The sequence below is a fragment of the Silurus aristotelis genome, assembly GCF_946808225.1.
Source record: "Silurus aristotelis genome assembly, chromosome: 1".
Lineage (NCBI taxonomy): Eukaryota > Metazoa > Chordata > Actinopteri > Siluriformes > Siluridae > Silurus > Silurus aristotelis.
The window spans coordinates 11,383,253-11,455,341 of record NC_139574.1 but is presented as its reverse complement, the minus strand read 5'-3'; the positions used below and the strand labels follow the sequence as shown (position 1 = coordinate 11,455,341).

The window sequence follows — 72,089 nt, the reverse complement described above, 5'->3', positions numbered from 1 at the left end:
TTAACTTTTAACTGTTTCTTGGTTTTATATTTAAGTTTATCCAGACAACTAGCAAAAAAAAAAACAAATGAGAAGTTCATCCATAGAGCCATTTTTACACTTGGCCTGAATACTTGAGTTTGCATCCAGGAATTATTCTAGGCTAGTTTGAGGGAAAGTATATTAATTGCAGGTTTGCTTTTACATACAATAATTCCTTCCAAGCCATGCATGTATTGCGAAATTCCATATGTCTTTTTTTTGCCGATGGGTTTCCAAAATTCTAGCTTCTAAATTCGATCTATTTTAAAATGTTTTCCATTGTTTTAACACTGAGGTAAAGAACAGCACTTTTTATAAGCATGGTTTGCCATTGTGCAGAAATACCTGCAATACCTGCTAATCTCATACAACAATTCCTTTAGCGTGGTCTGGTTTTATATATCACTAAGGTGTCCCCTATCTTCTGTTGACCATAACATTCCTTTCTTTACCATCATAGAACTTTAAAAAGGAAGCAAGTTGAAAATTTTAACCAATCATGTTACTCAGCCTGCAGCACAGAGAGCAGATAGTTTCCACACCTTATGCAGCCCACATCAGGGTTCAGTGGACGCAAACCCCAGACCACTGTTTTTAAAGGAACCATGGATCAGTTCTCGGGATTGCTCCTAGGTGTAAAAACTGCTTTATAATTTCACAAAACAGAAAATGGCCTGGAGTCCAGAAAAAAAAGGTGTATAAAATGACTTTAATCACATTATGCATCACATATTCGCCCAATACCCTACAGTCACACTGACATGCCCTCCCTTCCTTTTGTAAATTTTTCCTGTTTCAGGAATCCTACTCTAGGGACCCAATCCACTATGTGTCCCAGTTCCGTCTGTTCTTTTCTGTTGTGTGTGCTAGAATATGTATCAGGGGGCAGATGTACACACAGTAAGAAAAAAATAACACCTGCCGGCTTTCAATGTATTCAACTGTACAAGCGGATACTTGAGACTGCTCACAGTGGGTGTGTGGTACAGGAAGTAATAGTACCATATAATTATTGCAGAGTCATCAATAAAATAAATTCCAGGACACAGCTCATAAGTAACCGGATGTTCGTAATACAAGCTTCACCCAGACAGGCTGCTTTTATTTGGGTCTAGTTATTTTTGTAATGTAACCTAGATGCCTTGTGTTTGTGCTCTTATGTTTGGGTTTTTATTGATTGATTTATTTATGTTTTTATTTATTTATAAAAAAAAATCTATTGATCTATTTATTTATTTGTGTGTATTTGTTTTTTTCAGTTTGCTTGCTTGCTTGCTCATGTTTATTACATCACACAGGGACAGTATATAAAAAGTATTAATAACTGCAGTTGTGACTATTTTATAAAAACAAATCCTAATTGTTCTGTATATGGAACTAAACATAAATGGTTTGGCATCAAAACCTATATGTAGCATCTGATTCTAACTCTGATTCTAACTCTGATCTGTTCGAACTTTTGTTGTTGTTCTTTTTCTTCTTATAACCCCTTTATCCCAGCTTTTCCAGATTTACACTTGACCCTCTTTGCCTCTTTTGTTAGAACAAATTTTCTGAAAGTTTCTCTCAAAATATGTAATATATATACTTTAAGAGGAATAAAAGTATAATACATCATGACCTTCCAAGGACCTTCCACTCATGAAGATCCTGATGACATTTAGAGTAAGGTTAAGTGCATGTACTTCATTGTGTAGTGCGGAGTACTTAATGACAAGTTCAGGTTAATAATAATCCATGATGTTCATAGTTGAAATGCATTGCAAATAGTTTTTATATTATTATTATTATTATTAGTATGCTAAACAATAAAAGTAACTCCTGTGGTGCATTTTTGCGATAACATAAATATTAGACTTAAAATCCATCCTTTGCAAAATCTTCTGTTCTGGCAATTGCATCCTCAAATATTTTCAAGAATTATAAGGGACAAAGATTTTGTCCTTTTGGCACACACATTTTGAAAATTGTCATTTTTACCCCTCTTTGCTATAAAAATAGACTTTTTTGGATAAAATGTGGTAAAAAAAAAAATCTTGAATGATAGTGATCGTTGTTAGTTAAACTCACGGCTATGTTGAATGGTAAAATTAAGGGCATTTCCACATGCACAGGGAACTCAAGGGATTAAGACTAAACAGCTGTGTAGCCTTAAGTAAACCACTTATCAGTGAGGCTAATTGGGAAAAAAGGCTTCGATTTGGTAGGGAGCATAAAGATTGGACTCTGGTGCAATAGAAGAAGATCATGTGGTCTGATGAGTCCAGATTTACCGTGTTCCAGAGTGATAGGCACATCATGGTAAGCAGAGAGGCAGATGAACTGATGCACACATCATGGCTTAGTACTTAGAGCCTATCTTGAGAACTCCAAGGCAGGAAAACACTGTATACTCTAATTCATTGGAGTGACTGTTATTATATCATCGATAATTACATACTAATTTCCTATTTCTGCCCTGTAATCTGTAATACCACCAGGCACTAAAGTCCCCCAGAAGGTCTTCATGCTAGGTAACATTTCTTGTGGGAAAAAACGGTATTTTCACATGTATAATTACTCTGTGTGTCAAGTTAGTTTATTTATTTATTTATTTTATAGCATTAAAATAAAAAATCTACTTAATAGCTATAATAATGTGACATTCTTTGAAAATAGAGGTATGCTGTAGGTGGCATATTACAAATTGTTATCATGGTTTTGAAAACAACAAGGTTTACAAAGCCATCCCACAGAACGCCATCCGAAGCTGTCTAGCTACACTGTCCCTTGCCAACACCTTACAGTCTCTTTGCAGATTGCATCTCCTGCATAGGAGTGATCTCCTACACAGTCCACCTGTGTGCACCTTCCTCCACTTTTATACGTCACCCTATGATCCTCCTTCTTCTTCAAATACGTATACCTACCCATCACCTCCTCATCACCTCTGTTCCCTTTTGACCATTGAAGTCTGCTTCAATCACTAATCTTTCCTCCCTAGGTACACCTTCTACCACTTCATCTAATTCACTCCAGAATTTGTCCTTCTCCTCCATCTCACAACCCACTTGTGGAGCATAGGCACTGATGACATTTATCATCATCCCTTCAACTTCCAGCTTTACGTTCATCACCCTATCAGAAACTCTCTTCACCTTTACTACACTCTTACTGTACTCTTCCTTCAGGATCACCCCTACACCATTTCTCTTTCCATCCACACCATGATAGAACAGTTTAAACCCACCTCCAATGTTCCTGGCCTTACTCCCTATCTACTTAGTCTCCTAAATACAGAACAGTTCTACCTTTCTCTTCTCCATCGTACCAGCTATCTCTCTCCCTTTACCAGTCATTGTACCAACATTTAAAATACTAACCAGACCCTCCACTTCTCCTTTCCCTGCTGTTTCTTTAGACGTCTTCCTTCTCTCCCTCAATTGGAAATTTTTGCCAAATTTCCACCGGTTCCCTGTTGGCTAACAATACCTGTGGTGGTCGTTGGTAACCCAGGCCTCGACTGAAATTCTGGTTTGTGATCTGCATGTTTGATTTGGCACGTTTTAAGATGGATGCCCTTCCTTACCCAACCCTTCCTATTTATCCGGGCTTGGGACCAGCACTAAGAGTGCACTGGCTTGCGCAACCCTAATGGCTGCGTTAAATAATAATAATAAAACAGAACTGCTAAATGTATAATTGTTGTATACTTCAAAGAGTGTATAATAAATTAATCTGGATTACTCTAATAGCCAGTACTCAGTCCTTCCGAATCTGACTGGTTCCAGACACAAGGAGGAATCTATTCCTCTCACTTAACACAATAAAATATGTTGGTGGAACGAAAGCATTCCCACATGAGACAGGTATCTAATAAAAGAAAGGTCAAAATCAGCAGCTCCAGCAAACAGAGGTGAATGCTGACAGGTCTGGTATTTACTCTGCAGGAGTTCCCATTGAGCGGGTGAACAAACTGAGGAGGAGAAACACGTGCTTTAGTAAGGGACAGCTCACTGTATTTGCATTCTGCTCTTCACTGACAGCAGTAGAAGGCAGGAGGTAAGCGGGAACTCAAACTTGGTATTAACTCTATGCTACAAATGTTCCACAAAATCAGTGTGGTATTAGAATAAAAGGCTAAAACAGTAGGAAGACTTTGTCTAAAATTTAACTAAACACCTGAGGTGAAATCCAAATAAATTTTTGAGATTGTAAGTTATATAAGCAGTGTTTATAATTTTATCAATAGCATCAGCAAAGATATGACTCCATGTTTAATTCATTAACAAATTAATTGATATGTGACTTGATTGATGGATCAAATTTAATGTTTTTGTGAAGTGGAAAAAAAAAAGTAGGTGACTTGGCTATGCTAAAATTGCCCCTAGGGTGTGAATGTCTCCATAAATATTAAATAATATTATTTAAAAGAATGTAAATGAATAATTCACTGAATTCAGTAATATTGATTATCTCTTTACAATAGCCAAACCAGAAGTGTGTGTGGGCATTTCAAAAGCAACTGAATAATGTTTTTTATAGTTATATTATATATATTTATCAAATAACGCAGGAAAATAAATACCTATAAGCAAGCACAATCCGTTTACATCTACAAATACAGATATGAAAAGATAATTACAATGGAAACTGAATGTAAGTGCATTTACTATGCTTTAAAAACCCTTTTGCATATTGGACATCTGCCCTGGGTGGTTGATTATAATCAAATTGTCCACAGACAAGCTGAAATTAGTGTACTCAATAGTCATGGCTAGAAAGTAGAAGTAATTCTTCTGTAAATGGTACCTCCCTGAGCTAAATCCAATACAAAACAAGCATCCTGATTTTATTGTATTCATGGAGGTTTTCTTTCTTCCTGCATTTATAAGTTAATGCTGACAATTATTCATCAAAAATCGTAGAGAAACTAGAATAAATTCAAGTGACGGAATGTGTCTGGTTCTGAATTATGATTCACACAATATTTAAATAAATGGGAATCTGAGACCAAAAGAAGGTTTAAAACTTTAGAAACATTAGCCAACTGTGTTGCTGAACATAATACTGACACACACACACACACACACACACACACACACACACACACACACTCACAGACACACACAGAGCGAGAGAGAAAGAGAGAGAGAGAGAGAGAGAGAGAGAGAGAGAGAGACCCTGCTCCCACTTTCAAAGCATGTGATAATGACCTTGTGCCACAGAATTTGTACCAGGATCATTATGTACACGGTGTACCCGGGTGATAGCATGTTGCACCTCCTTTGACCTTCGGAGTAGCATAAATTTAACTGAGCATGCATTCTAAAAGACACTGAATGCATCATGCAGGATTTTTTTGCCATGCTGAAATGATTGCATTGTGTCCTTTCCACCTCATCTCAGAGATACTTGATAGAGCTAACATATTGCATGACTTGGGTAGCAAAGGGTTTTATAGCATTTTTAGGATAATATGTGTCTGAGAGCAACATTTTTCTCTGTAAATCATTTTCAAGAAAGAAAGAAAGAAAGAAAGAAAGAAAGAAAGAAAGAAAGAAAGAAAGAAAGAAAGAAAGAAAGAAGGAAAAAGAAGGAAAGAAAGATCTATTTATTTCATGTGTTATATTTTGACTCTAGACTTGTTACATTGGTAAAAAAAAATCTTTGCAGAAGCTTCTGTTTAATACTTTTCTGTTTAATCCCCAATAACAAAAAAATGTCCTCTTTACAATGCATTGTACAACTATTTATTCTTCTGCATGTGCTCTTTTATTCATAGTAGACTTGTTAGGCATTCATTTTGATCTTGGAAGACAAATAATAAATAAATATATTACAAAGAATTATGCATAATGCATAACAAGGTGGTGGTAATGGGTAGCACTGCTACCACAGAAAACATGCACTCACAGGCTTCTCACCTTTAGATCCTCACTTATCAGATGAACCATATAAAAAGTCTGTGGATGCAATGGTTTAATGTTACTTACATCTGCTAAAGCATAACTAAATGTGACATCTTTATGTACTGCTGTAACAGAGAGGCCAGCACATTAGCACTGACTGCCAGCAAAGGTTTTGGATCTTAAAATGGATTTTTGATATATGTAACTCCACTGGAAACATTCATATTTTCCAATGTCTTGCCAAATGTTGTGCTTCTGTGTGTATTGAGTGTGTTTGGACTTTGACTTCATTCAGTGAATTAATCCAAAAAATATCTATGCTGTGCTCGATCCTCTGCCTTATCTCATGTTTACTTGTTTGAATTTGGTTTAGTTTGGTTTGATAGTTGCATTACTACAAATGCTTGTATACTGCCTGGTTAAAGACAGTTGTCTGGGTTTGCAAGTCTAGATATTACTAGATTGTTTATTTTTTGCATTAAAGCCTATGGATAATCTCTCTATTAGGGGTCAGCTACTGGCAACACATGACTGGAGTTTCAGCATATATCAGTTAAAATGCTTAGAAAATGCTACCTGCGCAGTTCATGCTCCAGTAAATTGTGAATCCTCCAGCACAAGCTTTAAAAACAGATTCAGTCACCTTTAATTTCCCTATAGCTCTAAAAGGGAAATGCAAGGGTTTCTTAATGCAGTGCTTACTCTACTTTACCATCGTTTCTATATAGTATTTTTGTGATAGTATTTAAATCACCATGGTTTAATAATTGTTTATTGCAAGAGCAGTAGATTGACTTCCATCACCTGGAGTAAAAAACATATGACTCGTAATAGTTTACCAGGAAAACAATGATATGGAACATGATCGATAAGCTACTTCACATTTATTGCAAAAAACTAGAAAAGAGAGACTACACTCAAAACTGCATTTTCATTGTTAATATAATCTGGTAATGATCCCACATGTTCTCAATAATCATCCTGCAGTATCCCCTTCCCTGTTTATTTATTTATTTATTTATTTATTTATTTATTTATTTATTTATTTATTAATGTTTTATTGTGCAAACATACCCAGTAAGAAATGGCCGTTCTTTGCTGATTAATTAGACCCAGTATGGTGGAAGCAAGGAAAGCATAATATATTGGGTACTCCAAAGAAAATGTTAGGAACTTGTGATCTAAATTACCAAGTAAGTATAATCAACAATCACTACTCTCTACTGAACTCATTTAGCTGACCATCTAAACTTTTTAAGGGCTACAGATCAATACAAAAGCTTTCTTTAAACCATTAAATCCATAGAAATGGAAACAAGGTATAGGCTAAGCAAAGAACCTAGGTCAAAGTTAAGTTGTGGAAAAAAGAGCCATTTCTGGGAAGGATGTCAAGCATATCCCCAGAGGCACTGGCTAGGTGAGAATCGGTGTCACAAAGTTGTTAGAATGTACACTCACTGAATACTCTATTAGGAAAATCTGTATACCTGCTTATTCATGCAATTATCTTATCAGCTAATTGGGTAGCAGCAGTGCAATACATATTATTATGCAGATACAGGCCAGTAGCTCTGGGAAATGTTCACATCAACCATCAGATTTTTTTCTCTGAGTCTGCAGTGGGCATTGGCTCACCAAAATTAAACACATGGCCTGGTCCAGTAAATTTCTTTTGAGATACACAGATGGCAGGGTCAAAATTGGCTGCCAAGAACAAGAATCCATGGACCCAACCTTGCCCTGTTTCAACAGTCCAGGCTAGTGGAGGTGTTGTTATGTTATTGGGAATGACTTGGCACCAATCAATCATCAATGAAATACCACCAACCTATTTGAGTATTGGTGCACCTGATTAAGGTGAGGAATTTATTTTGAGAGCAGCTGGAGCCCCTACGCAGTATTAATATAGTTTTCGTTAGATAGTCCTCAAAAAACTGTTTGTACCCCAGTCAGATTGTTTTGCTAATCACGTTCTCTCTATTTTTCAGCCCTCATCAACTCTGGGCTATTCAAAAACCTCCAAAAAAAGAATCAGTAGATAAACAATTAAAAATATTTCTTGCTTTCCAAAAATGCTATTTAACATTTAAGCTCTGGGTAAAAGTCATGTGTGATGGAAGCATAACAAAATGCACAGTTTTGTCTCAATAAACATATGTACAGGAATTCTGTATCTGTCCACATTAAGAAGTCCTCCTTACAAATCCATAGTATTGTCCACATCCTTTTTATCTGTTTGAACATTTGAGGACCGACGACATAGTTGCCATGTCAGTTGTGGACAATCTAAATACAAAATTATGAGACAAAATAAAGTCCATAGCCCTGCCCCAACCTAAAATATGCAAATATTTTCTCTAAAGCAAATCACACTTAGATTGCTATGAATAAAAATAATGATATGAATAAAATAATTTGAGGGCTCCCGCAAAATGGTATAAAAGTTTTACAAACAAATAAATTACTAAAAACAACTGTTATGTATCTACTGCACAAAAGCAACAATGACAACTAAAATAAAATCACAAACAAATAATACACAAAATAAAAAAACACAAAATAAAAAACAAATCTTAAACATTGTGGGCGGGACCATGAATGGGAGAAAATAACATATTTTTGCAGGAGCGAGTAGGAGCGGGACTAAACCTTGCGGGAGCAGGACTGAAAAATCTGTCCTGTGCAGGTCTCTACTATGGAGGAATATGTGCACTGAGAACATTTGTCCCTCTACTTTACTGGCAGATGCTGGCTTCTTCTTTGGCCTGCAGTGATGACAGAGACCTAAATACCATTAAAGTATCATGTCCCCTTACAATTAGTGCCATCAGCCTTGTAACATGTTCAAGGGCCAAGATCTTCACTGGCTTAGATGTACACAGTGCATACATACTCGTCTCAGTTAAAATAGGAGATAACTGGAATGTGTCATTTGAAATATTTATTTGCATCCTATAGACTGGACAGTGTTCCGTCATTGATTCCTTCCTTTGTAAATGAATATTAAAAGAGTTCTTAAGCCACCACTCATAGTATTATTCTCCAAGCAGGCTATGTAAAGCTGACATAGTCCTTTGATGACAGACCTTGGAATTTTCTTACTAAAAGTAAGACTCTGGGACTAATTGCTTTGTTGGCGATGCACCTTGTGTTTCCAGTCTGTGTTAGTTTCAAATGTACCAAAATAGTATAAAAGAAACAACAAAAAAAAAACTTTTACTAAAACCTGATCCTGTTCAAACTGTGGAATTTGTTTTGCGAAATCATGACATCACCAAATGCAAATCAGATGTGCAGAGCATGCACTTGCTGAATTATAGGTTGCTGAAATTTCTCAACATCCAAAAAATAGTATGAAGACAGAAATGTTTAGTTAGGTTTGTTAATAACTGATTGATTGATGTGGCCCATTTTGTAGCCAGCTATATTTTTCTGCCTAATTCTATGATCTTCAAGCTCTGTACCTCTGCACTGCATAGTCTGCACATGAACTAATTTGCTCTTTTTGTAATTTACTTTTATTCCGTAAGAGTGCCTACATTTCCCACATCAGAATCTCTGTCTGGCTTGTCACTGTCCACACATTACCCTGCTATCTAGTTAGAGGTGAAAGTGCACTGACTTTTATTAGTCCTCTTTTAGAATTTTATACATTTAATTTTATACATTTAAAATGGGATGATCATCTTTGTTTTGTTTTGTTCTGTTGTTGTGGAAATAGTCAGATTTAAATAAAAAAACGTAGACCAATTAGCTATCCATTGAATGATAATGAGTCAATATAGCCATTCGGCTGGGTCTTGTGCTATTGTGGTTATGGTTAGCCAGCAGTGAAACTGTAAATGATACTATGTGGACAGCCTGTTTATTAGCCACTGCTCTGTTGTTATCAAGCTTTAGTGCTCCAGTTGCAAAAAGAAGAACTGACAAAGGGATCCCTTGACAGTTTTTGTAAATCACGCTCTAGAGGTTTGTTCATGCTTTGTCATGGCAGGAAACAGCATTTCTAGGCTGCCACAGCAAAGCCAAGACAGTTTGTGTTATATCCCTGCAGTCTTTGAAACTCAACTCTGTGGGCATAATGTCATAGCTTAAATTAAAATCCAAAGGCAATCTGTTGCTTCATATGTTTTATGTGCATCTTGCATAGAGAGAAGTGATTATTTAAACCTTCCTGCCCCTTCCTGCTGAATGGCAAATAACAAATCCATGTACCTAGGTGGTCAGGTGGTACAGACCATTACTTGTCTCCTGTTGCTATGACTTCTATAGGTTTATGTGCATCGCCACTTTTCCTTAAAGGGAAGGATTTGGTGCTTCTACTACATTAGTATAAAAACAATGTTTAGTATCTGCAATCTCCACAGTGTTAAATATTATTTTAAATTAATGTTTGATTGCTTTGTATACTACTATACAAGCCACATTGTTTCATGCAAAAAAGGATGTTTAATGTTCACTGTCATGACAGCAGCAGGCAGTAATGACAGAAATTACTGAACGGTCATGTGTTACACAACCACAAGTATGCCCAGCATGTTGTTTTCTATCATTTTGTTGGGAATTGTAAAAGAACTAATTGGGCTAGATCCTAAAATGGCTTAAGGCACATGTACAACTTAAATAAAACTTTAACTTTTGTACTGTTACACTGATGAATGCACAGATGAAGACTTTGGTTAATTGATCTTAAAATAAAAAATAATTTCAGAATTTCTCAATCTGGAGCAACACACTGAAAGGTGTAATGAAATATAAAAAAGGATGCAAGTTCAGTTAGAACCAGTTTTTATTCAACAGGCAGAATAATCCGAATCGAAATCAAAATGTGTAAACAGTGTCCAGAGAGGCAACAGAAGCAAAATAACATTCAAGTTATCCAAACTGTGAACTGAACAGCTAAATATGTCTAAGTAACGTGTCACAAACTATGTCACACCTGTGCTCAATTAGTAACTAGGACATGCGGGATGAGAGACTGTGTGTAGGCTGAGAGTTGCAGTTCTGGTCAGCCATATTTGGAGGCTGTGGTGTTCTGCTGAGAACCTCAGTTTCTAGCTGACTAAGATCTAAGAACAGGAATAAAAATCAGACGCACAGTACTAATGGCGTTAAACTTTGCTAATGTCTAAGAATTTTTGATTATATTTACAGGACCTTAAAGGACTTGAGAGCCAATATGACTTTTTATAAAGTGACCTGGATAAGTGGAACCAATGTGCAGTGAGCATAAAAGACAATAAATATAGGAAACAGGTTAAATAAGGAAAGTACAACCAAATAGTTAAAACAGGTATACAAAGTCTAGCAAAGCTATATGGATCAGAACCAGGGTAAACATTATACTAATAATAGTACAGATTTATTACTGAACATGCTATTGTAGGTTGCTCCACCCACAGTTTTCACAAAGGCCAACAATTTGTTTCCTTGCTCTATGCTGGATTTGCTGTTGCTACATTTTCTAGCCAATTCCTCTGTTTGTTTCTGGAAGCTTGTGGAAGATGTGCCCAAAGTTCCGGGCCCTAAATTATTTTTTGGCTCTTTGTGCATGATGTGGATCCCTGCACAAAAATCATTGTTATGTGCATTCTGTTCATTGTCACTGGTTTATAGTTCTACAGTATTTCCCTTGTTTTGTAAGTTTCAATGAAAGGTTTTGTCATGCTTTATGTCAATTCAATTCTGAACCACACTACTTTCTTTCTGTGTTTTTAATGTTTGCTCACATTTATAGTTGTATTCTGTTTAGTTCTGTTTGTCGGGTTTCTGATCACAGATTGTTAATTTACTCCTTCTTTTGTTATTGCTAAGGAGTATTATGAAGCATTTGGGTTTGCCCACCAACAAAGCATTCTGATCTCATGCATGTATATCCTGTCAATGATAAGCACTGCCATTTACTAGAATATTAGAATTTTTCTTGTTCCTTTGAAAGTTTTTGAGGTATTTATTTTGTCATATAATATTGCACAATCAATTACATTTCAAATGAGAAGGATGATACGTCTATGGTTTTGAAAGCCATAGACGTATCAAAAACTATAGGAGCTACTAACTTTTTTGCTGTGTTTGAAGGAACTGGATTTTTACATGTTTGGGGAACATTTTAATTAGATTAAAATCTACTTTAAAAATAGACTCAGAAATATGTATGTGTTTTCAGTAACTTTTATTTTCTTTTTAAATCATACATACATACACATACATACATACAAACATACATACATACATACATACATACATACATACATACATACACATACATACATACAAACATACATACAAACATACATACAAATATACATACATACATACATACATACATACATACATACATACATACATACTGTACATACAGAGTGCATGCCAAAAGTCTCAGATCACTGATTGAAAGTATTTCAGTAAAACTTTTACTAGAAATAACCTGAGGTCAGTCAGATGTTTTGTCAGATCACAGTCAGGTTTATGAATATGTAAATATTTGACACTTTTATCAATGTACTTTTGTAACTAGCAATGACAAAAATTAAAGTTTAATCTAATCTAATCTAATCTAATCTAATCTAATCTAATCTAATCTAATCTAATCTAATAATCAACCAGCTATACCAAGCAGGTGCTAATGATCATCAATTTCATTTCTATGTTAAAACACAGTCATTAATTAAAACAGAAACAGCAGTGTAGGAGGCTTAAAACTGTGTGAGGAACAGCCAAACTCTGCTACAATAGTGAGGTTGTGGAGGACAGTTTCATGTCACAGATCATGCACCATGACAAGACTGCAACAAGACACAAGGTAGTTATAATGCATCAGCAAGGATCTTTCCCAGGCAAAGATTTCAATGCAGACTGGGCTTTCAAAATGTGCTGTTTGAGCTATTTTGAAGAAGCACAAAGAAACAAGTAATGTTAAGGACTGTAGACTCAGCGGTCAGCCAAGAAATCTTAATGCAGCAGATGAAAGACACATCATAATTACTTCTCTTTGACATAAGAAGATGTCCAGCAGTGGCATCAGCAAAGAACTGGCGGAAACCAGTGGGATCCAGGTACACCTACATCTACTCTCCAGAGAAGTCTGGCCAGAAATGGTCTTTATAGAAGAATTGTGGCTAAAAAGCCATATCTTTTATGTTGATACAAGGCCAAGTATGCACAAAAATAAGGGAACTCGGGTGCAGAAAAATGACAGCAGGTGCTTTGTTCAGATGAGTTAAAAATGTAAATATTCGTCTGTTCCCGGAGGCAAGTTGTTTGCCAAAAGGGCTGGAGAGCAGTACAATAATGATTCCCTTCAGGCAACTGTAAAGCATGGTGGAGGTTCCTGGGATGTTTGAGGCTGTCTGAAAATTGCAGGCAGATAATTATCAATCATGCAATACCATCAGAGAGTTTCATGGGCTCCAAACTTATTTGGCAGCAGGACAATAATCCCAAACATACCAATGTCATTAAGAACTATCTTCAATGAAGAAAAGAACAACGAACCCTAAAAGTGATCTCCTGGAAGAATCTCTAGCCTTTTGATTTTACATGAATGTTAACACAGCTCATGTGTCATTTTTTTCAGGCACCTCTCTCTCTTTTTCCTAAACTTGTCATTATTTTCTTAAAATCTGTGTACATCTCAAAGCAAACTGTCAGTTAAAGCAGTGGCAGAACCACACTTGGCAATGTGTTGATCGACCCTGTTACATGCTCTTTCTATTCCTTAAACTCTGTGACTCTATTATTAAAAATCAAAAGTTTGCCAAACTGGCTCCATTTCAATTTAGTCTCATTAAATATCTCTTTTTCATTTTGGAGTGAATATGTTCCTAAAAAGAACTGCTGTTCCTATTATTATCTATATCATCCTAAAGAGGAGTTTTCATTTCAAATCACTTTTTTTTTTTTTTTTTTGTATAGCACTTTTAACAATGAACATTTTCCCAAAACAGCTTCAAAAAATTAAGTAGATTATACATATTAATTTTACATTTATAAATCAGTGCATTTACATTTATTTCTTATAAGTTTATCCTGACAGTGGCAAGGAAAAAAATCCCTCAATTGATAAAGAAGCCTTAAGAGAAACTAGACTCAACAGGGAACATTTCATTTGGATGACACTGAATGTCAGTTCAATATAATTCCATTATTGTTAAACGTATCAACTGTTAACTGATAGACACTCGAATGCAAAAACTGTTAATAGCAACTGTAGGTCTGAGCCATTGTAACATACTGTTTAATTACAGTCCAATTCCATTTTAATGGATCTTAAGCATGCATTCTCAGGTATCCTTAATGTTGCATAATAATTAAGGACGGTGTTCAGTATGATCAGGGTGCAAGACTCCTGCAAGCCTAGCAATGGCAGCATAAGTCAAAGGGAGAGACAGAAAGTAACAGACTTGAGAGATCTCTGAGATATAAGATGGTCTGCCACACCACCATCAACAAACTTGAGTGAACAAGTGAATGCATGACAGTGGGGAGACAACAGCATCTAAACAAATGTTTTTAAGACAGACTTAAACACTGAGATTATGTCTTGAGTCCTGAACACTAATTGGAAGGCTGTTCCACAGCGGTGGGGCTTTGTAAGAGAAATCTCTGCCCTCTGCTAAAGGCTTTACTATTTGAGGTACCAACAAATATCCTGCACATTTTGATTGAAACAGTTGGGAAAGAGTTTTCACCATTCCTAATGCATGGTCATTATTCCTTTATACAATTAATACATGGTATAAATTAATAATAAAATAATAATTCGTGGTGTCCAGATTGATAACTTATAAGATAAATGTTCCAAACTCATACTGCCTTTCCTGACACTAAGCACATATGTGTAGTTTATTATCCACATGGCTTTAATGGTAAGTAGAGCCTCATGGGTCTCCTGCCAATCACCTAGCGTATCTCTGTATGAACATTACACCATAATTGCTAAGATCAGCCATTTTTCTTCTAATAATCTGCTCTACCCACCAAGCCAGAGATTGGCAAAAGAAATACAATTTATAACATGGAATACTGATATATAGATATTCCAATAGGGTATGTACACTTTTGGAAACTTTAGACACATTAGGGGTTCTTCAGTAACCTATAGAGGTTTTATATACCAAGAAAAAAAGTGTTTTAATTAAACATGTATGAATGTCTAAGGTTGGAAAAATAAATGTATTATATGTTATTATAATAATAATCTACAATAATATTATGAATATGTCTTAAAGGTTAGTCTAATATATTATTTTAATAAAGTTGTGACACTGCTAATGTTTTTGTGCAATGGAACTTTACAATTTTAATGTCTCTCAATGCAGCAGTGGTTTGTGACCCAACAAAATTAAGCTGAGAAACTGTCACACTTGAATTTTGCTATAGGCTTCTATCAAGTGTATTTTTACAGTAACCACATAATAGGGAGTTAATAGTCGTCAACATACAGCCATCAAGCATATACTCTAGCCGACTTGATTTGAACAGTTCTAGATGTACCCTTGTAAAACTGTGTTTGATACAGCATGTGTTTCCTGTCACCACTGTCACAGTGTCTTAGGTGCTGTCAGGAATGGATTGTACAGACAAAGGCAAGAGCAGAACAACTTTTTTTTTTTTCAACAGTGAGGCAGAGTGGCATCCTTAGGTGGACAAGCAGCTGGAATGACATCCTCAGCAAATCAAGAAGGCAGAGCAATGTCCTCAGCATAGCAAGGTGGAGTAATGTCCAAATGCTGGGTGATATAGCAATATCCTCAGCACAGAGATGGAGTAATACCAACAGCAATGGTGTGATCCATAATGGTGTTCTCTGGTGGACATCAGTATTCAGGGAATCCGCAGCAGAGGTACAAGGAAGAGCAATGTCTTCAGTGGGGCAGGAGGGTGGCAGATGGTCCTAGCCTTTTAGGAGCAGGAACAAAATGAGGGCATGCATCGCATAAAACCAGGTTGTTGATCCATTTACGTTTTCCCTGTTGCTCCAACCTGAAAGGTCCATGCTAAAATTCTACAGATATTAATGCATGCATTGTTTGGTTTGTCTTTCTGTCAGGAATGTCTTATAGAGATAAAAGCAAATGCAGGACGTTGCTTATTAATGCAATATTTTTAATATACAATTAATATAATATAATGAAATGCAAACACTATTGAGAGACATTAGTGAGACAGGAAAACAACAATGACACAGTACAAATACAGGGGAAAAATTACAAAAGACTGGAAAGAAGTGCTATAAAAATAAATATAATTTTTCCTAATTATTGTTTAATGACAAATCATACAACAATGTGATTTAGGTTTTCTTGATATTGTGATATTTTAAGTTTAGTGAACATGTTTTGTGCAATGGCTTTTGAGTGATATAGTCCAGTACTTTTTATATGCTACAATAAAAGGCACACAAAGAAGAGGTTCTATCATTAACCAGAGTTGCCAGTGTAAAGATCCTTCCCAAAAAAATCCTTCCCAAACACACTTCAAAATCATCCACACAAAAGATCTAGAACTAGCTCAGAAAACTCAGGCATTAAAATATTTTCTTCTTTTTCTCAGCCACTGCATGTGATCATTTCGCCCATGTATTTATTATGTGCAATTTGATCTACTTTCCACTAGATAATAGCACTAGTTATAATGCTATCTTTGTGGAACTATGTGGGGAAGTGAGCACACAAAATATTTACAACAATGTTTAATATCAAATGGAACATCCACCTATGTCTGTTAAACGAATACATATTTTAACTGTTTTAAAACCTGAAATAGATATTTAGATGTTTTCGTTTGAATCAATAATGCATTCAGATAGGAATTGGGGCATTATGAAGACTAACATTTGTGGAACAGCTTAAATATAGCTCAGCACTTGTCCCTGTAGACAATCCTCTATTGACATGTGCAATTAGCAGCAAATAAAGACATTTACAAAGTAATTATCTTTTTTTTTTTTTTTTTTTTAATTATGCTTCTCTTAACTAGGAATATTCATTCACTACTTCCAGTGACCCAGGTCAATCTGCTCATTGAATGTACAGTTACTGTCAATAGTTTGTACAAGTCTAGTTTATTTAATTTTTTTTTAAGACACAAGCGTTCCTATTGTTTATATGCAACAAACTAGTTACGATATGATACGATACTTTGACCAAACAAATAAATAGAATGTTATTTTAATTTAAAAATCCTCAATTGACATGAATAACAGATTAACACACTCTGGGAACCTAGATAGTACGTTTCTCCAAGCGTTTACCTATAATAATATGCCATGTCTCCTGTAAAACTTGCCAAATGTGTTCTCTGCTAGTTAGATATTTGTTGCTGTCCTTGCAATCCAGTTCATCATGCAGTTCATTAGGATTTAGGTGCAGTGACTAAGCAGGTCATTCTATAATAGATACCACTCCAGCCAACTGTTTGCTCTCTAAATAACGCTTACAGAGATTAAACATAATCTTCAGGTCTGTCTTATCAGTAGGGTTAAATTTCTTGCAATAATTTGCAGTCCAGACTGTGGGTGTGAGGTTGTGAACCGCTAACATCTTTCCTGTTCTCCACCATATGCAAGCTCTTCTGTTAGAGCCAAAAATTAACTCATTCTCAAAGACAAAATGTTTTACAGGCACTCACTGACACCCAAACACATCCATGTACCCATCGAGTCTTTTCTAAATGTGTACATATGCCCATTTAGTTAGCATCCAAGAGCTCAAGCTTTCTCTAATTCCCACATACGCCCATGTACCCAGTCATTACACGTCCATGTGCCCAAGCAATCTCCAATTCCCGAATACATTCAAGTACCCATTCTGTCTCTGACTTTCAAATATTTCCATGTGCCCATTTAGTCTCATTTCTAAAAACATTCACGTGCTCATGTAGTCTTTAATTCTAAAATGTATCCATGTTCCCCGTTTAGTATTTTGATATGAACAGAAGCCTACACTCGAATGTGTATTTTCACGCTTGCATTCATCTTAGAAGTCATTTAGCATGCAGTGAGAGGTCATCTGTGACGTAACTACCTGGTTTTAAAACCCCCAAAGCAAATGGCACATCGCATCAATTCCACTTGATTGCAATGAGGGCTTTATGGCAACAACAAAAACAAAAAAAAAAATCCGACCACAAAAACATATTTGTAAAAAATAACAAATGCATTGATTTTTTTTTTTTTTTTTTTTTTTTTATGTATGCACTTTAAAACATCTTGTACTTTAATGAAACCAGCACTCTTATCAAATGCATTTTGTTTGCACCTTTGAAGGCTCTCGGTTTGCAGTCTGATGAGCAGTCAGTAGGTTGGCGCCGTCGGCGGAAGAGCCACGCGCTGACGTTTCAGCAGCAAGCAGCAGCGGCCACGCGCGCCGAGAGGCAAAGCATCGCGCCTCTGCTCACATCCATCACACACACACACACAGAGCCAAGCAGAAGCGCACAACTTCACCCGGAGTCGCATCTAAACCTGAAGTTAGAGCGATGCAACGCAGTCGCCATTTCAAATCCAACCAAATCTCACCCACTTCTTTTTAACAAGACCTTTTTTTCTTTCTATCCATTTTTTTTCGGAGCATAGTGCGTTTTCTTTTTTTTTTTTTTTTTCCCTCGGTTGATGCGAGATCTTCTCCATCATATGGACACGATGTGGACCTTACACGACTCGGTTGGATTGGTTTTCTTTTCCTGTTTGTCGATCCAGATCGGATTTTCACTCCAAGGTGAGCGATTATATAAAAGAATAATAGAAAAAAGAGACAGACTGTATTATCTTTGTGATCACACTTTCATGAATATGATTTTTTTTTCTGGTTTGATCAGTTTATCTGCATGCTAAATGATTTTGGGTATGTAGTATTAATATTGGTAACAACTGTTGATCAGTGAATGATGTGCGATTTTGGGGGTGAAGCTCGTTGGAGATCGTGCATGGTGCACGCTCAGACCGGAGCTCGTGATGCGCTTTCTTGCCACTGAGCGCGAGGGAATAAACTTTGAAGGGGCGTCACGCACGAGCTGCATCTCAAGTTGTCGGATGTGCAGCAAAAAAAAAAAAAAAAAAGCTGGATTTCGGGTCTCGGCTTCTTACACACAAGTCAGCCGTGCACGCACAATTCAGTTCACTATGTGAACTGTTTCGATCTCAAACACCTTTTTTTGTAGTGGAATAATAATATAAATAATATGCAATATGTGCCCCTTAAATTAGCTCCTTTTCGACCTAGAATCAGCATTGCTCATGAAGGTTGCCAAGCAGTGTTTATTGTGTGTTGAATACATGCAATTCGGCCGCATTCGAATAGTAATTAAAAAATAATAATACATTTAAAAAAAGCGCAACAGACTGCGCTTTTTTTCTTATTGCGCATTTTGCGTAAAGCTCATTTATGGGCGCATTTGCTTCGCAGGCAGGTTCACCGATCTGCCATCAAACATCACTGCCAGGGAGGGCCAGAACATTGAGATGGCGTGCGCTTTCCAGAGCGGCACCTCCTCCGTTTACTTGGAGATCCAGTGGTGGTTCATCCGCGCTCCCGAGGAGCCGAGAACGAGCGAAGAGGAGGAGGATGATGATGATGATGATGAGGAGGATACCCAGGTAATCATGCGTTGTGGTGCTACAATATGTGAATATGATGGATTAATTTATATATATATATATATATATACATATACATACCCCCCCCCCCCCTTTAGAAACGATTAACAACATACTGATAGGGTAAAATAAAATAAATAGGTAAACATAATCAGATAGATAGATAGCCATCTATGACCACTATGTAAATAATATATTCATACATTAGTCTAAAACAAACTAACAGTTTAAAAGGTGGTGGCTTCAGAAGGGCTGCATTTGTCTTTTAACCAACCATTCATGACATCTTCTGCTCTGAGAACACATTTGGATGTGAACACAAATGCATCCATGTCTCTACTGCAGAACCAGTTCCGATGTCTTTATTTTTCGAGTTCTGAAACCTGCTGCATTCTGAAGTGTTGTATTTTTAATTTATATTAATATATAGGTAGATAGATAGTTTAACCATATATGTGTGTATGTGTATATGTATCCAATAATAAAATATAGCACCTACATAATTGGCTTTTTATATAAAATTCCCTAATACAAATACTCTAAAATACTTAGAATCAGCTGTCAGTGTGATTCAGTGTCAGAGAGATTCCACCAGCATGGTTCCCACTAAATTTAAGTCTCACTATTCCTGAGATCCCCATAGGTTTGTGTGACACACTCGCCGTGAGGCAACTACACTCATTTTGAAGGACAAGAAGTAGGACTGAGGAATATCTGGAGATGGCGTCTTAGGCTTCCAGCAGGCTTATTAGTAATGGCATTGCTTGAATGACAACAAGTCTTGTGTGTGACAGTCTGCATCTGTGATGTTTCTAAAAAGGAGCTGAACATTTGTGACAGCATTACAAAAGCTCAGTGACACCCATTTGTAGTGTCTGACATGTTCTGTGTTTATTTATAAAGCAAACTGTAATTTCTGTTACACCTTATCATATGTAATACTGACTGGTGGATTGCATTTTAGAGAAGCATAGATATACTTAACCTTGTCACAATGCTTCATAATCACTTTGAGCAAATGCCATGGCTTGTTGCGACATTCCATTAAGTCATCAGAGCTGTTTTTTTTTTTTTTTTTTTATTAAAATGGAATTGCAGTCAATGGCACTGCAGTAATACGGCCGCTTGCTCATGTCAAGTCTTCACTCAGTCACTGTGTATTTGGGGGCTTTTTTTCAGTTTGTCAACACTGACACTAGGAGCAAGTTTTGCTTTCTTTCAAATGTGCCTTTTCCTTCACCTGGTCTGCACAATAAGGAGAAGGTGCTTCTTTTTTCCTGTTCCCCAGAAAAATCTGCTTGGATTTAATACCACTATTACTGCACTATTGTTGTAACTCATCATGCACACATTGCTGAGGCTTTGATCCACGATTTCTATCAATTTCAGATCTGGAATGACAATAGCTGCTGTGCCGTATGTGGCGTTGTTCATAGAAACTCATTCTTTTCAGAGCAGCATGCTTCAGATGACAGGCAGCTGGGTCTCTGGTGAGCTGGGGCTTTGACAAAAACAAGGATTGAAAAGATATTCTATAAAAAGATGTTATTGACAAGTTAGAGTAATAAGATGGGTGACTACTGCAAATGGGCTCTGAGATGTTATACTAAAAGCGCTCACCTATGAAGGGTATCCATTAAGAACACAAATATGAATCTGTGTACTGGTCATGTGGACTGCAGCAGCAAAGTTGTTTTGACCATAATATAGAGCTGATGTTATGCCGGGGTTTGAAAATGTACATCTAGTAAGCCGTTTGAGAAACTTCTCTAATACTATTTGCTATTAATGGTAACAAATCAGCAAATATTCATAATGCTTGTAATGTGTACTTCGGAATTTACAATTGCTTGATATAGGCTTCTGTTTCTAGTGATTTCATAATCCTACTAAGGATTATATAGATAATATAGCATTGAGTGTCATTGCAGGGGCATAACTCTTATACACACACACACACACACACACACACACACACACACACACACACATACATATATATATATATATATATATATATATATATATATATATATATATATATATATATATATATATATATGCAGATGAACCCACATGTCAATTGCTTTCTTTTATATTTAAGTCAAGTGTTCCAAGTCTGTAATCATGCCATGTCTCTTCCAAACAGCATGCATGGTAAATACTTGCCATTAGCCAGTTCTTTCATTCAGAACAAGAAACACAAAACATATGTTTCAGCCATTTGCCCCTATGTATAATTTGTACTTCAGCTGCACAATATGCTTAGTCCCAAGACAGTTTTTTAAAAATGATTTTATCGACAAAGTAATCCACTTCTTTCTTGTTTATGGCACCTGCAATTGTATTCTGTGTGCTCCATTTCAATTACTGCTGATGATATGTTTTGAATGTTAGAGCTTAAAGAAATCTCGGTAGACACAAAATCTAAGGAGTTTTCCATGATAATAGTCTGCATGGATCTTAAAACTTGTTTAGAAAGAAATCAGTACAAGTGTCACTTTATGTGATTGTGTGTATTTTTCATTAGCTTTATTGGTATTCTTATACTTAACATCGGTATTTGTTTAGAAAAAATCAATCAATTAATCTGTATTTTTATTTCCCATGGAAAAGAGAAAGAAACGTTTGTATGGCCCAAGCTTGAGTGGAACAAAATATATATAATTTCTATAATATATATAATTTTCTTCCTTTTGCTTACTACTCCTATGAGATGTCATTATTGTGTACTTCCTGTACACCTTTCTTGAATCACAAAAGCATTTTCATGGCTCTTCATGTCAATGATTTAAAAAGAGCCTCTTTAAACTGATATTTGTATCTATTTATTCAAATGTTGAGAACACAAGTAAAATGTGCCAACTAATAAAGTCGGATGGTCAAAAGGAATGAACAAGTCCTTGTTTGAATAAATTGTGTTCTCTATTACAGCAAAAAAAAATCCTTATATCCTAATTCTGTTCATAGCTGCCACTATAACAGCAGGAACACTTTGAGTGTTCTATGCTTACACAGAATGAAAAATCAACCTCAAAGACAAAATCATCCCCTGACTGAGTGCTGCATGAGTATGTTTAAAAGAAACTTCTTTCCCTACTATTTTCTTATGATCTTTTGCAAAGAGCTTCCCTAAAGCTTAAGCTTTAGGGAATCCATATTCAAAAGAAGCTGACTTTTAATTTTTTTCTTTTTTGGATAAAGGGAATGCCACGTGTAATAACTGCTTATTAATTTAAAAGACATTAAACTTGAAAAAACTATGCTGTTTTGTAGTTTCTATTCTTTAGAGAATCTCCTTAATTACATGTAATTAAAATTACATATTACATATACTAAATCTCTATAGTCATATCATGCCTTTATATACACTATATGGACAAAAGTATTTAGATACCTGACCTACCCATACAGTATAGAATGTCTTTGAATGTGGGAGCTTAACATTTAAACCTGTTCCAGCATGATAATGCCCTTGTGACCCAAGCAAACTCAAATGCTCTTGTGCACAAAGCAAAATTATATAGTTTACATGGTTAGAGTGAAAAATCATAAGTGGCCTGCTATAGAGCTCTGACCACAATCATTTTGAATACCTAAGGAATGTTGACGGCACTCCAGGCCTCATCATCCTGCGTTAGTACCTGACAACACCCTTGTTGCTGAAAGAGCATAAATCTCTACAATCATGCTCCAAAATCTAGTGCAGCATCTTCCCAGAAAAATGAAGGTTTAAATATGAAATAGGATGTTAAAAAAATAGATACGACCCTTATGATCAGGTGTCCACAAACCTTTGTATATATAGTGTACATCAAAGCAAAGATTGGGCAATTAAACAGAAGTGAGCTCAGTGAACCTGCTAAGTCGCCAGAAGATTATTCAAGTAATCTAGCTCATCTGCAACACTGGCATGATCAGATCTTGACAGCAGACTCATTTGATTACTTTGACCCTCACCAATCCTCCCTCAACCGTTTATTCAGGCATTAAAATGCTTCTGACTGGAAGAGCAAACATGTGCCTTGCAGTCAAAGCCATGAGCCTGGCAGCTGGGATTCATGTGGCATCTGTGGTACCAGATCACCACAATTTTATCCGGATTTCCTGAAAAGTAACAAGGGCAGGGGTCAAATGACACACCATCATGTTGTCGAACTGTAGCATGTGGCTGTGTGGTGGTTATACAGGATTTCACGTTCAAACACTTGACAAAGCCATGTGAGCAAGCATTTAAAATGATGACAACAATGGCAGGTTTCATATGCATCAAAGTTCAAATATTTCAATGAGAGTGGAAGCAAGGCTGCATCACTGAAACGTTATCATTGAGACAAACTTTGGTTAAACAGAATAAAATTGTTACCATTTCACCCACATCAACATTTATGCATTGATAATATACAAATGATACTCTGTGTGATACATCAAACCATGAATTTCAAAGGATTTCTGTTTGGTTACCATCTGACATTAGTATGAAAAAATGCTGTTATCTTTTGCAAATACTCAAATGGTAACACAGTGTAGCTCTCAAATAACCATGCATGTGTGAAAACCTAAATTAATATAATGCCTTGCTTATTACATTCTGGCTGACAATGCATTATCATACAAACAATTGCAACTTACATTTCTATTATATTCTTTTTGCCAATTATATCAGTATAATGTTAACGTAACAGTGTAAAAATGCATGCAGGTCTAAAATAAAGGCAATTATCAACTCTGAAAATGTACGTTATATAAGTCTAGTATTTAGACTGTCAAAAATGTGAAAGGGATCCACAAAATAGGAAAGAAACTAAAATAATGTAAACCCTGCGGCTACTGAATATACAGTTACATAAACAATGCGGCATAGAAACATTTCTGTAAATAAATAAGCATAACTAGTCATATGCTTTATTTAAAACTGAAATTCTTACAAATGGTGCACAGGTCAAACCATTTGAGAATAATGATTAAACTAAAAGGGTGTTGTGATTTAAAAACTACGATCTAAAAATGCACAGAGGATTTGCAGAGACATTCTGCTTAACAGAGTACATGTTCAGTATTTTTATGGAAACATGATCTGATTCAGGGTATAGATTCTTCACAGTAAAATTCAAATTGCATTGGTCTCTCACACACACACAGACACAGACACAGTACACACAATATAGTTATGTGCAAAATCAGATAAGTGTAGTAACATATACAAGAATTGGCTCTAAATATGGCTAATACACATATTCGAGTATGTTAATCGGAATGTAGGGTGTGTAGATGTTGTGCAAACAAGTCTGTGGTCTAGTATTAGGTGTTGTTCGGGTTGAGGGCCTGAATGGCCTGCGGAAAGATGCTCCTCCTTATTCTCTCTGTGTAAGCCTTTGGGAAGCGGAAGCACTTCCATGACTGCAACAGATAGAGGGGTCTTTTATTCGGATAGCTGAGGTCCTTCACTGTTACCCTGGCCTTTGTCCAGCACTGCTTGCTATAGATAGACTGCAGGTCAGAGAGCTCAGTGTGGATAGTATGCTCAAATGATCACACCATCCTCTGTAGAGCCCAACTATTTGCTTGGTGCTGTTCCCAATCCAGGATGTGATGCTTCCCGTTCCTGTGCTCTCAGTAAAGCAAATGTAAACATTTGAAATCTTAGAAATACAGTTTAAAGTTGCTAAAGCATCTAAATTGTTAAAGATGCTGGTAGGCCTTCAACATAGTTACAGTTAATGTGTAGAGACCATGTTCTGTGTAATGTGAACACCATGGTACAAGAAACTGTTCGTTTTCTCCCCTGGAGCTTTGCAGATCTTAAGCAGGTGGTAGCTCCTCTCCTGCATTGTGCTGAAGTCCACTATCAACCTTTCATCTTCCTGATGTTCAGGAGGTGGTTGTTCTCCTAGCACCAGTTCTCCAGGTTTTTAATCTCCTCTAGGTAGGCCCTCTCGTCGTTATCAGAGATCAGTCCCCCTACAACAGCCACAAGTAAATACAAAATCCATTTCTCAATCTTTCTTATTCAGCATGGTCTCTGCTCAATTTTCTAGCAAGTCCTTTAACCCTGATGGTTGATGACAATAAGGATGGGAGCTCAATGAAAATGCTTGGCTCTGATAACTGCTCTCATCGACCAGCTCCTCATTAAGAAGACACATTGACAATCAGTGTTGTCACTGTCCTGACCCTCCTGTTACCTACAGATGGGTTTTGGATCTCCAAAAAAGTCAGGCTGATTTACGTATAGAACAGTTTTTCATTCTAAAGCAAGTCATTTAAAGCATTATATTAGACAACCACAAAACCAATCTGGGTTTATAATAATATCATGGAACTGTTCAATTTGCATTATCAAATGGACTTGTGCAAATAGCGCACAATTACAGTGAAACAGACAAGCAAATTAAAAACAGCACAGTTACTAAATTAAACTAATTATACAATTTTGAAAACTACAATTTACTGACATAGAATCTATTTTCTATTCCATTGTAATTCAGGTTTACATAAAATAGGATTCATTTATAAACATATTCAAGTTTTAATTTTGGGTTCATTCTTTATATATGAGTATTCATATTCTGCCTATTTATTAGTCATTGAACTTTCAGTCAAATCTTTTATAACAATGGTCTGAAATTTCCACTACTATAATATAAAAAAAAACATCAAATTAATTCTACAAATGTACCCCCATCCTTCATGAACCTATGGAGCTCCCAGACCCCACTTTAAAGTATATACATAGTAATATACACTACATTGCCACATCTTGTGCTGATATTTATACATGTAATGACTAGCGAATACATGACTGGAAATGGGAACTATGAATATTGGGTCTCTCTGTTCCCATTACTTATAAACACTTTCAAGTGGACATTTGTAATGAAATGGATGTCATGGTCTTTGCAAATGGCAGTTAATAGAATTTGAACTAAGAACAGATACAAGAGGGAGCTGTATTTGCACACGCAGACATAGTTTACAATACTGCTGTGCACTACAAAAGAAAGTGTAGAAGCAGCAAAAAGAAAAAAGAAGTCATTGATCAGGGTCTCTTTATTTGTTTGTTTTCTTGGTTAGCGTGCATAATTTCATTAGCACCTCTTTGAAAAGTTTGTTGTACCCTGTCTATGTGATATATAGCTGGACTAATTTAAGAACAAACAGTAATTTTGACCTTTAAGTCCTGGGTAGAAAAATATTTTGGAGTTTAAAAGGCAATACATGATTTATGCAAAGCAATGCATCCTCTGTTTGCTTTTTTATGTATATGTGCATCAATTAGATTATAATTGGACGAGGTTCATGATGTTCTAAGTAATCTATCACAGAGCATGATTAAACATTAGTACAGTACTTTTTCTGCACTTAGATGAGAGATATAGAATAACTTACTGATTAAAAATATATAAACATTTGAAATCTAATTTTTTTTCTTGTTCTTTGTTGGTTCAACATTTAGCATGGCTGATTAGGTTTGATTGCTTCTAAATGTCATGACATTTGACCTTAATAATCTGCAAGTGCAGCAGCATGACAGAGCAAACGTTTATCCTCCATGTGGAATACATGCTGGAGCAGACTGAGCTTCAACAAAGGACTGGTATTAAATTATTATACTTAGCAAAAAAAAAGAAAAAAAAGATTAGACATTAGGAAACTCTAAGTGCCATGATCAGAGATGAGTTCAGATAGTGGGAAATACAGTAAAATTAACCAGGGCGTAGCATTTGAAGTCAGTATTAAATATTAATCCCATGTGTTCTTTAAATCCATTAAAATTTCATTTGTATTTTTCAATACTTTTTTTTTTTTTTCGATGACACGGTCTCGATCTCATTGGCCAATTATTTCATGCAGGAAGTTATAAATTGGAGTAAACTGTAAGCATATATGATTCCTTAAAGACGAACACAATGGATTAAAAAACAACAACATTGAAATTATTATATTTATTTGACAATTAAAGGCAAGTATGACATACCCCATGCACAGGAAGGTCTTGATATTGTATATTGTGCTTTAGTAAGTTGTATGCACCTTTGTCTCTACATTTTGGCTTATAATACACAAGCTTAAGTGCACAGTAATAGGATGTAGGATGCAGGATGAAGCATTAGAATGGCAATATACTAGACTCTGTAATTCACTCTTTCAACGCTTGTAATCTTTTTATTCACATAGCATTGTCTTTTTTGGCAGTGTTTTAAATATTATATATATATACAGTGAGGAAAATAAGTATTTGAACACCTTGCTATTTTGCAAGTTCTCCCACTAAGAAATCATGGAGGGGTCTGAAATTGTCATCGTAGGTGCATGTCCACTTTGAGAGACATAATCTGAAAAAAAAAAATCCAGAAATCACAATATATGATTTTTTAACTATTTATTTGTATGATACAGCTGAAAATAAGTATTTGAACACCTGTCTATCAGCAAGAATTCTGACCCTCAAAGACCTGTTAGTCTGCCTTTAAAATGTCCACCTCCACCACATTTATTATCCTAAATTAGATGCACCTGTTTGAGGTCGTTAGCTGCATAAAGACACCTGTCCACACCATACAATCAGTAAGAATCCAACTACTAACATGGCCAAGACCAAAGAGCTGTCCAAAGACACTAGAGACAAAATTGTACACCTCCACAAGGCTGGAAAGGGCTACAGGGAAATTGCCAAGCAGCTTGGTGAAAAAAGGTCCACTGTTGGAGCAATCATTAGAAAATAGAAGACGCTAAACATGACTGTCAATCTCCCTTGGACTGGGACTCCATGCAAGATCTCACCTCGTGGGGTCTCAATGATCCTAAGAAGGTAAGAAATCAGCTCAGAACTACACGGGAGTAGCTGGTCAATGACCTGAAAAGAGCTGGGACAACCGTTTTCAAGGTTACTGTTGGTAATACACTAAGACGTCATGGTTTGAAATCATGCATGGCACGGAAGGTTCCCCTGCTTAAACCAGCACATGTCCAGGCACGTCTTAAGTTTGCCAATGACCATTTGGATGATCCAGAGGAGTCATGGGAGAAAGTCATGTGGTCAGATGAGACCAAAATAGAACTTTTGGGTCATAATTCCACTAAACGTGTTTGCAGGAAGAAGAATGATGAGTACCATCCCAAGAACACCATCCCTACTGTGAAGCATGGGGGTGGTAGCATCATGTTTTGGGGGTGTTTCTCTGCACATGGGACAGGGCGACTGCACTGTATTAAGGAGAGGATGACCGGGGCCATGTATTGTGAGATTTTGGGGAACAACCTCCTTCCCTCAGTTAGAGCATTGAAGATGGGTCGAGGCTGGGTCTTCCAACATGACAATGACCCGAAGCACACAGCCAGGATAACCAAGGAGTGGCTCTGTAAGAAGCATATCAAGGTTCTGGCATGGTCTAGCCAGTCTCCCAATAGAGAATCTTTGGAGGGAGCTCAAACTCTGTGTTTCTCAGCGACAGGCCAGAAACCTGACTGATCTAGAGAAGATCTGTGTGGAGGAGTGGGCCAAAATCCCTCCTGCAGTGTGTGCAAACCTGGTGAAAAACTACAGGAAACGTTTGACCTCTGTAATTGCAAACAAAGGCTCCTGTACCAAATATTAACATTGACTTTCTCAGGTGTTCAAATACTTATTTGCAGCTGTATCATACAAATAAATAGTTACAAAATCATACATTGTGATTTCTGGATTTTTTTTTTTAGATTATGTCTCTCACAGTGGACATGCACCTACGATGACAATTTCAGACCCCTCCATGATTTCTAAGTGGGAGAACTTGCAAAATAGCAGGGTGTTCAAACACTTATTTTCCTCACTGTATATATATATATATATATATATCTATCACAAGCAAATTTCGAAGGCGTGAGCTGTTGAACCCACGCTCTCGTTGTTCAGTGCAGCAAAAACGTAACTTTTTTTAGTTTTATATTTTTATTTCACTAGAAATCTTGAAAACTGTCTCCCAAGAAAATCAGTGATGGTGCTTTGTAAACCAAAGTAAATAAAATTACCATGAAAACCAAGAATTAAATTCAATTATGTTTACATTACGGTAATTTGCGGTGTATTTGTTTGTTAAAATAGGCTACAAATACTTTTTAAGTGCAGAAATGAGTGATCGAATGAGATCTCGGAACGGATTAAATCGCTTTTACATTCATTCTTATGGGGAAAATCAGTTCGATCGTACGAGCAAATGGACCTACGAGCAATTTTCAAGAACGAATTATGCTCGTCCAACGGGGTTTTACTGTGTATATATATATATATATATATATATATATATATATATATATATATATATATATATATATATATATATATATATATATACAAACAAAATCTCTGAAAGTCATCTCTGAATGCGTGTAACAGAAATGTAACAGAAATATTTTCAGAAATATTAGTTTAATATTGGTCATTATTTTGTTTTATTGTTTTACTGATAATACAATTACAATGTATGTACATCTATAAGGCCAAAATGTATGGGGGTTTAGGTTTGAGAAAACCTTCAATGAGCTAAAAGGTTTCCTTATCTTTGGAGATAATCTTACTTCGTGATTTGCCAAACTGCTAGGATTTCTTTTGGAAGCCAATTCGGTGAAGGTGCTCGTACATCATGTGTAAAAAGTAAATTTTTTCTGAAAGCAGACAAAAACTAATTGGTGTGACTGTAGTCTTAAATTAGTGCATCTGCAGTGCATGTGTGGTGTACGTGCTGTCTTAAATTCTAATTAATCCATGAAAATAAATTTCACACCATAAACATGGACAAAGGATACTGCAACAAGCTAGAGAGAGAGAGATAGAGAGATATATAGAGAGAGAAAAAGTAAGAGAGAGGTTGTGTGTTGAAGAGAGAAAGAGATAGGACAGAGAAAGAAAGAAAAATGAGTGGACAGAAGGATGGAGTGGGAGGAGGGTGGGGATACGGCAAACATGCACTATGCAGTGAAGATGCCAGCAGCGTGGTCCAATTTAATTTAGTAGATCAAAACAAACGTTGTTCTCTTTGAAGACACTGAGCACGAGGGCATCCAATTAGTAAATGACTTGCATTTGATCTGTCTCAGCAACTTGGAAGAACATGGTTAAAACTGTTCTTGCCACATGCACGAATGTGCATGCCTGCATTACGCTTTATACAACTTGCTTACACTAGCCTACGCCAAACTAATTTGTTCAACAATGAGTTATATTGCATTGTTAAGAAGAAATATGACAGAGTATGTTCATCTGCTACTCTGTACCCTGTTGTGTTGATTGCATTGTGCCAGCAAGTCTGTATTCAGTCGTCCAGTTCGGGCTCCCACTGTTCATGTGTTGCTTGTGAAAAGGAAACAGAAGTTTCTGCTGTTTTGTTTTCCAGTTTGGAAATTGGCACGACCAAAATTCAGAGCTGGAATTTACTCACGGACTTATATTGATTAAAATCTCAAAAGAATTAGTATTCGATAGCATCGGATTAGAGGAAGTCTGTGTGGTACGCATGTAAATGTCATAAGTGAAGAAGTGAAGGAGCTAACAAAACAAACAAAACCCCCCTCTCATAGCAGTTCATCAATGATGCACAAACATTAAAAAATAAAGAACCCACAAGCTCTTGCTTGGTGAGTGAAATATACTAAACAATTGATGTTGCATTGTGTTGTGTTACAGTTCATGTATGGGGCATGTTTTTATTTTTTTTTTTATGTCTTAGTAAAATTTGTTCAGTAGTTGCAAAGTTCTGTGAGGAAAGTTTAGTTTATCTTGCTTACTTTTGGCTTGGTAAAATTAATATTGATGCAGTTTAGATCTAGAGGTAGCGGGAAAGCTCATTTTAAATTCACTAATTTAATGTTACTTATGTTTTTCTTGTGTCTTGTTTAAATGAACTTTCCCATTAGATTTGTATTATTTTATTACATTTAGTTTTGATTGCTTATTCTTCTTGTAACACGGATTAATCAGTAATTAATAAAAAATTGTAAATGTTTAAGTGTTCCACACAGCTTTTAATTGACATTATATTTTTTTGAAAAAAAAGCCTTTTTTTCTGTTATATGAGTTCACACTTCATTACGTGCAGTCTCACGTGTCCTATATTCTGAGAAAATACTTTAGCGTATATATGTCTCATTGGTCTCCTATACTAAATTATAACACAGTCCCTATCTAAATACCCCTCAGTCCTTTGCTATAATGGCATGAATTAAGAGCCAATTGTGACTCTTTGGAAGAGAAGCCTGTGGACGTCTGCCTGCAGCCGTAAAGGAGATGAGTGCCCACACATAAAAGTGGCAGATTAGATTAAACACAGACGGCTCAGTGTGATGTGTGGGATGACTTTGACCCCCTTCTGGGTTCAGCCTCTTGCCCTCTGCTCTGCCAATGGGCCTCTTGCCTCTCATTTCTGCCACTAAATAAAATGCATTCACTCAGGAGGGCTTGGGCTCATGCAGCCTGCTCAAATGGAACTGCCACACTGTTTTGATTAAGGATGTCGATTTGAAGCTGTAATTGCCACTGCGCCTCATTGTGTGAAAGTCGTTTGCAGAGGGTAGGAAAAGCATATTGTATTGCGTGGCAACCGATGAGCACTGATTAAATGGTTTTGTGTGTATTTGTGGGTTTTTCACAGCTGTGCCTTATAAGTACTGTGTAAATAATAGTCTTAAAAGCTACGAAAAATCATCAGTACAATAAATGTTTTATCACATGGACAAAAAAACCTGTTGTATTATATTGCTGCGCAATCATGCAATCAGGACATTTAGTATTAGTAAATGGCATCATTGTTCACAATGTGGAGAACACAGTCTGGAATATAGATTGTAGACATAAACATGGATTTTGTGGTCTTTAGAGATTATTACAATGAAAGAAAAGCTGATCTAACATTAAGATCATGTATACTAAATTCGAAAGAATTAATGGCAGACATTTTTTTTTTATTTTGAAAGGATATTATTCTCATTCTGTAAAGTGTAAAGATTTTGCACACATTTATTGGTGAAAAGTATCAAAATATAATCCTAAAATTCAAACTTTATATAAGACTTTGAGACCTATTGTGATTAACGTTAACATGTTGATCTAAACAAGACTGTCAAAGAGAGCCTTATAACTCCAACGTCTCAAGTTGTAAGAAATAAAACACTATAGGAAGTTCTTTGTATCTGAACATAATAAATTGCATCTGATTAAGTCTGACACACAGCTTGTGCCAAATTGTTTTATTCTTCTTATACCACAGGACCTGGTCAATTATAAAATTTTTGTAGAGCAAGCACATTAATATAAATCTGTGATTTGAATTTGAGTGCTTCTGTCAGAGCTGTGTTTTTTTTTCGAAAGTCCATCAACACCTTATCAGTTGGAATCAGAAATTCAACAGTAATTTGGTACAAGCAAACATTTGTCCACATTAATTCTGTCAAGCTTCTGTGTCTTTGTGTGTGTATGTGTGTTTGCACAGTGGATTAGGTGGTTACACGTGAATAAGAATAATGTTGAAATTATAAATTATTGTTGAATAATGTTGAAAAATTTTTTTTTTAGCTCAGCTCACTCAATTTCTGCTGCTTGTTGTTAGCTCGCCCTGTTTGATTAATTCAGTTTTACTGCACCAAAAATCATCTAGTGTTTACAAAATATTTGATGTCAGAGCAGCTGCACATCTTTTTAATGACTGTTGATTTTACAGGCATCATATAGGGAATGAAATGATTAAGTATAACTCTTTATTAAACACAATTATTAGCATTATAGTACAGAATAGTGTAGAATATTACTTTGTGTTCTTTTATATTTATATTAAAATATTTTTTTTTGAACAACATTAACAAATTTTCCTGCAGTAGAGATTCCAAACTTTTTTGCCACAGCACTACACAGATGTGCCTAATTTAACACAACTACATCACTTTCGTGGCTAATTATTCAGGCTTTCAACAGTTATGCCACACACTTCACACATTTCACAACATCAGAGAAATAAGGGTACTATTACACCTAGAGCTTTTTGCTTACTCACCAAAATAATGAGCCAATACTTAATAGCAAAATATGAAGCTTTCAATGGTCATAAAAACAAACCATTGGTAAGGACATTAATAAAAATGAAAAATCAAACACACTACTGTGACTCTCCTGTGCAATTATTTGCTTATTTACTTTTGCTGTAGTGAAATGGTTGGGTAAAAGCCAGATGCAGGAGAAATCACTTACAGTCTTTTTGTATAAAAAAAGAACAACACTGACTCTTCTTTTTATTAAAGGCTGCCCACAAGAATTATACATGTAAAGAAATCAAATAGAAATGCTATTCACTTCTAAATTACTTTATTTATTTGCTTACATTTTGTCATTTCCTGACTGGCAGTTTGATGTTGAGACCATTAAAAACTTCATATTTTACCATTTTCAGCTTGGCCCATTTTTTTGTCTGAGAGTTTATGTATTTTTTTATTAGGTAAGAAATATCTAATGAAATATTGAGTAGGAAAAAAACTGTAATCGTCATTTTTATTAAAGCTCTGATTTCTCCGTGTACTCACAAGTGCATTATTTCTATCATCCTGTATGCTTACTTTAAATTAAACTCTCAGTGGTATGCAATTTCTTAAATAGTACATAATTTTTATTGCATCATGTGAATTATGATCTGCCTTATGTGCACAAATCCAATGCCAGTAATCATATTAGTGTCTGAAGACATTTTTTTTAACATGTTTGTAGAGATTGGACTGCAGAAATTCTGATTTATGATGTATTATTTTGTGTTTTGTGGACCAGACACTAAGGTCAGGGGACAGCAAAAACACAAGACACATATAGAGCCCAGACTAAAAAAATTGTGCTTCAGGGAAGGATGTGGAGCGAAACCACTCCAAATCCAAGTGAAATAATTCATTCCAGGCTGTCACTCATGGGCAGATAGAATGTCTAGTTCAAGTCTAAAGCCATCAATCATATCAGGTGCTTCCCATCATAGTAAGTCACATCTGCAGATCCTAAATGACCTCATACAGGGCAATGTTAATTGTACCTGCTGAAGCATCTGCTGAGTAGCCAAAATAAAATGTGTCAGTATAGTTTCGGGCCACCACGAGCTGCTAGACAAGCTACGGTGTAACTCATCATCGATTCTACAAGTCTCTAAAACAGTGTTCTGGATATACAGTATGAACACCATTCTTCCAAAATATTGTGGCTCCTTTATATTATGGGCCTTGGTGCACATTCTAATATTTAGTCACAGAGTACCATATTGTTCGGACTATAAGCCGCTACTTTTTTCCCACGTTTTGAACTTTGCGGCTTAAACAACGAAGCGGCTAATTTATGCGTTTTATTTATAATTTAGACATTTAATTTTTCCTGGGTTTTTCCCAGTTTCACAAACTTCAAGCCAAAAAACTGAACCCCATAACATTAGACCAATTAAATTTCCGAACGGAAACGAAAAAACGCGTCTTGAACACACGGAGTACTAGCGGAAAAATGCAGTGGCATGCTATTTCCAAAATACTGCTATGCTCCTAAAGGAAGCGCAACATATTTCACCCGTTACACCGTGTGTAACGTGTCTTTCGTTAAAGCTTGTGTAAAGTACATTAGTGTAGACACCTGCGGCTTATAGACAGGTGCGGCTTATTTATGCTAAAAATATTTGTAAAATTCAGTGGGTGCGGCTTTTATATGGGTGCGCTTTATAATCCGGAAATTACGGTATATATTTTGTCTGTTGACTGGCATATATAAGACTTAACCCATATTCAAATTACATCTTATGTTGTTAACTCATTTTAGACCAACATGCCAGATAGAATCTTGTCATGAACTATATGGACTATTGTTCATGGACACATCACCATCTCACACGCATGTAGTTATTTCCCAAACTGTTGCCACAAAGTTGGCAACAAACATTTGTTTAGAATGTCTTTGTACTGTATGCTAAGGCCTTACAATTTCCTATGACTGGAACTAAAAACTCAAGCCTGTTCCACCATGACAATGCTCCTCTACAGAGGTGGGAAGTAACAAAGTACTTCGTTACTGTACTTAAGTAGATTTTTCTGGTATTTGGACTTTACTTTATTATTTATTTTTCTGACAACTTTTTACTTTCACTCATTAAATTTTAACAAAAATATCTGTACTTTCTCCTTCTTACAAAACAGGCTTGCTCCTTAGGTTTAATATATTTGGTGAAATGTCAATATTATGTGCCCATCAAAATATTTCCTGTCATTTTACAGGCTTTTTCAATCTACCACTGGTGTATCATTTCCTGGCTCTCCTCAGATGTAGACTAGTTTACGAAGATAACAATAAGCAGGGCAGGAGGCAACAAGAAGTCTGGGGTTAACGTGGATGAGACAGAGGGAGTCAGTGATGTAAACATGACTGAAAACAGAGACATTCCTGATCACCTGATCATCTTTTCTCAGCTTGTGTTCTATATGGCAAGTGTTCAGAATGGATACATTCATTGGTAACAATATTTTTAAATCATTTTGTATTAATATGTAAATTAGGGCTGTCATAATTAACGTGTTAATAACGTGTTAACGCAAATTCTTTTTAACTACACTAATTTTATGAACACGCACATACTGCAGCGTGCATTTCTGTTTGACCATTTTTATTGAAAACATACAGTAATTTATTATTTTTTTTTTTATTTAGATAAAAACAAAAAAATAAAAATTTGTTTTTCATTGATGCGCCGTCTCAAATCAAGAACCAAAATCCGCCATGATACACACATCCAGCAATGAACTCTCCAGGGTCGACAAAAGCGGCGGCGCATTTTTTTTGTCCATTTTTTGCTCATAACGCCGAAATGAAGTTCAATCAAGTCTTTTTTGATCGTACAGATGAGAGAATCTACCTATTAGTGTATACAATCAAAATAACAACAAAACGATGTGCTTTTGTAACATAAAGAAAACAGTCAGGGGGTCAGGGGTTCTCTGTCATCTCACCCTGTAAATAAACACATAAATTAAACAACCTGAATATCAATGAATATGTGCATCACAGACATAATAAATATATGAATAGAAAACCCAAAATGTCTTTTAATTACACACATTTACAAAACAAATATTCTCTGATGAGTTCATCCGTATGAAAGTTAGAAGAGATCCAGTATCACCTGATTTACCGTCCATGTTCCACCGTCCAAACCTAGCAAAGGTTTTGTTTGGTGTCCTGATTTACGTATCAGCTTGATTTACAATAATATTTTGTTTTCATGCTCTATGTTGAGTATGGTTTGACCAAAAAAAAAAAATTTGCAAAAAGCATACATATTTGTCCTTGCCCATGCTGATTAGAGTATAAAATAATATTTTAATATTGAAGTATTAATTTAAGGTACATTTAGAACAGACAAAAACGTGCAATTAATCATAAATTAACTCAAGACAATCGTGCAATTAATCCTGATTCAATATTTTAATTGATTGACAGACGTAAAATTAAAATGACCTGAGGTCCACTTACCAGTGTGACACTAAAACAGATAGTAGTAATGGCTACTTTTCACATAAGTACATGTCAGAGCCCAAACTTCTTTACTTTAACGCGAGTATAAAAGTGTACTTCAACTTTTACCAGAGTCTTTAGAAACACGAGTATCTGTACTTCTACTTAAGTGAAGGATGTGTGTACCTTTGCCACCTCTGCTCCCTGTACACAAAACAAGTTTCTTGGATACCTGGCTTGCCAAAATTGGTGTAAAAGAACTCAAATATTCTGCACAGAACCCTGAAATGAAGCATGACCTGAACCACAATCCTCCTAATCCAACATCAGTTCCTGACCTCACTAATGCTCTTGTGGCTCAATGGGCAAATTGGACTTTACTGATTAACTACTTTGTTCTGATTATATGGTCTCACCTATGGTGAGCATACCCCTGGAGATGGTACAGTGCCTAAATATGTGTAGCAATATTCATAGCTATGAATGGCTAAGTATACCATTGTCATAATTAATGAACCATGAATTAGCACTTGTATTCTGTTCTTAAAGTCAACCTGGAAAAAAATAACTATTCTGAAAAAGAAGTGTTATGACTGTAAAAAGGACATTACTTATAATCTTATATTCCGGTACTCATGGTAGTTCTCACTTTACAGTGTGCTGTATTGCTTAAAAACTATAATAACACGCTTGATATCATCCAAATTAGGATGGGTTTCTCTTTTGAGTCTGGTTCCTCTCAAGGTTTCTTTCTCATAACCTCTAAGGGAGTTTTTCCTTCACCACAGTCATGCACAGGCTGCTCATCAGGGAAAAATACACATCGCTTACCTTAATTCTGTAAAGCTGCTTTGAGACAATGTCCATTGTAAAAAGCGCTATAGAAATAAACTTGACTTGACTTACCTTTGACTTATACTCAGTAGTTCATTCTATTCAGGACAAAACAAAATCATATGATTAGTCACAATATGGTTGCAGTGACCAACAAAAAAGCGCATTTTTAAATTTAAATCAAATTTGTCTAATACATAACTATACACTATATGAATTTCAATTAAATGCTTTTAAAATTAAAATGATTCACAGGATATTGATTTCCAATTATTGGAGGGAATTGTCGTTTTCTTATTATTTTATATTCATCTACTTTGCACCAACCTGCAGCCCACACTTTTGCAGCCTCTGATCTTCATGAAAAACCTAACACAGATTTTTCATTTTAATACTTTTGTTGTGCCCACATTCAAGTCAGCTCCTCCCAGAGCACACATTAAGCTTTATGTCAACATGGAAATTAGTTTGATAAATGTATGATTTCCTGAGAAATGGATATTGCATTTGGGGTTATTTAAAAATGTTAAAGCCCTCATGAGATGCTTTGAAAACCAAGTAGCTTGATGATTCCTTGTGAATACAACTGCATTTAATCAATATTTCCAGATGTGTTGGAACCACATGGCAACAAATTAACATTTGTTTGACCTATAGACTGGCACACAGAAATATGATCGTTAGGGTTTATAGATATGCATTTAAATGTCTTTCTATAGCACATAATACAAAATGAGAGCGAGAGTAAGTGAGTGAGAGAGTGAGTTTGTATACCACTCTAAAAAAAAACACTGAATGAAACCTTCCTCTGCAACATATTAAAGTCTCCCTGAGATGCTGAGAGATGACATTCATGTCTTTCCTTCTTGTACGTGAACTCTTTATACCCTATGAAAAAAAAAATCGATTATATTTTGACTCAAACCATAAAGTGAAGCCCAGCTTTTAAATAATGCAAGACATGCACTTTCTTAGAATATCAAGTTAATAGAACAAAGGAAAAAAGCACTAGCATTTGGTTCAGCACAATGCTGAAAGACAATGAAAAGGGAGTGCTTCAGTGTGGTATTTGATTAATTTGTACAGTCGTAAAGGCTTTGGATTTTCTTTTAGATAATTTTTTTTTATGTGAACTTCCATTGTAAAAATAAATATGTTAAATACTAGTGCTAAATTTTGCTAGTTGTGTTTACACTTTTTAATTATACTTATTAATTTTATAGAATAAAAGTGTATAGCTGATCTATGGTCGGATCAACAAATCGGATATTAATTTTAGAATTAACATGTGATGATCATCATGGACATCCAACATTTATTTATTTATTTATTTATTTTTTTTATTGTATTTTATTATTTATCAACTGTCACTAATTACCTTCATTACTACATTACCCACAATGTTGTTTAACTGCCGGCTGATAGATAGTAGCACCAGTGGGAATTTTTTTGTGTGCATAATCTTTAGTTAAAAGGATCGATGCAGTCGTGCCTTTGTCCTTTAATTTGTCTAGCTTGTACACATCTTCATCTGTACACTTGTTTCAAACAATACAGCTTTCGAGATTTAGCATTCATGCTAATGAACGCTGTCATGATAACAACATCAACACCATCATTCATTGCCATCTCAGTAGATTGCTAACTAGCAAAACAGGTCTCTGCTGTAACTCATAACGACCGTGTTCTTTCTGCATTTCATTCCAAATCACTGAGTTCAATGTCTGCACAAATGTCTAGACTAATTCGATTTTACCATTCTTATTAATATGACAGTGAACATTGCTGGAAAATGGTGAGTCAGAATAAAAGCTTTTATTTCTTTGGTTTTAGGAGGTAAAAGCCAAACCTGACCATTATCACTTATGTTTGAGAAATGTTTCTTTATAATGTCTGCACATTAGACAACCATTAATTTCTCACAGGCATACTGAAAGTTCAGCACAAGCAAACAAATTAGCACAAGAATCATTACACAAATAATAAAAAAAAAGCATATTTACTGTGTCAGGGTGGATTTTTTTAAAGCATTAGCTTCCTCAATAGCCTACCTATACATTTCTTGCAATCGTTCTTAGCTGAAAACCTTAGCTGGAGTTCTACTCCCCATCCAGACTATGTATCTATATCTTATAATATCCATCCCATTCTATATTTCAAGCAAAACATTCTACTAGTCGTTTTTATTCAAGTTATGATTCCCCCCTCAACTTAAAAGCAAAGTGCATTGTAGTACTCAAAGCCTCAGTAAAGTGAAGCAAATATACAAGATGTGTAAGCCATGATGTACCCTGAAGTCATGAACAAATGTGACAAGTATTCCCCTGTTCTATACCTAAAATAAAAAAAAAATCAATCACCAATATCTGTCTCTTCTTAGACATGCTGGAGTTAACAAGTCATTTCTTTCAAGATGTGTACATATGTTTAAAAGATTCTCTGCAGCGTAGAGATTTATTACTTAAATCAACAGAACATCAAGACACCAAAGTGCAAGTGAAACAGTGAGCAAGTGAACACACACACACACACACACACACACACACACACACACACACACACACACACACACACACACACACACATGCATACATGTCTGCAAGCTAGCAAAATTCATTAATTTCATAGTTGTCAGCAGCTGCCAAGGAGTAAGTTATATGTCTGAGATTTCTGTGGATGTGTTGCCAGTGTTATGAAGGACTGTCAGTGAGAAAAAAAAAATCATACACTTGATGGCTTGAAGACACACCGAACACTGGAAGCAGGCTACTGAGGAGGTGAAAAGAGACAGAAAATATTGACAAGGGTAAAAAAGTTCAGGGCTGTACCTGTACTTTGAGCAAAGCTTTAGATTCAAGGACCATTTGGATGATTCCCGACATTTACCATTAATTTGCGTATGTTTTGCAGTACAGAACATCCCCCATACAGGAAGAAAATAACTGTGGGAAAGGAATAACGAGGCTATTTTGAAGCTTACTGTGTGCTGTAGTTCCTCGGTGCAAAGACAATGTACTTAACATATAATTAAGTAAACCATTTGCATTAATATTCTCCATTAGCTTAACCAAATGGAAAACATAACACATCTAGATATATTGACATAGTTGACAAAATCAGAGTAGCAAGCTGCTCCTGATGACGAGAGATAATTATATTGGAATCGGCACAGTTAAATGTGATTAAATGTACATCCTGATGTGTGATTATTAAGAAAACTGCTTAAGTGCATGCAAGAGTGTAATTAGCGCGTATCTCCCTGCTCTTAAAAGTGCAAGTCCAGAGCTTGTTTGCCTCGAATTAGTCGAGGCCGCAATGTGAAATTTGCAGATGCACACACATTTGTTTTATTCCACGGAGCCCTGAGGTCATTATGTGTGAACGAGAGTATGTTTAGCATATGTCTACTCAGCTCTGGTTCATCTGGTCCAAAGGTTGCTAAAGCCCTGGCGCTGCCATTATAATGAATCTGTGCTCCATTTTCCATACACAGGCCGAGCTGAACCAAGAAAAGCTATGTAACATTTATATTGCATTCGTCTTTTCATCTGTGCAGTTTAACAGTCTTTGAGATTGCTTTATGTCCTTGCAAAAAGAGGGGTGAGGATTCATAAATATAGCAGAGAATAAGGGGACCAGAAGGCTAAATTTCATTGTAATGAAGTACAAATGCTACTCAACCACAGCCATTCATAAGCACTACGCCTTCTTTTTTTTCTTTTTCTTTTTTTTTTTTTAAACCAGAATTGATTCCGTTCTTTTCCTGACATTAATTTAGCACTCAGACTTCAGAGCCTCATGCATTATGCAAAATGATCATGGGGCACCTTTTAAAAGAAGCTAATCTCGCTGAACACAAGGGAAGACAGGGTCTTCTGAATGAAGCAGCCTATTGTAAAGGGCCAACAATCTGAACTGGTTTATCAAGAACATTCTGAGACTGGTGACTCCATAGACAGTGATGCATTTACATTTGAATGGCAAAAATATTTTGTGTATGCAGGAGAGGGTTGGATTGCATTTCCTAAAACCATTGAAATGCTTTGATTTGTTAAGAAATTGAGTTTATCTATATTGGCTCGAAAATCATTTTGTACATATGTACAGAAAATTGTATTTGGTACTTGAGTGGCCATCGATTTTATTGTTGAAGCTGGTCTTCCACCTTGCCGGTAAATTAACAGGCAACAGCAAGTTGTTTTACTCCCAACTGAATGTTAGGAATTAGGGTTGCAATTAGAAATCCATTAGATTGCAATTAGCTTAGAATTTGTATTGGAGGATCAGTTTAATGCATACAATGAAATTGTAAAAAGCTAAATGTAATAAAATACAACATTTAAGAAGAAGTGTTAGAATGTATGCCATGGATATAATGTCCTTTTATATGGCTGTATAAATTTTACCCTATTTTTCATTCTCTTTCATTGTCTTGACTTCACAAACTTTAACTGTGGCATAAAGCTCCTTGCTATTCATTTTACAAGAGTCCGTTTTCCTTTTTTCATTAATTTGTTCAACTTTAGTAACCACTTTATCCTGAACAGGGTAACAGAATCAAGAGTCTATCCTAGGGAATCACTGGGTGAGGGGTAAAGGTAAAACGAGTGTGTTGCTGAAGCTTAAACTTAACACTTAAATTTAGAACCCTCCAGCACAAGCACTCTAGTGCCCATGCAGGACTAAAAGACTTGGAACCCATCAGCTCAACTGTCCTTTGTACGTCTTCTGTATGACATGCTTTTTTTTTCTTGAAGTTGTTTCTTTGATGAAGTACTTTTTGAATATTTTAAACTTCCTAAATAGCAGAAAAAAGGTTTTTGAGCTGCCATCTGTCGCTGTGACTGTTCTAATGAACCAGCATTCCCTTCAGCTGTCAAGAAAGAAATGCCTTGTAGAAACTGCGTGATGTCTTTTCCTCTCTCTTGAATAGAAAAAGCTTGAGTCTTTGAAACATTTACACACTGTACTGGTACTATGACTTGCAAATGAGAATTTCAGAGCATGAGTATTAAGATGAAGTGGGCTGAACTTGTGAAGGTAAAGGGTTTTGATGTAAGATGTACTGTATACGAATTGACTGTTAAGGTGGATTGGAATGATGAAAACCTGAAGGCAGCCTTTTGATGCTTTTGATGCTTTTGGTAAATTCTAGATGGACTTGATACCAGAGCCTGACCCAGATGATGAAGGAACTAAAATAAGTGTAAGTTGATGCTTTTCTTTTTGATTGATTGCAAAATACAAATCAAATTGAACATCAAAAATTAATAGTTGATATTTAATGCCATTTAAACCTTCTTGTCTGTTCCTCTCACAGACAGTCAAGGTACAAGGCAATGACATTTCCCACAAGCTTCAAATTGCACGAGTGAGCAAGAGTGATGAGGGCCTATACGAGTGCAGAGTCACCGATGCCAACTATGGAGAACTGAAGGAGTACAAGGTCCAGGCCTACCTAAAGGTCAATGCAACAGTCCGTAGAGGACTCATCAAGAAGACTTCACCTCTGCATCTGACCAATAAGAAACCTCGCAAGAGCAGCTCAGCTTTAGGCCAAGACAGCAACGGTATGAACTCAGATCAGCACTCCCAGTCCTCCTCTACCTCGCAGGCATCACAGTCCAAAACAGTCAAACACAGCGCTGGATCAGGTAAGATTGGCTCCCGGCACAGCTTTTGCATTCACAAAATGTATTTACTTATTTTTTTGTCTTTTGGTTGCCTAAAACACCAAAAAAACATTACTGGCTATTGCTATTTAAAATAAAAAATGTTAAAAAAAAATTCCAGTATGCCAGCAATCTGCACCTGGACAAGCGGCACTGCTAAATAAAACTATATTTTACTCTTAACTTCAGCCGTACAAGATGAACCAAGTATTTTACTATCGTCCAACACTAAATATTCAGGTATTAAACCTCTGTTTTTATCTGCTATTTAGCTGTCACGGTATCCCATTTACAGCATTTGGCCGACATCCTTATCCACACTTATGAAGTGCTTTATTATCTCCATCCAAAACCGTAGTACCTAGTGCAAACATGTCAGAATATCGGGGAGCGAAATAATTCTGTCAGCTAAAACCATTTTAGAGAGAAGTTCATACAAGTACTTAATCATTTTAATCCACTGCTTGTTTAAGTGCTTACTGAAGATGTCTTTGGGCTTTGTTTATAGATAGACAGTGACTCAGCGGAGGTTCGTTTCACCACCTGAGTACCAGGCCAGAGAAATGTTATGATACATGTCTCCTGTTTATCTCGGGGATGATCAATCTGATCCAAGACCTTGTGTGGTTACTCTTATAAAGCAAATCCTACAACTGCTAAATAAGTTTAAGATACAACTGTTCCTGCAAGTATCAGATGTGAACGCTTTAATCTAAGGCTAATGGATGACACCTTAAATACAAGCATCGTTCATAAAATTAAAATTCTCAAACTTACTTCTAAAACTTAATAGCTTTTGTAATTTGCTTCATACGAACTGTGGCAACTTATAATGGAATTTATTGGAGTTCCTGTAAAGAACTTTATAGGCCATTTCACCTGCCAGTAAAAGCCATACCTCTCCTCATCAATTTGATAAAGTAGATGTTGCATAAGGGGAATAGTGCTGGTCCTAATAGAAAATGTATTTGATTTTTTCTTTTTTAAACAGTTGCTTCATACAAGACTGTAAAAGCAGGTGGTTACAGGCCTGTTTTATTCGACAACTTTTATCTTATAATAAATATGAACCTTCAAGTGCCTTCAATATTGATCTACAATTAGAGTGACAATATTTTAGATTACAGCTTTACAGCAACCGTTTCACTGATATTTTAGTCAGGATCCTACAAGCGAGGGTAAAAGGCCAGCTGTGTGTGTTGTCAGAGATGCTGAAAGGTTGGAAGGGCATTTCAACATGGTGAGCAACTCTGCTCTAACAGAATATATGATGTTCACCTCAATCTCACATGGGGAAGGCAGACAAGCTTCACATGCTCACGAGCACACACGCACACACGCACGCACACACACACACACACACACACACACACACACACACACATTTTTCTCTTATTTATAGCGCACAAGGGAGAAGAAAATGACTCTAAAGTAAAACATCTAAACTTAGTTGCACTGCAAAAAAAAAAGATCTTAGTAAGTGGAAATAATTACCTGTACTGGATTCTATCCACTAAAAGTATTTACCGTATTTTTCGGACTATAACCCTGTGGCTTAAACAACAAAGCTGCTAATTTATGATTTTTCCTGGGTTTTTCCCGGTTTTACAAACTTCAAGCCAAAAAGCCGCTCTGCTCTTAAAGGAGCCACAACATATTTCAACCGTGTAACAGACACTGTCGTTAAAGTCTGTGTAAAGTTTATTAGTTTCAATGTAGACACCTGCAGCTTATAGACAGGTGCGGCTTATTTATGTTTAAAATAAAAATCTTTGTAAAATTCAGTGGGTGCGGCTTATATTTGGGTGCGATTAATAGTCCGGATATTACGGTACACTTTTTGTGAAGAAGTAATAAACACACACACACACACACACACACACACACACACACACACACATATATATATATATATATATAAAACTATAACTATATATATTTATATATATATATATATATATATATATATATATATATATATATATATATATATATATATATATATATATATAGTTATATACAGTGAGGAAAATAAGTATTTGAACACCCTGCTATTTTGCAAGTTCTCTCACTTATAAATCATGGAGGGGTCTGAAATTGTCATCGTAGGTGCATGTCCACTGTGAGAGACATAATCTAAAAAGAAAAATCCAGAAATCACAATGTATGATTTTTTATTAATTATTGGTATGATACAGCTGCAAATAAGTATTTGAACACCTGAGAAAGTCAATGTTAATATTTGGTACAGTAGCCTTTGTTTGCAATTACAGAGGTCAAACGTTTCCTGTAGTTTTTCACCAGGTTTGCACACACTGCAGGAGGGATTTTGGCCCACTCCTCCTCACAGATCTTCTCTAGATCAGTCAGGTTTCTGGCCTGTCGCTGAGAAACACGGAGTTTGAGCTCCCTCCAAAGATTCTCTATTGGGTTTAGGTCTGGAGACTGGCTAGGCCACGCCAGAACCTTGATATGCTTCTTACAGAGCGACTCCTTGGTTATCCTGGCTGTGTGCTTCGGGTCATTGTCATGTTGGAAGACCCAGCCTCAACCCATCTTTCATGCTCTAACTGAGGGAAGGAGGTTGTTCCCCCAAATCTCGCAATACATGGCCCCGGTCATCCTGTCCTTAATACAGTGCAGTCGCCCTGTCCCATGTGCAGAAAAACACCCCCAAAGCATGATGCTACCACCCCTATGCTTCACAGTAGGGATGGTGTTCTTGGGATGGTACTCATCATTCTTCTTCCTCCAAACACGTTTAGTGGAATTATGACCCAAAAGTTCTATTTTGGTCTCATCTGACCAATGACTTTCTCCCATGACTCCTCTGGATCATCCAAATGGTCATTGGCAAACTTAAGACGTGCCTGGACATGTGCTGGTTTAAGCAGGGGAACCTTCCATGCCATGCATGATTTCAAACCATGACGTCTTAGTGTATTACCAACAGTAACCTTGGAAACGGTGGTCCCAGCTCTTTTTAGGTCATTGACCAGCTCCTCCCGTGTAGTTCTGGGCTGATTTCTCACCTTCCTTAGGATCATTGAGACCCCACGAGGTGAGATCTTGCATGGAGCCCCAGTCCGAGGTAGATTGACAGTCATGTTTAGCTCCTTCCAATTTCTAATGATTGCTCCAACAGTGGACCTTTTTTCACCAAGCTGCTTGGCAATTTCCCCGTAGCCCTTTCCAGCCTTGTGGAGGTGTACAATTTTGTCTCTAGTGTCTTTGGACAGCTCTTTGGTCTTGGCCATGTTAGTAGTTGGATTCTTACTGATTGTATGGGGTGGACAGGTGTCTTTATGCAGCTAACGACCTCAAACAGGTGCATCTAATTTAGGATAATAAATGTAGTGGAGGTGGACATTTTAAAGGCAGACTAACAGGTCTTTGAGGGTCAGAATTCTAGCTGATAGACAGGTGTTCAAATACTTATTTGCAGCTGTATCATACAAATAAATAGTTTAAAAATCATATATTGTGATTTCTTTTTTTGATTATGTCTCTCACAGTGGACATGCACCTACGATGACAATTTTAGACCCCTTCATGATTTCTAAGTGGGAGAACTTGCAAAATAGCAGGGTGTTCAAATACTTATTTTACTCACTGTATATATATATATATATAGCAAAAGACTATGCATCTACTGAAACATACAGTACTAACACGTGCAAAGGAGAAGAATGTTGTTATCTAGTTAGGAATTCTGTCTATATCTAAATTTTCACATTCATTGACTTATCTTTCCTCATTTTATAAATTGACTTAATAATATGATAAACTTTATATTAAACTAAAGAAATGCATTACTATATTTAATATATTTTCACTTAATGAGATAAAAGTATGCAAAAAAATCCCCCAAATAATCATAAACTGATTGTAGGATTAACTTGGCCGTATTAATCATAATAACATAAAATGTAGCATAAATTTTAAGCTCATATGCATAATTACATCTAACTCCAATGTAGAGCTAAAATGCCTCTGGCAAGTTTACCTAACTACACCTCCACAGTAATCCATCTAGAAGATCAGCAAGCTTTAATTATAGGTCGTGATATTTTGACATAACTCTTGACTCTAGTTATAGCTAATTGGACAGAACTGGTTCTAAAAGTGCAGATGCAATGTGTAATCGACAAAGTCAGAGAGCAAAAACAGCCAGCAGGAATGATGTAACGTTAGGTTACATTATTCTTGTCACAGTGTATCCTAGGGTGGAGAGTTAGAGACAAAATGATTAATTATTCGCTATAAAGAGGAGGAGGAAACCACGGGATGCTTTAGCCAACTGTGATTGCTTCTCCGCAGCAGAGCTCCTGCTCAGTTGATCACCATGGACCAAATGAAATCTGGCAGGGAGGAGCATAAGGTCGCAAGCTTGTATCTCTCTCTTCTCGTTTCTCTATTCTCTGCTCCTTCCTGAGAGAGACTCCATAGACACTCCTCCTTTCAAACAAGTGCTTGGTTTAAAGGAAGAATCCCATAAATGTCACTGTGATTTACAGAAATTTTCATTTTCCATTTCCTCAATGTTGCCTTTTTATTAGGGGTTTTATGGCCACATATACATCTCTCTCTCTCTCTCACTCTCTCTCTCTCTCTCTCTCTCTCTCTCTCTCTCTCTCTCTCTCTCTCTCTCTCTAACTCTTCCTTTTTTCTTTCTAACTTTCAGCTTCTCTTTTGTAGTTGTATGTAGTGCACCTACTCTGAAGCAATAAATCAATATACCATTAAATCAATAAATCAACATGTAGCTCCTTATTCTCAATCATTGAGCTTCTTCATTAATAAGTAATGCACACATTTTAATTGCCTATACTTCATGTTGTGAGTCTTCTGATGGAAATTCATGAATGAATGCTCCAGTTTATGAGTCCCATTACAATATCCATTAATTCACTCCCTCTTATGCAAAATGATCATTCATAAATCATCTCTTTACATAATATGTTAATAGAACTGCAAAGTTACTTCAGGAGAACAGTTATGTGTTTGTTAAGTCGTGATATAGCCCAGTAGTCCAGCTTTCAAAGCTCATACCAGAATGTGGTGTATAATATTATGGGGATAAATTAGCAAATCAATAAGATGGGGTAGGGTGGTGTAGCTCTTGGAAAATAGAAAGACATGCAGATACAAACTAACTGTTAAACTGAGACATTGAGACTTTTTTAATGCACAAGGTGATCTATAATTCTCTGTCTTTGACCTTGCTAAGTAAAATATGGGTACATTTACTAACCGGCTGACACAATTTTCGATTCTTTGAGAGGAAAAAAAATACTACAGAATGTCAGAGTGACAAGTTAGATTAGACTGTTAGATACAGCCTATGCACTAGAGCTTTACAAGAATTGCTAGATGTTTAGATAGAGTTCTCAACCTAAAACATCATCTTTTGTGTAACTAGCTGTAAAAATAGGTATAAAATATGTATTCATTCATTTTCTAGGATCAACATTGTTTATTTGCAGCATTTTCAGCATTTTATTGTCTAACTAACAATATTTATAAGTGGCAAAATGCATGTACTTCATGATAAGTTATTAATGCTGACTTGGATGTAAATGATATCAATGATTCTCTATTTACTATGTGCTCTGTCAGCTTTAGGATAACACATGTCTCTGTAATTTCATCTCCAGGTACCAGGATATATACGAGCTATGGACTCACTCTCCTGCTTTTTGCTAGCGTTTGTGTGAGAGGAGCGTTGCTATAGTCTGGGACCAGCAATCCCCCACTCCCACCCTTTCCCTGTTCTTTTAAAGCCAAGAGAAAGATCATCTGCTATTTCCATAACACGGACGCCATCATTGCTCCAGTTTTTTTGCACCCAATGATAGAATCATCTGTACCAGAATCACTTTTGGTCAAAACTATAAAGCCTAGAGCATAAGACTTTATTCTTGGACATGTATTTGGTAACCCTGATATTACAATTGGATGGACATGAACTAATTAAGGACTTATCTCTCCTTCAGATATTATTAATAATTTGGTTGTACTTTCTTTCTGTTCATATCTGTGAATTTAATATAAGATGCTCTAAAGCCTGGGAGAATTTATATTTGTGTATTATATAAATATAAATACAGATACATATATAATGATATGATTTTGAACCTTCTTGGACTCTGTACAGCCTGCATCCATCCTAGAATATTATGTGTTCAAGGACATTGAAGTAATTGTGAATATAACAGCATTGACATTTAAGTAAATATTGTGGCTGGATAGGCGTTCTGCTTAACTATGTGATGCTCTGCGCTGTTTAATCTGCTTTGAAGTTTCCTGATTTTTGTTTTATGCAGGTTGTTTATGCTCAAATGCACATGCGGATCTTTTGTTCTTGTAGGGTTGTTTTTTTTTATATTTCTCCTTTTTTTAATTTGCATAATAAATGTGAGCTTATTTCTGTTATCAACCTGTTAGTCTTGGTTTGTCTTCAAGGACAAAGAAACTCCTTTTTTTTACACATCATGTGCATGTCTAAAAAAAAAATTAATGCCAGGACATGTACTAATTAGCTGATAATTAACTCAGAAAATACTGACCTCTTTCTATATTGCATGAAAGTTTTCTTTATTTTCAGGAAGGAGAAAATTTGTGACGGGAAATACTCGAGTCATCATATGTGGATCTATGAATATCTTATTGTCTTATTGACTAAAGATGCTTAAGTGCATGTGTGTTTTGGTATTTCATCCTATTTCCAACAACTGGAGTGTTATATAGTGATATTCCTTTTGATATTCTAAGCATACCCTCATTTCCACAAAGTCTTGACCATCTGCCTCCCTGCTTCAAACTCCATTACACTTGATCATTGAATTTCCACCATGGCTAGCCAGTTGATATTTGATTTTTTCCTTCTCTCCTCATTGAATTTGACTTTATAACATTTACAAAGGATCCATCATCGTAGCACAATATACCAAAAAAGAAACCTAAATCATAATGCACTATTGGAATGGAAAATAGAAAGGCCATGGTGTATCAAGAGTGTTACTTATTTATTTAATTTTTTTTTAGATTTAGCTTATGCATTAATTATACATCAGTTAATTTACTTTTCCTCCGTCAAGTACAGAAACACATGGCCATTTTATTTATTTATTTATTTTGTAAGTATCTTTCCTCATGTAACATGCACTTTTTTTTTAGAAAGATCAGTAAAAATCACATTTTTAATTACACACTAATTTAAACCAATACACCATCTACTAAGCTCAAGGCCTATTCGAAGATGTAAGATTGGGGTTATGAGGAAGTAAACAAATCATTAAGACAAGATGGCACCTCTGAAAATAAAAATTCATAAATACATCTGGACATGACCTTTCCAACCGTCATCATTATGCACTGTACCCCCTGTGTACATTCTGCACTCCGTTCATACAATAAATGCCACATCATTGTCTTTGGGAACACTTGAGTTCAGTTTGAGTTCATTTTATTAGGCGAAGGCTCCCGTGTAGCTTACCAAAGCAAACCGATTCTTCTGTAAATGCCTATATGAGACGGTATTTTGAACTGAGAATTAGACTTGTACAACTGGCATCTACGTCTGTTCAGTGTCTTTGTAAAAGCCACAGTAAATTACGAAAAAAAAAGCATGATTGTCTTCATTTGTTTCAGCACCATTAAAATGTCTTCTACACAATTCTGTCCATGATTTATAAAGATGGTTGATACCTCCATAACCTCAGGGTTTTCAGTTTTCTGCTACACCTGTTTTTTTCTGTTAGATTTATACCCTAAGAGAATGATGCACCGGTAAATTGGAGTTGGGTTTATAGATATGTTGCTTCTAAAAAAAAAAAAAAAAACATGCTGTTGTGGAGAAAAAATTGAGATGTGTTAGATTTTTCATCCAATTTTGATATTGATTTGCTTCTTTCTTGTGAATCATAATGGTCCATTTTCCAGAGCATGGCGATATTATGATATATTTTTTTATTGACATTGTGGTGGTTTGTACTGCAGTGTCAATAAAAATGTAATATGTAATTAATGACAAAAGACAGATTTATTTGACATTTATCAATGTTTTAGAGCCATTTTTATGATTTACAGAATAGGAGTCACGATTTGCGGTATTTTAAAAAATCGGCGTGCCAATTTTGGTTAGCGAGTATTTGGGCATCTTTGTTGTTATTATTATTATTATTATTATTATTATTATTATTATTATTATTATTATTATTATTATTATTATAAATAACACAATAAATATTTTTGTACAAAAAAGACTCCATGAAGGGTTAACTATGAATTCAGAACAATGTGTTGTTACATTCCTGGGTACACTTTACATGGAAGCAAGCAAAAGTCACTAAAAGAAGGATGTCAAAGATGTGTGTGTTACAGAGAGGATATGTTGAAAAAATATCAGAAAGTCAGTGTTTAGGCTTCAGATCTCCTTATAAACAGTCAGAAATAGATGATCAGATTACATACTTATTGGGATCCACTACACACTGGAATGCAACATTACAGAATGCAATTATTCGCATGAATGGATGAAAGCACATGCAATGTATAGTAACATTAAAACAATAACAATAACCAAATTACATTGACTGCTTAAGCTATTAGCTGTTGTAAACATGCACATGATCTGTATTCCATGTGTAATTTTGACTACTTCAAAATTAAAACATGTCTCCAGATCTTTAATAGCTATGTTCAGTGACTAGTGTATGTCCTGTTTTCCATAGGATACATTTTTCATTACCTTGCACACTGGATTATTCCACACTCATAAAGCAACATCATACTAATGAATGTACACATGACCCCTGAGTATAAAACAATATGTACTAAAAAGAAACCCAGCTGAGCCCAAACAGTGTTAATTGAGCTTGTCTTTGGCAAAGAAATTAGACAGTTAATCTGTGGGACTTTTCAATGGGAGAGGCAGCCTCTTGTCCGACATCTCAACCAATTACACATACTTTTCATTTTGACAGAGATCTTGTTATTCAGTGGAAGTCCTGAAGAAATGAGCCTGTCACTTTTCATCCGATCTTTATTTTGTGGAGGGGAAAGAGATAAAAAGCCACTTGAAATTCACATTTGATATTTGCGAGTGCCAGGCATCATTGGGTTTGTGTAATCAGGCCTGGAAAAACGAGGGCGACGGGAGATTGGCAAGTGTGAAACGGGACCCGGGGGGTGGTGGATGGGGGGTGAGGAGTGGTGAGTGATTTCCAGGGTCTCTGTTTGTTAATTTGGTCAACATCGCATGGTTATTTGTGTGGAAATGAGCAACCCCTTTCCCCTGGCACTTTCACCAGGGTTCTGGATCCACTTCAGCTCTGTGCAGATATAAGCTGCTGGGATATTGCAGCATGAATAAATCAGAACAGTATGCACGATTTTTTTTTTTCTCTAAAAAAAATAAGCTTTTTAATCTGTTGTAAAGTTTTATGGTATTTCTGCAGCTTAAAACCCCAAATATGAGCTTTTCGATATATTTAAAATCATATTGTTTACTGCTAGAACTGGCTATGCAACCATAATGCAGCCTTTATCATATACAGCTAAGATTAGATATCTCATTCAGAAGTTTCACTTTTCCTCCCACATTCAGTCATTCTCTTTATTTACTATATTAGGCATTAGAAAGCTCGAGCAATCAAATATATTCATGATAAAGACACAATCACAAAAAAATTCCCAAATATAATAGGGCTGGTAAATATGTGGTTACATGGTCCCTTTAGGCTACTTTGTAAAACACAGTAACAGTTTCATAATGATATACAATTGAATATTATGTTATATATTTATACATTTCTCTTTCATATTTTACTGGTGGATATAACCCACTGTCTAACAGTGTTGACAAAAATGTGTTTTTTTATTTGTTGTGCAAGGTTCTGTAACTTGTGGGAGTCTCAAGGACATAATGATTATACTGCCTACTAACTTTTTTATGAGGACAATATATTTGTTGTCACTAGTATTGATCGCAATAAATACATTCAGCATTTTTGCTTTAGCAGATATTCTACTTCACCCAGTAACGAACTAAAAACAGATTCCTTTTTTCAGATTAAATAATTAAATAAATGTTTTTAATTAGTATCTGGGTGAAGTACATTATTTACTCAAGTGCACTGACAGAAAAACCTCAACAGAAATGACACAGCTGATGTCAGGAAAATTCAATTTTGGCTGCAATGGTCCCAGGTGGCCATAAAGTAAGCACAATTTTGGACCAAAGTAGGTTTAAAAATACCATTGCCTTGGCAAAAAAAAAAAATGTCTGGCTCCCAAGTGGGTGCAACAGAAAATGTGAGTTTGAAACCCAGTGCTGCCACATGGTAGCTGTATGGGTGGGAGGTTTGATATATTATTTCTCCCCTGCAAATGACATATATACTAGTCAATCATTGGTGCCCACATGTGTGCTTGTGTATGCAGAAAAGGGCCAAAAGTGCTTTCCTCTGAGTGTGTTATGATGTCCTATGATGCAGCATAATCAGCAGTTTTTAAAAGATGTACATAAGTGGCTATATTTTTCTTGGAGGAAGAATGTATCAGCCTTCACCCTCTCTGCTAGTGAGGAGAGAAATTGGCAGATGACCAATCTAGGGAGAAAACCGAGTAAATGCCCAAACAAACTAAATAAGATTTCTTCACCCAATGTTGCCAAAAAAAAAAAAAAAAAAAAAAAAAGCATCTTTGAGAGAAAAAAAGCATCCTATCTACAAGGGATATTAATGGGTTGCTTGGATAAAGTTATTTTTTTAACTTTAATACAGAGTTCTACCTGAAACCTGTTTGGAACAGGAATAAAAGATAGACAGTGCATCGACATGCTACAACTTGCCATCCTGATCAAATTATTTAATGCTCAGCCACTCAATTTAATGACTGTTTGGAGCTAATGTTAACTCTGAAGTGCAATGCAAAATGCAATATCCCGACGAAATACTGGATACTTTCTCACACACACACACACACATTCAAAAATAGGCGTGAATTATTTATTTGTTATCTGTAATTGCAATCAATTGCAGCTGACATTGATGTAGGGTTCCTTAATGGCACCTCAGAACCTTTAACATTAATGAACTGTGGCTCTATCTGTCACTGCTGATGTAATGGTTCTCTTCACCATAAAATAAAGCCAAGAGGTGAGAAAATAAGGTGAAGGTGATGAAAACCGACAAAAAGCAACTATCTCTTATTTCTCCCATGGCATCTTAATAATGGGTGATAAAGTGTTTTCAAATTTTTTGAGCAATAAAGAAATGACCTTGCACTGTTAATCAACACAAGGGAAACACACAAAAGCAAGTAGGCTAGTTTTTGTCCCTGCGAGTCTGATGCAGTGGCAGGGAGTATTGGGAATTGGAACAGCTGCGAGTCATGAGTGGGTGTTAGTTATGAGAGAGAGAGAGAGAGAGAGAGAGAGAGAGAGAGAGAGAGAGAGAGAGAGAGAACGAGAGAGAGAAGAATGAAGAGATATGTGGAGGCTCTAAGAAATAGCAGAAGCACTCAACAATGCAGGGATAATGCATCCAAATATATTTGTGCCTTTAGAGGGAAAATAAAAGAGAGGCAGCGAGTCTAGAGAGGATTAACATGACACATGATTGATAGTGAATTAAAGGCCTGGTCCTCTACTCATTAAAGCTAGCACTGACACCACAATGGAAATGACAGTGCAGTGAAAACTGTCATGCAGAAAGCTGAACTATAATGTCAGTGACTCATCGTGGAATATAATAACATTGGATTTATTTGTAAAATGAATAAGCGCTACTGATGTCAATCATTTTAAAGAGCAAAGAATCTCATCACCACTTACTTAAAATGTGTTAAGTGGTGAAAAACAGTAGCGTAAGATGGTATTGTACTCCGATGTTAGAATAAGATCCAATACTACATTTCATAAGCTTTTTATATTATTTCTTATGGGGACCAGAGATATGTCCTTACAAGGTAAACAGGTAAGATGTTCCTATCTTTGTAAATGTGGTCCCCAGTGAGAAAACACTTTCCAACACAAACACAGCCAATGATCCAAAACACTTTATAAACACTTAATATCAAAAATAATGTAATTCCTGCTGTCTTCTTTCTTTTTCCTTCCAGTTGGCTGCAAATACAGTGTTTTATTGCATTTCTTGGCTTATCACACCTTCACACAGGTTTGATGAATACTGGTTGTGGATAGCACATGATGCAACTGGGATTTAAACTCGGATCTGTAAATGTGCTGTCTGCACTTCTTGTGGATATCTTGTACTGTATATAAAATACATTCCCTAAATTGCTGCCCATCTCTCTTTACTTTCCCTCTGGTCATTCAAAAGTAATCATTGCTGACGTTAAAAACTTTTTTCTCTTTTATTCTTCCGACTCCAGCCAACAGCTTTATTATTGATGTCATGAGTCAGCCATGGAGCCGAACAGAGGTGGGCCAGACCATTCACGATGAAAGGATAGAGGAGAAAACGTAATATATTGTCATCTCTCATTCATGTATCTCTGCGGAATGTGACTTATCTGAGGCATTATGAAGCAATTTGGAGCAAGCTCTTCCTCTTAGTTAACTTTTAGGATGAGTTAAGCATTAAAGTGCTGCTCATAAAGAGCTAAACTGTGCATATTAATAGAATGAAATGACTGGCTATTACTTGATTGATATTTATTGATGTGAGCACTGTCAGTGATTGTCAGTTAATGGCGATAACTTTGTAAGTGGAAGATAATTGATGGCTATATTACCAGAGTAAAACGACAAAAGAGCAGGTGCCTGTTAAGCATAATGATTCAGATAATAAATAACTGAATCTTTGAATCAAATATTTTCCCAGATTTTCCCAAGCATTTTTTGGTAATAAGTAATTTAACACCATTTTATCCTGAATGATTCATTTGGGTTTTATAAAAAATTTATTACGGGAATCACATATTTGTTGGTTTCGACTGATTATTAAATGCCAGTGTTAGAAGTGAAACGAAAACAATAGCATGTTACAAATGACATGGAACAGGTGGTTTTTAACAATTAATTAACCTTCATAATTTGTTTATATTGATTACTATAAATGTCGAAGTCTTCCTGAGGAAAAAGAAATTAGCATGCCATGACTTTCAAAGTTTTGATTCTGGTGGTTTATTAGTGTTGGCAGTGTCTAAGGAAGACAAGCTCATTTTGACCTAAAAAAAGGTCTGTGACTCAGACTCTGGCTTCAGGGATCCTGTCTGATTAACATTTTAATTAACACAAAATATTGCTAACTCTCGGCCATTCTCTGAGTCTCTACTCAAACAGATTAATTAATGCGGTGCGCGCCCTACTCAACTAGCCTACAAAGTGATTATTAAGAAGGGAAAAAAACATATGGAGAGATAAATGTCATTGCCCACCTCATTACAATATACGGTAGTCCTTTTGCAAACACAGAAACAGACCTGCAACTGCAGAAGAGAGATTGCAAAACCACAAAATATCACCATTTTACATGTTTTTTAAACTTAAACTGCAAGATGGACCACTTACCTTGCCAACCAGAAACATGACTCAGAGTGCACAATTTTTTTGTCAAAATCTGCATAATTTTGGCCAATGCAGTTTTCAGTTGGGTATTAATTAAGATCTACAGTGTATTCTTGGGTCATTTATAAGAAAGACTGTAACAAAAAAATTAGATGTTGCAACGTAGCTGAAGATATGCACACGATTAGGCTGAAATCCTTGTATGAGGGTACCATGCATAATAAATCGTACTCAGCAAGGTGTGGAAAATTATCAATAACAGGGTGAGGTGAATGCTATTATATGGCTGAAATTGTTTTATTTATGTTAGACTATAGCAATTTGGCAAAAAAATAGAACATTTTCTATATATTTGTCATGTAATAAGGTGAAAGTGGAGAGTGGATACAAGTGCAGAAAATAAATGAGATAAACGAAATTGAATAATTGAAAATACTTTTCACAAAAATTTAACCAAATGCAAATAAATGGACAACACAATGAAATCTATGACCTGAATAGATAAACAGCAAAAAACACAAATGACAACAGTGAAAAACAAAGAGCGCTGTATGATGTGAGCATAAATACATGTGCTAATTACTGTAAATATGAATCAATTGTGCAAACTAACACATGACATAATGCATTGCATAGCGATGCATTCATTGATGGGAAACGTAGTTCCTGTCCATAATACTGATGACATTTAAGAATAAAATACCATACTTCTTATACCTTTATAGTTACATCTGTGTGAAGAAGAAACACATTTGATGTAGTTGATGTTGAAGAACACCCGCTAAACAAAGTCTTTCCTGTGATCTTTCACATTAGCACATTAGCAACCCTAAATTCCAAAAAGTCTTGTTACAGAGAAAAAAAAATGCAAAGTCTACCGTCGACAGACTTACCCATAGGAGAAAACCTTTTTTTTTTCTGTATTCAACACATACAGAACAACACCAAACAAGGTCATTACTGTTCTCAAAAAGCAATGTAATAGGATAATTTAAAGCAAGGAAGCATTAAGACGGCAAAATGTAATGGAGGATAGCACACAGCTACCCAATTTATACAGGTTTTTAAAAGCACCGACACTTATGACCCTTAGCATACATTTTATACAATCAACAACATATAAAAAAAATCTTAAATGGCAATGCATTAAATGTCAACACATTTTAATTTATCTATTTACTATCCTTAGTTTTGTGTAGAATGTGCTAACAGAAATAATCTGTCCAATTTGTCCAATTTGTGAAAAACATTCTTAACAGCATGAACATTTATAAATACATTTTTTTCCACTAGTTTTTTTGCTTAACAGCAGAATATTTATGTAAAACAATTTATTAGATTTATGAAGCATTTGCCATACAACTATAGTGCAAAATACGTTTGTAAATATATGACCATCACACCCATATTCACATGGAATAAATGCCTCAGATGAACCAGATTTAAAAGGGAACCCATACTCACCTGGGTAACAGCAGGTAGTGTGATTATACAGTAAATAAATGCCTTCTTTATCTTGTATTGCATGGTCCAAAAGCAAAACTGGAAATGTATTATAACTATCATTCGTAGCTCTTCCCTAAACTCTTGCCACAAAGTTGAAAGCACACAATTGTGTAGGATGTCATTGTCATTTTCCCACCATGACAATTCCCCTTTGCTCAAAGCGATGACCATGAAGATATGGTTTTCCCACAAATAGATTGGAAAAACTGACCTGCACACAGCCCCAAACCTCCTCATTTAACATTAGTATCTGTCTTCCGTGTTGTTCTTGCTGCTGAATGATCACAAATCCCCACAGTCATGCTCTAAAATGTAGTAGAACACCTTCCCACTACATTTAGAATGTGATGTCTAACAAATATGATAGTCAGGTATCCACAAAACACTCGAGCAAAGTGTGTACCTGCGTATAAGCTGCCATTACAGAAATGATTATATATTATATTTAGATATATTAGAATTAATGATATCTTATACAAGGATGTAATGGGACATAAAATCAAGGACTATTAAATAAATTAAAAAAATGCATACCACTGTGTATAATTATAATTCTTTTATTGTTTTACATATTTGACTTAAGCAAAGTAAAGTTTTCTCTGCATATCTGATTGCTCAAAATGATTGTTGCTGATGCAATTATTAGTTTTACAAACATGCAAGGGGAATCTCTATATGCTACTCAGTGGAAGCCCTTTCTAATGATCATGGATGCAAAGTAAAGTCCCTCCGAGTGCTAAAGTTTCATAAGGGGTCGTAGCTGCTCATTATGAGGTGTGGATGCATGGTATTAAGCACTTAAGTGAGCTTGTGCACACTTTACCAACATCATTAACAACAACCTCAAACAGCAAATTTACTAGTGTTAAATTAACACCTAACGCGTTCCTTTGATAACAATGCCGCTTCACTGTACACTGGAGGTATTAATTTAACACCTGATTTTGTTGCACTCCAGCTGAGAGCGTGACTTGAAGCACCGTCGTTAAGGCCGGGAACATCTTGTTACGGAACTTGAAGAAGGATTTGCAGCACACGTGGTATTTTAGGATGCCCGGATATGTCAACATAAAAAAAAAAAACGGTTTTGGAAAAAGAGCAGAACGCCTAGGAATGCAGCATGCTCTTTTTTATTGCCAGATTTCAAATGTGGCACAGAACACAGTGAACAGAGAGAATTGCATTAGGAGGAGAAAAATAAGAAGCAGAGAAAATGAATTATTCAGCATTCACGAAGAACAGCAGCAACACTCTGCTAATTAGAGTCACACACTTTCTATATACTTTCCCTGACTGGTAATATCATTTTTATCCAAATTAGATTTATACTTGACCGTGCATTGTGTGAGTGTGTATATAGGATGAGACACTGACAGTCCTACAGTGTATATGTTTTCTGATAATTCACTTTTAAAACAGTATGTCAAAGGGGAAAAAAATAATAAAGTGAGCATTTTCTTTAAAGTCATTTACAAACAAATCAGTTTCTCCCATTAGATGGACATGGGAACATTATCCACTTGGGTATAGAAAGCTAGTAAGCTAGAAAGCTAGTGCTTAAAATAATTTATTAATTTATTAATTTAACTTAAATATTATTATATTCAAATTGTAAAAATATACATAATGATGCTCACTGTAAAATAGCAAATAATATATATTTTTTATTTGTAATCATGTAGACATTATAATTGCATTTGTATATTACACATTTCTATTTTTTCCCATAAACCATAATAGAGGCATGAATGTGAATATATATTCTATTGAAATAAATAGTTCTTTTGGTTTGTAAACAGGTCTGTCATGGGTCAAGAGTACTTTCAACCGTATGTAACTAGTACAGTACACGGTAAAAGGCAACACTCCCCCAGGACCATAGGGCATAAAACAACCCATGACTACATGAGACTGCACAGAACTAACCAAAACCTTTGCATGACTAGATAAAGTGCACATGTGCAAATGGGTGCAAACAGAACAAGACAGGACAATAATTACTCAAAGAGGCAAATAGGCACAGTAGGAGCCAATGCAGTGCAGTGCACATAAGGCATCCATGTGAGCTGTAAATGCTCTTGTCATTCTTTAGGTTGATTGTCAGATTGTTATATGTAACTGTCGATTCAAGAAGACATGCAATTTTCTATTTCTTGCTATGGTAAACGTAGACATCTGGACTTTTAAATCTCAGAGCCTTTTCTTTCACTGATCCGGTGGGGCCTCATCAGTTATATTCAAGACAACTCGAGCTCTTCTGTCATTCCTTCTCATCACAGAGCGTCAGGAATGAAATACGGTGTACCTGCAGCTACATTTTACACAGTGCAGCAGCAGAGAATTAGAGACAGTAACAAATAGAATAAAATGCATGTATGAATCAAAAATATTTGGTATAATATAACAATAATCTCATGAACAACCAACATCAATGAAAATACAACAGCTCAGTGCAAATGAGGATGAAACTGTAATATGATGCACACTGAAATGCAGCAACTTGGTTTAATTACAGTGACACTTTCAATGAAGCTCCTATTCATGTCATTATAAAAATGTTAATATTATTATTATTAGTAGTAGTAGTATAGCTATGCTTTTCTTACCACTGTATGTCATTATAAAGAGACCAAAGATTTGGTTTTGTGTGTGTGTGTGTGTGTGTGTGTGTGTGTGTGTGTGTGTGTGTGTGTGTGTTCTTGTAATTCTTTGGTCAATATTCTGTATGACTGTATGATGTGGATTTTTATAATATGTATATTTATGTTTGTGTACAATGTATGTACATTGTACTCATTTAGTAAGTGCTTAAGGAAGAAACATTTACATACTCGCTAAGATCATATTCTATAATATAAGAGGTGAAAACCTTTTATAGAGAGGTTTATAGAGAACCTATAAATTGGTTAGTTCTTTTATGGTTGCCATTACTAAGGTTTACAAGATTTCTGAATTTATGTATTATTTTATGGAGTTTTTAACACTGGTATTATGAACATCACTTATTATGAAACTTTTAAGTCCACATAGAATAATAATAATTAGTAGGGAGCATGAACCATCATAATTAATAAAGTTGACAATCAAGTTTAATAAAAATGCATTCAGTGAAAAGGGGATTTCGTTTAAATATTTCTGCCCATGAGAGAAAATACATTGGAATTACTTAATCTGTAACTCTACAGCATGAAAATCATAATCATAATAATATGCGACAATTAACGACTGTTGTAAATGAAGCAAAGCAAACACCAAGAAACAGCAGGAAGCAATGGAAAACATATTTGCATGACAAGGATGAGCAGAATGAGAGGAGGAGGAGGTGCCACTTTATAACACCATATCAGCATGCAGAAGAGGAGAAAGAAATGTGAAATTTGGACATTTATAGTGAATTAGATTCTACGGTTTACTTCAGGATTGTCTACCAGCAAACTTTATCACTTAAATAAATCTCAACATGAAATTGTGACCAGTGTTCAACTCTTCCTTCTGTAGAAAATAAAAGAATAATCAGAGATGCACATCTTATTCAACCTCCCTTTACACACTTCCTGTTATATACACACAGTACATTTATACTGTTATAAAAATACTTGCATATCATGTTTTATATAAATAATTATCATACACTTATTTGCTTTAATGCATTGTGCCTACTATATACATTTATATTAATATGCAGGTTTTAAGAAAATCAATATCTATAAACATTTTCCTATTTTTAAAGATGTGAACTACCCAATTTAACAACTATCCTATTTAACTGACACTTAACTTGTTCATATGCTACCAATATGTCTACAATAGAAGTGGCATGAGTTATACTGAGAGTGCAAAACATTTGTCTGCTCTGTCCTTCACACAAACAGTGTCTGTACTGCCATGTGTCTTGATAAAGAAGATTTGCTTTAACACTCTAATTATTTCCGCCTACTGCTGGGTCTACTGCACCATGTGGAGCATCTAAACCATCGTTATGCTGCCAAGAATTACTGGAGCCATGAGAGAGTTTGCTCAGTAAAATAGCCATTCAGCCAGCTCACTGACGATCATCTGTGTACAATGTCTACAGGAAAGACTCTCTTAAATAAATAAATGACATAAGTCAGTGAGCTAACAAAGCCCTGTGTTGCAGCTAAAGCTAAAATTCCCATTATGGTGAAGCATGAGGTTGGAAAATGTGTTCTATTATTACGTTCTATTAAAACGATTTTAGCTAAGGCAAAATTAAAAAAATTATGAAAATTTAATTTTCAACATTATCTCACACTTTATGTACATTACTGAGCTGTATCCCTATTTATTACCCACACTGTCTATACTGTCTCACATTGTCTGTATTGTCTTGTATAGTCTGTTTTTGTCTTGTCTTGTCTGTTTTGTCATGTATAGGTTTTATTTATGTCTGTACTTTTGAGAGTCACTAACAGCTGGAACCAAATTCCTTGGCCAATAAACCTGATTCTGATTCTGATTCATTAGTCATTTACAATAGGTGTAAGAAATAATATAGTGTTATTATAGGAAAATAATTAAGAAGGTGTGACACGGACTGATTAGTGTTTCCATCCCAAAGGTTCCACAGCAATTATATAGAAAGATGTTTTAAAGAAAGACACCATATAATTAATTGTTAATAACTACATTTAATTTTGTAAAATGTCCAGTAAAGAATGTTTCTTAATTTTTTAATCAAATAAAATAAAATTAATAAAATGTATGCAGCTTTTTGTAAAAAAATTAAAATAAATAAAATAATAATAATTTTATAATGACACTGGAATTTCATTGAAATTGACAACTGGAACTTCTATGATAACAAGTAGCCATTTTCACAAATTATAGATCATGTATGAATCTTCATTAAATACACTTTCTGCATTTTTTGTTTTTTCATTCCCTGTGAATCTGCTGTTACAAACAATCTCGTGTAAGAAAAAGCACCATAGTATAAACCTGTGGTTTGCAGCTGATATTACTGTTATAACTGATTCTTCTTCTTCTTTTTCTTTCGGCTGCTCCCATTAGGGGTCGCCACAGCGGATCATCCGTCTCCATACCACCCTGTCCTCTATATCTGCCTCTTTTACACCAACTACCTGCATGTCTTCCCTCACCACATCCATGAACCTCCTCCTTGGCCTTCCTCTTTTCCTCCTACCTGGTGGCTCCATCTTCAGCATTTTTCTACCAATATAATTCATGTCCCTTCTCTGCACATGTCCAAACCATCTCAATCTCGCCTCCCTCACCTTGTCACCACAACATCCTACATGTGCTGTCCCTCTAATAAACTCATTTCTAATCTTGTCCATCCTCGTCACTCCCAACGAAAACCTCAACATCTTCAGCTCTGCTACCTCCAGCTCCACCTCCTGTCTTTTACTCAATGCCACTGTCTCTAATCCATACAACATCGCAGGTCTCACCACAGTCCTATAAACTTTCCCTTTCATTCTTGCAGATACTCTTCTATCACAAATCACTCCTGTCACTCTTCTCCACCCACTCCACCCTGCCTGCACTCTTTTCTTTACTTCCCTAACACACTCTCCATTACTTTGCACTGTTGACCCCAGGTACCTGAACTCCTCCACCTTCTTCACCTCTTCACCCTGCAACCGCATCACTCCACTGCCCTCCCTCTCATTCACACACATGTACTCTGTCTTACTCCTACTGACTTTCATTCCCCTTCTCTCCAGCGCATATCTCCACCTCTCCAGGCTCTTCTCAACCTGCTCTCTACTCTCACCACAAATCACAATATCATCTGCAAACATCATAGTCCAGGGAGACTCCTGTCTGACCTCGTCCGTCAACCTGTCCATCACCACTGCAAACAGGAAAGGGCTCAGGGCCGATCCTTGATGTAGTCCAACCTTCACCCTGAACCAGTCTGTCGTACCTACTGCACACTTTACTGCCGTCACACTGTCCTCATACATGTCCTGCACCACCCTCAAATACTTCTCTGACACACCTGACTTCCTCATACAATACCACAACTCCTCTCTTGGCACCCTGTCGTACGCTTTCTCTAAATCCACAAATACACAATGCAGCTCCTTCTGTCCTTCTCTATACTTCTCCATCAACATCCTCAAAGCAAATAAGGCATCTGTGGTGCTCTTCCTCGGCATGAAACCATACTGTTGCTCACAGATGGTCACCTCTTCTCTCAGCCTGGCTTCCACTACTCTTTCCCATAACTTCATGGTGTGACTGATCAACTTAATTCCCCTGTAGTTACTGCAGGTTTGCACATCTCCCTTATGCTTAAAGATCGGTACCAGCACACTCCTTCTCCATTCCTCAGGCATCCTCTCCCCTTCCAGAATCCTGTTAAACAATCTGGTTAAAAACTCCACTGCCATCTCTCCTAAACATCTCCACGCTTCTACCGGTATGTCATCTGGTCCAACCGACTTTCCATTCTTCATCCTCTTAATCGCTGCTCTCACTTCCTCCTTACTAATCCTATCTACATCCTGCTTCACCAACTCCACATCCTCCAACCTTCTCTCTCTCTGATTTTCCTCATTCATCAGCTGCTCAAAATACTCCCTCCATCTTCTCAACACACTCTCCTCACTAGTCAACACATTTCCCTCTCCATCCTTTATTGCTCTAACTTGCAGTACATCCTTCCCAGCTCGGTCCCTCTGCTTGGCCAATCGGTATAAATCATTTTCTCCTTCCTTAGTGTCCAACCTCTTATACAGTTCCTCATATGCCTTTTCCTTGGCTTTCGCCACATCCCTTTTAACCTGCTGCCGCATCTCCTTGTACTCCTGCCTACTTTTCTCATCACTCTGTCGATCCCACTTCTGTTTTGCCAATCTCTTTCCCCTAATGCTCTCCTGCACTTCCTCATTCCACCACCACGTCTCCTTGTCTTGCTTTCTATTTCCAGATGTCACACCAAGTACTTTTCTAGCTGCCTCCCTCATCACTCCTGCGGTAGTTGCCCAATCATCCGGCACCTCTTCACCACCACCAAGCCCCTGTCTGACCTCTTCCCTGAACCTCACACTACACTCTTCCTCCTTCAGTTTCCACCATCTTATTCTTCTTTCAAACCTTACTTTCCTCCTCTTCTTCTTCGCCTCCAAAACCATCCTACAGACCACCATTCGATGCTGTCTAGCTACACTGTCCCCCGCCAACACCTTACAGTCTCCAATCTCCTTCAGGTTGCATCTCCTACACAGAAGATAATCCACCTGTGTGCACCTTCCTCCACTCTTATATGTCACCCTATGATCCTCCTTCTTCTTAAAATACGTGTTCACCACTGCCATTTCCATCCTTTTAGCAAAATCTACCACCATCTGCCCTTCCACATTCCTCTCCTTAAAACCATACCTACCCATCACCTCCTCATCACCTCTGTTCCCTTCACCTACATGCCCATTAAAGTCTGCCCCAATCACCAATCGTTCTTTCCTAGGTACACCATCTACCACTTCATCTAATTCACTCCAGAATCTTTCCTTCTCCTCCATCTCACAGCCAACTTGTGGAGCATAGGCACTGATGACATTTATCATCATCCCTTCAACTTCCACCTTCACGATCATCACCCTATCAGAAACTCTCTTCACCTCCACTACACTCTTACTGTACTCTTCCTTCAGAATCACCCCTACACCATTTCTCTTCCCATCCACACCATGATAAAACAGTTTAAACCCACCTCCAATGTTCCTGGCCTTACTCCCTTTCCACTTGGTCTCCTGAACACACAACACATCTACCTTTCTCCTCTCCATCATATCAGCTATCTCTCTCCCTTTACCCGTCATAGTACCAACATTTAAAGTACCAACCCGAACCTCTACTCTCCTACACTGCTCCTTTTCCTGCCGTCTCTGTAGACGCCTTCCTCCTCTCCTTCTCCTCCTTCGGCCAACAGTAGCCCAATTTCCACCAGTACCCTGTCGGCTAACGATACCTGTGGCGGTCGTTGTTAACCCGGGCCTCGACCGATCCGGTATGAAATTCTCATTTGTGATCCGCATATTTGATTTGGCACATGTTTTACGCTGGATGCCCTTCCTAACGCAACCCTCCCCATTTACCCGGGCTTGGGACCGGCACTAAGAGTACACTGGCTTGTGCCCCCCTAATGGCTGGGTTCTGTTATAACTGATGTTATAGAAAATTCATTTACATCTTCTCATCAGTCAGATTTGGGAATTCAGCAGCGCATGTGATATCTTCTTCTTCTTTCGGCTGCTCCCATTAGGGGTCGCCACAGCGGATCATCCGTCTCCATACCACCCTGTCCTCTATATCTGCCTCTTTTACACCAACTACCTGCATGTCTTCCCTCACCACATCCATGAACCTCCTCCTTGGCCTTCCTCTTTTCCTCCTACCTGGTGGCTCCATAGCAGCGCATGTGATATAATGAATAATATTGAATTCCCCAGATGGAAGTTCTTAAGATCTGAAAGATTCTGTATAATAAAGTTAAATTATAAATGCAAACTTACATTTATTTAATTAGTTCTTCATTTTGAATAAATCACACTATCAGTTTTATCAAGGGCAAACACAAACAACTGGGCAGCTGCAAAAATACAGAGAGATAAATTTGTTAATCATCAAACCAAAAAAGCTGTGAAGCTTTATGTCTTTGGGGGAAAAGTGAATAAGAAATTAAATAAAATAATCTCAATAGATGGCTGTCTGGGAGTGGAAATGTCCAGAGAATCATTTAAAATGACCCCCGTTGCCTTCTGTCACATACAGATTATATTGTTTATGATATTTTTAAATTATTCAGCACCTGATACTAGGTCCATATTTACATACACACACACACACACACACACACACACACACACACACACACACACACACACACACACACACACACACACACACACACACACAAACACACACACACACACTGAAAATAATCTCATGCTTTCACTAGTTTCTTAAATTTGTGGCCTCACTTATGGTATTGCATGATGGATAAGTACTATATCTGCCTGTTTTTCTCAGCATTAAGGACATTGATTGAGATTATTATTTCTGAACAAATCTCCAACTATATTTGCAGGAATGCAGCTGCAAACGTGCAGGAAACCTTCACCATGTTAAACTGTTGCGTGAAGATACTCATTATGGTACCGCTCTCAAGCCTCTCAACAAATAACTTGTTTTTTGCCAATTTTTTCAGATTTTGACTCATTAGTCATAAGGTCGCACTTATTTCCGTTAGTTCTTCCCTAACACCACTTCTGGACATATTCTGATGACAAGAGAAGTAAGCATGAAGTTTCCTTTGTTGACCACTGAGTCTATGGTCCTCAGAATTGCTAGTTTTTTGTGTTTCTATAAAAAAGTTAAATATCTTGAAACCCCAGTCTCTGTTGAAATGTTTGCCTGGGAGAGACTTTAATGATGTAGTATAGCTACCTTGTGTCTTGTTGCTGTGCTTAGTCTTGCCATGGTGTATGACCTGTGACATAAATTTGTCTTCCACAAACTCACTATAGTAACAGAGTTTGACTGTTTCTCACACAGTTTTAAGCCTCCTACACAGCTATTCTTGTTTCAGTTAATCACTGTGCTTCAACCAACAAATTAAATTGCACCTGCTTGGTATAATTGGCGGTTAATCATACACCTGAATCCAGTTGTGGCCATTCATTTGGTACCTGCGCCTTCAGTGGGGACTTACCCGACTTAATCCACCTCTTAATACCAACACTATCACGTCGCAATTATAGAAACCATCAATACTATACAAGAACGCAATATAACGTTAGCATTACAGAGAGAGAGGCATTTCACATATGGAGGGTGAATACCATTTTACTAAAGCAAGCTCCAAACCTCTACACTACAAGCACAACTGCGCCACCTACATCATCTGGAGCAGTTCAGAATCAATATTTGTCTAATACCATGACAAAAACATAAAAAAATGTAAATAAAATACGACCCACTGACCAAAGATGCAGACTCATAATTTGCACCGCTCCTCAGAGGCTGTAATCCAGTGGTACAGCTCGTATTCACTGGTCTGGAAGTGGAGAACAAACCCTTTCCCGGGCTGAGACAAGCAAGGTAGCTCCGGCGTTGGCTGACCTCTCCTCACAATGTCTAGCTTTACTTAAAAATTAATTTTTTAAGTATGTCCGAGACCAAATCAATTTCTGTTTCTCTGTAGGCATAAAAGTCTAAATAATATTATATATTAAACATGTCCTGACCAGCTCATGTAATTAGTAAATTGTAAAGTTTGTTTGTAAATAATGGCACCAAAGAAAGTAAAAATGAATAAATTATATATATAAATACAAATAAATATACAAATAAATTGTTTAAAAATCATATATTGTGATTTCTGGATTTTTATATCCTTTTATATACATATATATATATATATATATATATATATATATATATATATATATATATATATATATATATATATATATATATATATATATATATATATAGTGAGGAAAATAAGTATTTGAACACCCTGCTATTTTGCAAGTTCTCCCACTTAGAAATCATGGAGGGGTCTGAAATTGTCATCGTAGGTGCATGTCCACTGTGAGAGACATAATCTAAAAAAAAAAATCCAGAAATCACAATATATGATTTTTAAACAATTTATTTGTATGATACAGCTGCAAATAAGTATTTGAACACATGTCTATCAGCTAGAATTCTGACCCCCAAAGACCTGTTAGTCTGCCTTTAAAATGTCCAACTCCACTACATTTATTATCCTAAATTAGATGCACCTGTTTGAGGTCGTTAGCTGCATGAAGACACCTGTCCACCCCATACAATCAGCAAGAATCCAACTACTAACATGGCCAAGACCAAAGAGCTGTCCAAAGACACTAGAGACAAAATTGTACACCTCCACAAGGCTGGAAAGGGCTATGGGGAAATTGCCAAGCAGCTTGTTGAAAAAAGGTCCACTGTTGGAGCAATCATTAGAAAATGGAAGAAGCTAAACATGACTGTCAATCTTCCTCGGACTGGGGCTCCATGCAAGATCTCACCTCGTGGGGTCTTAATGATCCTAAGGAAGGTGAGAAATCAGCCCAGAACTGCACGGGAGGAGCTGGTCAATGACCTGAAAAGAGCTGGGACCACCGTTTCCAAGGTTACTGTTGGTAATACACTAAGACGTCATGGTTTGAAATCATGCATGGCACGGAAGGTTCCCCTGCTTAAACCAGCACATGTCCAGGCACATCTTAAGTTTGCCAATGACTATTTGGATGATCCAGAGGAGTCATGGAAGAAAGTCATGTGGTCATATGAGACCAAAATAGAACTTTTGGGTCATAATTCCACTAAACGTGTTTGGAGGAGGAAGAATGATAAGTACCATCCCAAGAACACCATCCCTACTGTGAAGCATGGGGGTGGTAGTATCATGCTTTTGGGGTGTTTTTCTGCGCATGGGACAGGCCGACTGCACTGTATTAAGGAGAGGATGACCGGGGCCATGTATTGCGAGATTATGGGGAACAACCTCCTTCCCTCAGTTAGAGCATTGAAGATGGGTCGAGGCTGGGTCTTCCAACATGACAATGACCTGAAGCACACAGCCAGGATAACCAAGGAGTGGCTCTGTAAGAAGCATATCAAGGTTCTGGCATGGCCTAGCCAGTCTCCAGACCTAAACCCAATAGAAAATCTTTGGAGGGAGCTCAAACTCTGTGTTTCTCAGCGATAGGCCAGAAACCTGACTGATCTAGAGAAGATCTGTGTGGAGGAGTGGGCCAAAATCCCTCCTGCAGTGTGTGCAAACCTGGTGAAAAACTACAGGAAACATTTGACCTCTGTAATTGCAAACAAAGGCTACTGTACCAAATATTACAATTGATTTTCTGAGGTGTTCAAATACTTATTTGCAGCTGTATCATAAAATAAATAGTTTAAAAATCATATATTGTGAATTCTGGATTTTTTTTTTAGATTATATCTCTCACAGTGGACATGCACCTACGATGACAATTTCAGACCCCTCCATGATTTCAAAGTGGGAGAACTTGCAAAATAGCAGGGTGTTCAAATACTTATTTTCTTTACTGTATATATATATATATATATATATATATATATATATATATATATATATATATATATATATATATATATATATATATATATATATATATAATTTACGTTTTATTTTAAATTGATGGATGGACAAAGATGTCTTTCTCTCTTGCTTTCTTTCTTAGTTAGTATAAGATATACCTTTATTCGTCCCACAGTGGAACATTTTTTGTGTTACAGCAGCAATTTTATTTTTGGGAACAAACAGCTAAGATAAAAAAATAACGTAAGATCAGTCAAAGTGAAGCTGTGACACCTTGGTATTGCTTCACTGTGGTCTTTTGCTTTTTTTTCTGAAATTTCAGAATCTGTTAATTCACAGCTAAAATTCCATTTCAACAGACCAGATCGCAATGCATATACTTTTTCCTTTAAATCCAAACTTTATTCAAAACAATGCAAATTTTTTGCACATCTTCAGTACTGCAGGTCTGTGTATGTGTAAAATATACAGTGTTAGATGTAAGATTCTTCAAACAAACATATTTGAAAAGAGATGCTCAAAGAATATTGTATTCAGGTAGTGAACAAACTGTAAAGCCACAGCCACATCTGAAAGACCTTTTATGGAGGTCTTTTAATGGAAAAAGAAGATCCACTGGCATTTATCCTCAACACACACTGGATATTATTCCTAGGAGTGCCCTGGCGTTTCAACTACCTTTTCTTCAGTCACTGTTGTTTACCTATTATTCTCTGGAGGTAATATACCTGACAGCTGGTTTACACCAGAGGATCTTCACTTTTAGCGAGACCCAGTAAATTGCTTCTTGAGAATAGACATGGCAAATAGTGTCTTAGAACACTTAAGATCATTAGGCTGGGGTGATGCATCAGGCAGGTTGGCTGACATGAGCAGATTAACCTCACTGTTTTTAGAGCGCTGCTCCAAAGTGCAGTTTTCCGATACTCCATAGTCCTTTTCTCTCTGTCTGTGTGTGTGTGTGTGTGTGTGTTTATGGAAAAATAAAAAAAAGCAATTTAAATGTATTAAATGTAGTGACTTTTAATATGCTATCAAAAGTCACATCCGAAATTTCTCAGAATCCGTGCAACTTATTTTAATATTTAATTGATTTAAGGAACTCTAATTCCCAGAATCCACAGTATATAACCTTACTCACATCACCACTGTCCACTGTCGAAGTTTGAGCTTTATAAATACATGAAAACTAACAAAAACATTCATACATACATACAAAAATTACCAAACAACAATAAAACATAGGTGTTAATTATGATGTAATTAGTGCTGAAGTTAATGTTATGTTTAGGTTAACTAATCATAATAAATGTCTTAATGTAACCATTACACAGCAACATATAGGGTAAACTGTATACAAAATGTGCATGGCCACCTACATGCTCACACTAGTACAGTATGGGATAAATCTTACTACTGTTGCCACAATGTTGGAACTAAAAAGCC

The 72,089-nt window shown here is 36.3% G+C and overlaps 1 protein-coding gene across 1 annotated transcript; it reads left to right on the top strand.

The window, feature by feature from the left end:
- The first annotated feature begins 17,838 nt into the window (after positions 1 to 17,838).
- Positions 17,839 to 51,178, top strand: vstm2a (V-set and transmembrane domain containing 2A). Its single transcript, XM_083549064.1, has 5 exons — positions 17,839 to 18,631; positions 19,319 to 19,509; positions 42,984 to 43,034; positions 43,149 to 43,482; positions 49,158 to 51,178. The coding sequence occupies exons 1-5, from the start codon at positions 18,526 to 18,528 to the stop codon at positions 49,232 to 49,234; spliced, it is 759 nt and encodes a 252-aa protein (XP_083405190.1). The 5' UTR covers positions 17,839 to 18,525; the 3' UTR covers positions 49,235 to 51,178.
- Positions 51,179 to 72,089: the final 20,911 nt, after the last annotated feature.

Excerpts from the sequence above, each read along its gene's own strand:
- vstm2a (XM_083549064.1), top strand. The coding sequence starts at position 18,526 with ATGCGAGATCTTCTCCATCATATGGACACGATGTGGACCTTACACGAC. Across the intron at positions 18,632-19,318 it reads GATCGGATTTTCACTCCAAG|GCAGGTTCACCGATCTGCCA; the intron begins GTGAGCGATTAT and ends TTTGCTTCGCAG. Across the intron at positions 43,483-49,157 it reads CAAACACAGCGCTGGATCAG|GTACCAGGATATATACGAGC; the intron begins GTAAGATTGGCT and ends TTTCATCTCCAG.